Here is a 72089-nt window from a genome sequence, read left to right as displayed (position 1 = left end):
TCTCCATTTCCTTTCTAGTAGACTGAAAACTCTGGTGGTTTCTCTGAGGTCAGCGTTGTATTAGCTAGCTTGTATGTTGGATATTTTGGCATTGGTGTTTTTCAGGGACGCCAGGATATTGGTGCAGGTGGTGATTCAGTTGTTGAAGTTGCTTGTGTCGTTGATGAGGTCGTTGGGGGGTCTGAGTTGTTTAGTTGGAGGGCATTGAGCCATTTCGTTTCTGTAACTTTCATCCAGCAGTGGCTTGGGGTATTGCTAGAATCTGAAGGGGTGGTTGGTGGCCCTTGTCATATAGTTACTGCTTACATATTGTGACGGGTCAGGCAGACAGGAAGTGTCTCTCCCCTTGGACTGGTGGTCTGCCACCCCCCTCTCACCTTGCACGTTTTCCCCACAGCTCCCACCTGGTACGTGGAACGAGGAACCCGAGTCAGGATGGCCCGATGAGTATACTACGTTTGGCTCCTTTAAGGAAACGGACTCGAGGGACGAGACCCCGCCCCTCGCGAGCGTCGTGACGTCAAAAGGCGGAAGTATCGGAGAGAGGGCAAACGGCGAGATCCTGAAGGTGGCGGAGAACAAGGAGGACGGACGGCGGTATCCAGAGGCCCGAGAGACTGAGACCGACAAGCCAGGAGGCCCACGGTTGGACGCTTCGCCCTGCCACGCTCCCATGGGAGGGGCGTGGCTTCAAGAGGTACGGGGCCGGGTCGCGGGTTGGGTTGGGCGGAGAAGGCAGCCCCCGGTGTAAATAGAGTACTGTACAGTCCTGTGAGCAAATGCCTGCCTGAACACGAGCACTCCTAGCACGCCCCTTTAAACCGTGCACTACTCACTGATGGTTTTCCCTCACCCCCGGCCCTTACGAGTGTACCCAGAGTGGTTCTAGTGTATGACTCGAGTTTCCTTTCTTTTTTTGGTACCGGAGAAGATCAAGGAGCGGAGAGACGTCCCCTCCAGGACAAAGATCGCCCGGACCTCGACCCCGCTGGAGAAAGCTATCCTTGCTTTGAATCCTACATCCCTTCGCAGAATCAGAGCCCATATACTGATGAAAAAGACTTACATCCCAATAAAGCCGTCTCTAAAACCCTTATTGAAGGCGCCAGTGTTTCTGTTTACCCAGACTCCCCTAGTCAGTTCCGGCCCCGTGGTCGAGACCCCTCCCATCCCGGAGCCCCGGGACAACTGGTGTCAGAAGTGGGATCTCCTCCACCATCCATCTGCTCAGAAAAGATGGAGGCCCTTATCGACCACATCATTAAAGGCCAAGAAAAGCTCGAATGGGCCGTGGAAAGTCAGCTTACGATGGCCCAGACGGACCGAGAACTGTTTACGAAGACCATAACTGCACAGTTGGAAGGCATCAAAAATGTGCCGCCTACTACCCTGTCCTCTCCCAGCGTGCCCCGCCTGCACAGCCCCCATCCCACTGGCATGGCCCTCCAGAAATACGTGCACGGTGAAGACCCGGACGCTTTTCTTTTAAACTTTGAGAGGGCCGCTCGCGCAATGAGTTGGCCCGAGGAGAAATGGCCGTTCTTTTTAGCTCCTCTCCTCACTGCAGAAGCCCAATCAGCTTACCAAGCAGCCAACCCCTTGGGTACTACCCCCTATGCGACCATTAAAATGGTCATCTTGGATCACCTAGGTCTAGATCAAGAGGCCTATCGAGTACGCTTCAGAAAGGAAAGAGGGATTCAAGCGGAGAACCCAAAGACTCTGTTTTTCAGATTGAAGATGGCGGCTGACAAATGGCTGCGTCCGGACCTGTGCAGTAAAGAAGACATTCTAAATAAGGTATACCTAGAGCAATTCATGGAGGCGTTGCCCTATGCTACCCAACGATGGCTACGCCAACATGTGGGGATCACAGTGGAACAAGCGATAGAAATGGCCTCCCAGTACGCCAGAGCCCAACCGAAGGCCACTCCCTGGGAACAGGAGAAGACCCATAAGACAATGCCTCCGCCGAAGCTGGACAAAAGACCTAAAGCCGTGACCGAGGTTCCCCGATTGTTTAAGCCTACAGGAATGATGTCTGCCATGAATAAAGGACCCCAGTGCTTTGAGTGCGGGGAATGGGGCCACATTGTGAGAATGTGTACCAAAAGAAGGACCCCAGAAGAACCCATGGAAGTCGGTTACCTTCCGCGAACCGTGATGTACTCAGCGGAAATGGGCATCACGTTCTATGTGAGTATGTGGATGAATGGTTGTAGAGTAAGGGCCCTATTAGATTCAGGGTGCAGACAGTCCGTCATCCAGACTCGTTTTGTAAAAAAAGAACATATGAATCCCCAGAGTCCGGTGTATATTCGGTGTGTGCACGGGGATGTGAAGCCCTACCCGGTTGCTTCCATCACCATAAAGCTGCCTAATAGAGAACCATGTACAGTCCGGGTGGGAGTGGTGGATTCCCTGCCCGAGGACATGATCTTAGGGACAGACAACCCCGAATTCCTTTCTCTCTTTAGGGAATCCCTGTCCCGACCGGGGAAAGGAGATGTCCTTCCTTCTTACCTGTCCCCTGAACCCTGGGTTATAGATAGGAGTTTTCGCTTTGCTCAGGGAGAAGACAGGACCCTATTTCACGCCTGGGAAAATGCACACAACTCGGATGGACTCAACCCCCAGTCATACCCACGTTTTCTGATTAAGAATGAGTTGCTATACCGACAGAATAGAGAAGAGGGAGATCTACAACTGTTGGTACCCCAGTCCTTTCGGGAACAGGTGCTCTTCTTCGCTCACGCCCATTTAACGGCCGGCCATGCAGGCAAGGAAAAAACCACAGAAAGCATCATCCAGCACTTCTTTTGGCCAGGGATCTATAGGGACGTACAGGACTTCTGCGCTAAATGCGAAGTATGTCAAAGACGAAACACCCACCGACCACCCGCTGCGCCCCTCCAAAGGATGCCCATCATAGGTGTCCCCTTTGAACGGGTCGGCATGGATTTTATTGGGCCCTTGCCAAAGTCGGGTCGCGGACATTTGTATGCCCTGGTGATTGTCGACTACGCGACCCGGTTTGTGGAAGCCTTTCCTTTACGTACGACCACAACCGCAGCGATAGCCGAGAAATTTGTGGAGCTGTTTTCTCGGGTGGGGTTCCCCAAAGAAGTGCCGACGGATCAGGGGACCCCTTTTACCTCAAAAGTGATGAAGGAGGTTTGTGCCTCTTTGGACATCAAACATCTGAAGACATCGGTGTACCATCCCCAAACTGATGGCCTCGTTGAGCGGTACAACCAGACACTCAAGCAAACCCTGAAGAAAATGCTGACCGCCGAAGGACCCACCTGGGACCGTCTCCTGCCCATCGCCCTGTATGTTCCTCCTTCGAGTTCTTGTATGGAAGACTGCCCCGGTCCCTCCTCGACATCACGAGAGAGATGTGGGAAAACGAGGAATCCCAAGAACAGAAGAGTATGTTAGAATACACCACGCAGCTGAGAACCCGCCTGGGGAAGCTACGAGAACTAGCATACTCCAATCTGGAGCACCATCACGAGAGATACAAAAAGACGTACGACAAAGGAAAGAAATTGAGAACCCTTGACGTCGGGAAGTGGGCTCTTGTGCTGTTACCCTCCCTGAGTAACAAGAACAAACATGAGTTGCAAGGCCCCTTTCGGATTATCAACTCCATCGGAAGAACCACCTACAGATTACGCCTCTCGCCCACTAAAACACAAACGTACCACATCAACCTCTTGAAGGAATGGTTGGGACCAATACCCAGAGCCGGTCATTTCGTAGGGCAGACCAACAACCCCAACGCCTCGAGCTTGGAGCAACTGGTGGTCAACCAGGGGTTGACCTCCCAAGAGAAAAGAGAGTTGCCAGACGCCCTGAAACCCTACGCCGACGTCTTCTCCGACTTACCAGGAAGAACACACCTGGCCGAACACCGTATCGAAACCCTTCCGGGAGCAGTGGTAAAACAAAGACCTTACAGGATACCAGCAGCCCGGAAAGATGCCGTCCGACAGGAAGTCCACGACATGCTCAAGTTGGGAGTCATCCGGCCCTCCCAGAGCCATTGGTCGTCCCCGATCGTGATGATACCTAAACCCGATGGGTCCAAACGCTTCTGTATGGACTTCCGGGCTTTGAACGCAGTGTCTCACTTTGATACATACCCTATTCCTGGGGTGGACGATTCAATCGAGAAAATAGGCGACGCCACATACATCACAACCATAGACCTCACTAAGGGGTATTGGCAGGTGCCTCTTCGTGCGGAGGACAGAAAGAAAACCGCCTTCGTGACGGACGAAGGGGCCTATGAATTCACAGTACTACCGTCTGGCCTCCATGGTGCCCCGGCAACTTTTCAACGCCTTATGAACCAGGTTTTACAACCCTATACAGGGTTAAGCTCGGCCTACTTAGACGACATCGTCATTTACAGCCAGTAGTGGGAGGAGCATCTTCTGCATTTGCAAACCATACTCACAGCCCTAAGGAGAGCGGGACTCCACATCAATGCAAAAAAATCACGTGCCGCTTTCCAGAGTGTGAACTACCTGGGATACGTGCTAGGGGAAGGTACTATAGCTCCCCAAAGTGAGAAAGTGCGGGCGATAGCATCATTCCCGTTTCCCACCTCTAAAAGAGACCTCCGGGTCTTTCTCGGGCTGGTAGGATACTACCGCCGGTTCATTCCAGGTTTCGCCGAAGTGGCAGCCCCATTAACAGACCTTCTCAGAAAGGACACGAAGACCCGGGAATTTGGTCATCCCTCTCCGGAAGCCTTGACTGCTTTCCATAACCTGAAAACCACCATGACTACTGCCCCCGTTCTGGTATCTCCCGATCACACCAAACCCTTCGTGTTAGCCACAGACGCCTCCAATCAGGGGATAGGTGCCGTATTGTCCCAAGTCAGCAAGGAAGGGGTCGAACACCCGGTGTTGTACGTAAGCAGGAAGCTGTTTCCCCGGGAGAGTAAATATTCCACCATTGAGAGAGAGGCACTGGCTATAAAATGGGCAATAGGGAAACTGAAGTACTATTTGGAGGCAAACCATTCATCCTACATACAGACCATGCCCCCCTGAAATGGATACATCAGAACAGCAGCCACAACCCTCGGGTATTGCGGTCGTTTCTGTCATTACAACCGTACTCCTTTACGGTACACCACCGAAAAGGGAAGGCCAATGGCAATGCGGACTTCCTTTCCCGGGTGTTCCCTCTCCCCGAACGGGAGAATGCAGGGGGGGGAGGAATGTGACGGGTCAGGCGGACAGGAAGTGTCTCTCCCCTCGGACTGGTGGTCCGCCACCCCCCTCTCACCTTGCACGTTTTCCCCACAGCTCCCACCTGGTACGTGGAACGAGGAAACCGAGTCAGGATGGCCTGATGAGTATACTACGTTTGGCTCCTTTAAGGAAACGGACTCGAGGGACGAGACCCCGCCCCTCGCGAGCGTCGTGACGTCAAAAGGCAGAAGTATCGGAGTGAGGGCAAACGGCGAGATCCTGAAGGTGGCGGAGAACGAGGAGGACGGACGGCGGTATCCAGAGGCCCGAGAGACTGAGAACGACAAGCCAGGAGGCCCACGGTTGGACGCTTCGCCCTGCCACGCTCCCACGGGAGGGGGGTGGCTTCAAGAGGTACGGGGCCGGGTCGCGGGTTGGGTTGGGCGGAGAAGGCAGCCCCCGGTGTAAATAGAGTACTGTACAGTCCTGTGAGCAAATGCCTGCCTGAACACGGGCACTCCTAGCACGCCCCTTTAAACCGTGCACTATTCACTGATGGTTTTCCCTCACCCCCGGCCCTTACGAGTGTACCCAGAGTGGTTCTAGTGTATGACTCGAGTTTCCTTTCTTTTTTTGGTACCAGAGAGGATCAAGGAGCGGAGAGACGTCCCCTCCAGGACAAAGATCGCCCGGACCTCGACCCCGCTGGAGAAAGCTATCCTTGCTTTGAATCCTACATCCCTTCGCAGAATCAGAGCCCATATACTGATGAAAAAGACTTACATCCCAATAAAGCCGTCTCTAAAACCCTTATTGAAGGCGCCAGTGTTTCTGTTCACCCAGACTCCCCAAGTCAGTTCCGGCCCCGTGGTCGAGACCCCTCCCATCCCGGAGCCCCCGGGACACATATATACTGTGTTAAGTTAGCATGAGCTTATTAAATGTTTAAACGCCATTTTTCCTTTTACTGCTTCTGCACACGACACATAATTGTTATTTTAGCTTTCAACCTAGAAGGGCGTTGTGATTTACATGAGAATAATATGTTATTGCTCTGATATCAGCTTTGCTTGGTGAAATATGTCTGCACAGTGAGTGCTGAAGCCTTCAAGGATAACTCGACATAGTGTTGTTTTGAGGTCTGATCTTCGCACCTTCCTAGACATAACATGAATGCAGCTGCTGCCAAAATCTGGCTCTGGCTTTACGCGCGTTTTATATTGCTTTGATTAGAGCACATGTTACACACTTGATGGTGCTTCTCATGCAGAGAGCTGGTGGAAGATGATGTGATCCTCTGACACTGAGATTTTGAGGTATGGGCCCGCCCTGCTAAAACCCAAAGAGACCTTCATAGATATAATATCCTATGCTAGATAGGGAGGGTGAGAATTAGGTGTTGTTAACTCCTATTCATTTCAGCATTTTAGCATGCTGTCACCTTTTGCTTTCTATGGACTAGTAACTATGCTGATAACTTTGTTTCTTATAATATGTTTGCTTGTATTATATAAGATACTACGTTTGAGAACCCTGCATTAGTAAATAAATATTTCAAATATGCACGTGTCCTTTTTTACTTCACGTTCTGATTTGAAATGATTGTATAACGGAAGAGTCTTCATGTGTTCCACGATACCTGAGGTATTCTAAGTTCATGTTCTGGTCTGTCTAAACATTGGGAGTTTGTTATGACCAATGAGACACTGTAGCTAGCTCGGTAAGGGAATTTTGGGTACTAAGGTGAGTTTTGGGCCACCCTAATTCACTGAGGTTCCAAATCTCTATGCACAGTTCTATAGGAGAACGGAATTCCCGCTACATGGCGTCCATACGTTGGTGGCCTTATATCATGACACTCGAGTAGTATATCATTCAATCCTTAACCCCTTCACTGTCGTTTCCGGAAAACGGTGATGTCGGAAAAAACCTGCCTATTTATGGAATAGGTCTTTTCAAGCTTGAATCTTTCTTAACGGTTTCCTTGAATTACTACCCAGTTGTGCTACAAAGTTTACTTTGTTTCTTTACGTTTCTGTGTTGTCATGGCCGCTGTCGTGGACATTCCGCAGCATAGTCGCATTGCGGTGCGCAATCATTTGCTGACTTACAATGTACCAGTGGAAGGCTTGGCTGTGATATTGGTGGTGAGTGCGGAAGCAGCTTACCCGTACGAACTCTTTTATTCGTGGGTGACATTTCCGGCTATGGACGCTAATTCTGGTGTGTTCCACACTTACACTCCCTCACCTGTACCAAATGAATATACTCCGTTTAGGGCACATGAAGTACCTATTGATACTTGTCAGCATCGAGTTTGGTTTGGTGGCGTCCTACCCCATTCTTTAACCGCTCCGAGGTTAGGTCCTTTGTCCATTCCAGGTGCAAATTGGCCTGTTTTGGCTGGATTTACTCCTCATCCTCAACACAGCAATTGTAACCTTGCTGAAGTTCGACGACTACATGTAGTCGCTATTGCCGTGATTCGAGCTTTAGTGCAATACATCGTCCGTAATCTTCCGGGTGGGTCCCTGGGGGGTGCGGCGCTTCCAGCCGGACAGGGCGGTTTGAAGCTCAGTCCCGTGATGGTCAATGCTGTAATGGGCAGGCGTCCCCAGGAAAAGGAGGATTTTCCTTTCTGGCTTGCCGAAAGATTTGACCAGCTGGAAGCTGTATTTCCTAATACGACTCGTGGTGAAAAACACAGGATTCTGACACTTAGTTTGCCAAAAGATTTGGCCCCTGAACTCGGTGACTGTGAGACCTGGGGTAAAACATTTGCGGCGGTCTATGCGAGGTGTTACGGCACTCCGTCTATGGCTGTCCTGCCTACGGTCCTTAAACGTGTTCAGGATGATCACGGACCGGAGGCTGCGGTTGAATTGGGTATGCGCCTGTGTGGCACCTTTGATGTGGTTTGCGATCTCATTCTTGCTAATGTCAAGGGGGATGCAGTGAACTTTCAGGTGGCTAATGCTTTGGCGGCGATTCCCGATGCCGAGATACCCCGACAGTTAGCGAGGATTATTGTGGCGGCTTATAAAACCGTGGGTCGCAATAGTAGGGGTCTCAAACCTTTTTCTGTTAAAGAGAAAAAGCAACCCCAAGGGCAAAGTTCGGAAACGGACGTTCAGCCCAAGTCCCCCCCAAAAAATTGGCCTAAAAAACAGAAACGGTAAGCAACAGCAACAACAACAGAAACAGGAATCTCGTCCTGCGTCTCCGTTACCTGCGCAAACAGAAAGTGTTTATGACTTGCGCGATCGGGCGAAGATTAAATCACCTGATCGATTTCAGGTTTCTGATCACGCTCTCCTCGTTCCTTTCAGGACTCATCGGCCTCGACGACCGGTGGTGGAGGAGGCGGAAGGGGTCGGGGTGATCAGCAAGGACATGACCAGCCCGGCTCGAAAGACGGTGCAGGAAAGCTGGACGGCTCAACGCCGAAGAGACCACAGTTTGCCAAGAAGAAAGTCGTGGCTTTAACAGCGCATCGGTATGCCACAGATAGTGAGAACGCGGCTTCGGAATCTGACATGGGCTCTGACCTTGCTGGACAGCGCGGTGGAGATTACCATTGTGAGAGAGGCCCTGTGTCCACTACTGAAGGTGACAGCGACTGATATTTATGTTGTGATAGAAACAGCTGATACAAGAGTTGCTCCCCCTGATAGACTTTATGAAATTTTCCTGTTAATCGAAGGTGACATACAGCGTACCATAAGAGGGGTATTTTGGGAAAATCTTTTGTCTACGTATTACATTTTGCTTTCGGAGGCTGACTGGCCCCCACCTTTTGTGCTCGCAGCACCGCGAGGGGATGAGGTAATCCTCCCCAGTTTCGAGCACACAGTCTCAAAGAGCATGCGCTGCACTTTGCAGAAGAGTGGGCTAAAGCTCTGGCGCCGGCTCTGTACCGTAACCAATGTGGTTGGGATAAATTGTCCCCAAACCACGAGATTCCTTTACGGTCTCAGCCGCAGCCTCAACCTCAATATCCCATACGGCGTGAAGCCAAGGCTTCCGTCGCGGCAATCCTTGAACAATTGGAATTTCAGGGAGTAATTGAAACATGTGTGTCACCGATGACTAACACTGTTTTTACTGTAACCAAGCCTGACGGTTCATATCGTTTGGTGTTGGATTACCGGCATTTAAACTCGCATTGCCGTAACTGTGCAGTACAGAATACTCACGGCTCTGCCCTAGTGGATAGTCTTGTGCGTAAGCGTTTTAAGACCACGCTTGACATGTCCAACGGTTTTTATGCCCATCGATTGGATGGTCTAAGTTCCCAATGGACCTCCTTTACTTGCGGCGGTATGCAAAAACAATTTCGGCGTTTGCCTATGGGCTATAAGACTAGTCCTGGGATTTTTACTGCCCGCATTGTCTCTCTTTTGGAGAGAATCGACACAGATGCATGCTCGTATGTGGATGACATATATCTCATGGACGACGAACTTTGGGAGCATCTGTGTCGAGTCAACAGCATCATTTGTAACTTTGCGGACATGGGTTACAAATCCAACTTTGCAGAATCGCACATTGCAGAGTATACAGTGTTGTTCCTGGGCTACGAGCTCAACAAAGAAGGTAGAGGTTTGGCTCTTCACTTCCTGGAGAAATGCGCACAACTGCGCGCTCCTACAACTCTGAAAAAATTACAGTCTTTACTGGGTTTTTTAAATTTCGGGAAAACATACATTCCGGAATATGCCCAGCGTATCAAGCCTTTGTACGCTTTGATATAACCAACTTTTTCCAAATCATGCTGGCTGCCTGAGCACTCAGCCATTCTGCAATCCTCGCAGGCTGATCTGCTCGCTTCTAAATTTTTGCTGACTCGTGACACCCACACCAACCTGGTGATAAGAATCATTCCTGGAACGGTGGGTTTCACGTACCTGACTTTTAATGAAGGAGACACAGTACCTATTGCTTACAAGTCACACTTGTACACTTCGGCTGAAATGCGGCTTTACACTGTGGAGAAAGTTTTGACGGCTGTACAGATGGCGATTCTTAAGGAACGTGCTCTGTCACAGGGAAAACGCATGTTGGTTGTTACCCCTGTCCTCACTTAGACGCTGTTACAAAAGCCAGTGTACCAAATTCTAAAGCGTTGCACCCTCGGTGGATTCAATGGGCTGCTTCCTTGACATCCACGGATGTCACGTTTATTTTTGACGCCTCATTGCGGTCGCAAGAGTACCTGCAGTATGAATTTGTTCATCCCGCTCCTCTAGCTATGCGACCTTTGGAGGATTTCCATTGCATCATTTACACTGATGGTTCGGCGCAGGTTGGGCATGGCTCTAAACATGCCTACGTTTCCGCATGTGCCATTGTGGTCGGTGCCATGGTGAACAATGAGTTCAAGTCCAGAGTCATGCACACGCAGACTCTAGGGGGCTGCACCGCACAATTGGCTGAGCTTCGTGCTCTAATACTTGCATTGGAGTACGCAGATCCTAGTGTGACGACACTTATTGTGAGTGATTCCTATTACTGTGTCCAGTCTTACAATGAAAACTTGTTCTTTTGGATTCAAAATGACTTTCGTGATTCAAAGGGTAGCACAATAAAACATAAAATGATCTGGGTTCGAGTGGCTGAGCTCAAAGAGCAGTTGCCACTCGTGTTTGTGATTCATACTCTCGCCCATCAGCGTGTTGGAGTCCACGCTGTGGGTAACTCGCTTGCTGATGAGGCAGCAAAATCAGCGGTATCTACATATTTGGTTGCAGCAGTTACACGGTCCAAAAGTAAGATTGATGATGACATCTTGGCGGCGGTTGCTGCCACTGAGAAGGGAGCTAAACATCCTACGGAGTTCCCTTCGAAGTACACATACCACTTAAGTCCCGATAAGGTTCCTTTTGTGAAAATTCCTGAAGTTGGAGAACGTTTGATTCCCAACTCAGATCGCAGGGCTAGCTTGATTACAGCGGCGCATGAAGGTGTGGCGTCTGCGCATGCGGGTGTCTCGGCCACTGTAGCTCAATTACAACAACGTTTCTGGTGGCGGGGACTGTACAAACAGACGCGCAACTATGTCCTTCAATGTGACATTTGCCAGCAGATTAAACCTTCGACTGCTGCGCGTCCGCCACAGACACAGTTGTACATATCTAATAAACCGCTAGGTTGTGTTTATTTAGATCACTGCGGTCCTTTTTCTTCTGATACTGCGTATAAGTACATCTTAGTAGCAGTTGATTCATGCCCACGCTTTGTGTGGGTATGGCCTCATCGCAGCGCCGATTCACGGACTGTCATAAGAGATTTGCGTGTCTTTGTAGGGATTTTTGCCTGTGGCACCTTCCATTCGAATCAGGGTCCGGCTTTCGCCTCTAAGGCGTATAAGGATGCCATGATTTCAATGGGGGTCCAAGTCAAGTTTTCGTCTCCCTACAGACCTGAGGGTAACAGTGTAGTGGAACGAATGAACCGTGACTTAAAGCAATCTTTGACAGCACGAGTTATAGGCACTGGCAGAAACTGGTTGGCCCACCTCAATGGGGTGCAGCGTGCTCTTAATAATCTCCCTAGAAGGTCTCTGGGTGGGCGGACCCCATACGAAATGCTCTTTGGTATCAAGATGTTTGTCCCGGACCTTGACGGTCTAGACGGCGTGGCCCAAGCCACAACCTTTGACGTAGATGAACATTTCAATGTTTTACAGGATCTACAAAAGACCAGAGACAGTCTTGCAATGGAACATTTGCCCTCCACATCGGATTTTGGTTGCAGATCCCGGTAGTAGGCTGGCTACCCCAAGTTGGAGAACTGGTTCGAGAGAAGATCGATAACAAGAAAGAATTTGGTCCTTCATATCGTGCTCCGGTTCCTGTGCTTGGAGTGAAGGGCACGAGAACAGTCATTTTACCCCCACTTCAAGGTCGTAAGGAAAACAGGTTTATCTCAATTGACAATGTCAAGATACACAGAGTGGCCGATTCTTCTTAGTATGACTCTGGCGGTCTCCTGTCCTTCGATTGTGAGAAATTCTGTTTTGGCCACTGCTTCTAATCCTATGCCTGAGGTGGCCCTCGAGATGCCTGCTGTTTCCAGTCCTTTATTAAGTCCTTTACCTGTTGATCACGTTGATGAACTTGATTACACTTACCCAACTGACTTATCGATGCCTGATTTGCAAACACGTTTGGCCACAGAATCCAGATTCTCTTTTGACACTGTTTCACAAAATTCAAAAAAGCCCTCACGTTTTGCAATTTATGCCACATTATTTAAAAAACATTTTTTTATCCCCCCTTGGACATATATTTGGCTGTTACTTTTTTCAATTTACCTTTTTATGTCAATTGGTTTTGTGTTTTATTTTTTTCGGCTTGTCGATGGACATTATGTCGAGGAGAGAACATGCATTTGGCATCTTAATGGAACTTTGGCCCCTCTTTCCTCGTCACATTCAGAGCACAGACTGAAGAGAGACTTGAATTTTGTTAACATCACTGCTTGGCCTGTTCTTGATGGGATTGTGTGGGATGCCGTTAAATTTCAAATCCATGGCCCAACTGAGGTTGTTAATGTCCCTAATGTGCTCAGGGTAAACATGGGAGATGTGAAACAAAACATACGTTCTGATGATTGGGATGTTCAGGCCGTAGAAGCATTATTCTCTGATTTGAAATATTATGCTGCCTTTGATGCTGAGGATTTATACTTAGATTCTGCTAATTATGGTGAATTATTTTGCTTCCAACATTTTGGCAACCATTATCTGCATAAAACAAGTTCCAGAAGGGGTACTGTAAATTACACACAGTGGGAACATTGCCCAGCTCCTGTACAAGGCAGTTCGAGTACTTTTTTTAAAAAGTACACTTATTTTACCGACTTTAATCAGTCCAATCCTGAGTCTTTTTATTTTAAAATGACACAGAAGTCCATGTCCAAGGTTAGACTTACCGATACTAAATTGTTGTATTCGAAGTCCTTTCTAGACAAGTTGGCTGTAGAGGGCTACGAGTTATGGAAGGAAACCATTGACCTTAAATCTGTTTGGGGTTCTAAAAGTTGGCAGGTACAAGGCACTGAGGCTTTGCACCGAGCATGTCTCATCCCGAATCATATGTTGTTTTTGAATTCTAGCACTTCGCAAACAACATGCTTTGGATTGGCTACTTCTAAAAAATTAAATTCACCTACCGTCCCTGATTTAGAAGAATATTCTGGTTGGAATAATATTACACGGTTTTCCATTAGGGAATTGCAAGCTCTATTGCAAAATGCGTCCTTCAACATTTCCAGTTTGGATCCAAAAGGTTGGCTGATGTGGCACAGAAGTTCTGATTTATGCCAACGTTGTTTTCTGGGTTTAGCTGACGGGTTTACACAAGTCAGGTCTGATCCCCGCTTTGATACTGACCATTCTGTCACCACTTATTCTGTAGGCAAATTATGTCGGAATTGGCTGAAACATTCTACCGTGGCTGCGGTTAAACTGCATCTATCCAAGCTCACTGATGATGTAGATTTAAACGATTTCATAAAAGGCCCGGCTATTGGTAGATCTAAACGATGGATATATGCGATTTACAATGAAATCTGGAAGACGTCACAAATTGAGGCTGCTACACGCCTTAGAGCTATTGATCAAGCTAATTTAGAAAAAGTGCTTGCAGTTGTAGATAATAGTATTAACATGCTTTCTTCCCGCATTTACACGTTAAATAACATTGTGTCTTCTGTTGTTGATATTGTGCAAGATGAAGTGTCTGTGTTATACCATGGCCAGAATCAATTGCGTTCCATTATGCAATTTGCGTGGACCCTGCAGACGCTTAAGTCTGGTAAGGTGCCTTGGACATACATGAACGTGTCCTCCCTCTTTGCCCCTTTTAATTTGACTGACAAGCAATGCATGCTTTCGATGCGGGACGCATCTTTTTCCATGTTACACATTGAAAGATTAGAGTCTTTACCGTTCTCTGTGGCAGAAGCTACTGCTGCGACGTGGCTTATCCAAGGGTTGATTACATTACCATTTGCTTTGTACAAATTTACAAATTGTATGCGATATATCGCGATAGGCAGATATGAACCACTAGGTAGTTCATTTCTCCATGAGGCCTGGTCGCTTCCATTCACTTATCGATGCCTGAAAGACGAGAAGGAAGTTTATCTTAAAGGGGAGGAGTGCACAGAAACACCAGATCACTCATTAATATATAGACACATTCAATTGCACGGTTCTTGTAACCAGGACCGGACAAATTTAGCCTGTGTTTTGAAAGGTACTCCAGTTCCCACAATCGTTCCTACTTTTACATTACTGGCAAACAGCAGTTATTTACTTTTGAATAACGAGGACTGTTGTGAGTTAATTAGAGGTATCGCTTATGTGGTAACAGTATCAGAACGTGTGGTGTGTTGCAAAAAAGTTCTGTATACTCCTACACATGGGAATTCAGATGTTTCCATCTGGCCGCGAATCCCAACCTTGATGGCAGAGTTCAATGGTATGAGTAGAATAAGAGCCCTTTTGTCTCAAAAAGAGGTGGCCCTGAGTTCGGCTCGAGAAACATTTGTCCTTCACATAGCTAACACGCGCACAGAAGTGCAGGCGCTATTGAATACTGATTTGCCATTGCATTTCAGCGAGCTGATTCATCAAATCTTTAATGCCTCCTCCTCTTCTGGCCTCGCACACTTTTTTGAAATAGTTAGCAGTGGTCTTGTGACTTCCTTCGAGAAAATATTTGGAGTCATCCCTGCTTTCTTTCATTCTATATTTTCAAGCCTGTTTGGTGGCTTTCCGGTTTTGCTGGCGCTGGCTGCAGGCGTTCTGGTGATATTTTGTTTTATTAAAAATGGATGCCCGTCCTGTGTTAGAAGCCGCACAGCCCCACCTGGCTCTGTTTCGCAACCGGATGCTTGAATACTATGGCGCTCTGCCGCTTGCGACCTTAAGCACGGCATATGGATTATCGTTTCGATTTTCCTATTTCACATGTGTCCAGCCTGTGTTTCATTGCCTGAGCTGCGATTTCGACTGGGCCCTTGATTTGTGTCTCTGCAAGACGGTGTCTCCTGACGTTGATTTTAATCACCTGATGAGTCCCGTAGTTACTCACGAGTTGGTTTGTTCTGGCGAAAGGATTATGGCCTTGGCAGCGATGCATGGACTAATGGGTCATTGGAACATACTCACAGCAGCGCAAGATTTCTTGGCACAGAGCTATATTGAGAACCCGCCGAGTTGTCCTCTGATGATGCTAGAGGCTCCGGTGCTGGAGGAGCACGTATGTTCTTTCCCACTAATGAATTGGATGGCTGAACTGTTTTCGGATGATGACAGTGATTTCATGCTGGAGGCTGTTGCTGCATATTTTGCATATTCAGTCCTGTCCTGAAAGCCTCCAGAACGTTTGATAATAACCCGTTCTTAATTACAAAAAAAAATAATTTGAAACTTATGCGTACATATTGTTTACAAACCCAAACCTATTGACTTGAGTAAAAGTGAGCCATGGATTGGCTAGGTGAGAACTTTTTTAATTGACTTCTATAAGGGCTTTTCACCAGATTTTGAATTTTAACCTAGCTCAATATTATTGAACTCTGCTTTCAGGATGTGCCCCTAATCTGATCATATCTTACCTTATCTTGTCCGTGCTCGGATCATTGGGGGGGGGGTGTCATATAGTTACTGCTTACCTATATACCGTGTTAAGTTAGCATGAGCTTATTAAATGTTTAAACGCCATTTTTCCTTTTACTGCTTCTGCACACGACACATAATTGTTATTTTAGCTTTCAACCTAGAAGAGCGTTGTGATTTACATGAGAATAATATGTTATTGCTCTGATATCAGCTTTGCTTGGTAAAATATGTCTGCACAGTGAGTGCTGAAGCCTTCAAGGATAATTCGACACAGTGTTGTTGTGAGGTCTGATCTTCGCACCTTCCTAGATATAACATGAATGCAGCAGCTGCCAAAATCTGGCTTTACGCGCGTTTTATATTGCTTTGCTTAGAGCACACGTTACACACTTGATGGTGCTTCGCATGCAGAGAGCTGGTGGAAGATGATGTGATCCTCTGACACTGAGATCTTGAGGTAGGGGCCCGCCCTGCTAAAACCCAAAGAGACCTTCATAGATATAATATCCTATGCTAGATAGGGAGGGTGAGAATTAGGTGTTGTTAACTCCTATTCATTTCAGCATTTTAGCATGCTGTCACCTTTTGCTGCCTATGGACTAGGAACTATGCTGATAACTTTGTTTCTTATAATATGTTTGCTTGTATTATATAAGATACTGCGTTTGAGAACCCTGCATTAGTAAATAAATATTTCAAATATGCACGTGTCCTCTTTTACTCCACGTTCTGGTTTGAAATGATTGTATAACGAAAGAGTGTTCATGTGTTCCACGATACCTGAGGTATTCTAAGTTCATGTTCTGGTCTGTCTAAACATTGGGAGTTTGTTATGACCAATGAGACTCTGTAGCTAGCTCGGTAAGGGGACTTTGGGTACTAAGGTGAGTTTTGGGCCACCCTAATTCACTGAGGTTCCAAATCTCTATGCACAGTTCTGTAGGAGAACGGAATTCCCGCTACACCCTCTCATGTGGAAGTAGACAATGGAGTAGTCTGACCATGTGACTGGAGTGATGTGGCTGACTTTAACCTTGTCATTGGAGGAGATGATGGGGTCTAGGGTGCATCCGGTGATGTGGGTGGGGCTTGTATGAGCTGGAGGAGTCCAGTGTTCTGGAGACTTTCAAGCAAGTCTGTGGAGTTGGAGTCCATTGGGTCGTCAAGATGAAAGTTGAAATCGCCTAGGAGTATGAAGTCTTTGGTGCCCATGGCAAGGGGTGCAGTGAGGTTGGTGAAGAGATTGCTGAAGTTGGTGTGAGGTCCTGGGGGCTGGTAGGTGAGGGTGCCTTCGATAGTGGCTTTTCTATCTGTCTGAAGCTTGAAGTGCATGTATTCCATAAAAGTAGCTTCTGGGACAGTGTAAAAGGTACCCTTGATGGTGTCTCTGTGGATGATGACGAGTCCTTTTCCTGGTTTATAGTATGGGTCCTGGTGCAGGATTTTGTATCTAGTAGGGATGGCTGTGGCTATGTCCAGTGTCGATGTGGGGTTGAGCCAGGAGCGGTGAAGAAGAGGAGTTCCGGTGCTCTAGAGTCATTAAGGTCTCAAATCTCGGTGGAGCACTTGACCAATAAGCATGTGTTGAGGAGCATGCATGCGAGTGAGAGTTGTTGTGAATGGTGGGTGTGTGATACTGTGCAGGTCTTGAGTTCTGACTTGGTGAGGTGTGTGGTGTGTGTGTGGGGGTGGGAGTGGGTGAATGGAGGCATGTGAAGTGGCAATGCGAGCAAGCAAAGGGGCCCACTCTCGACTGAAGTGCAGCTGTGCAGCAGTGTTTGTGCAGCTCCCAGGGTTGAACAGGTGGAGTTTGTTGGCAGTGTAGCTGCAGGAGGCATTTGGACAAGGGTTCCTGGTGCTGGGTGTGGTCCAGGATCAGACAGGTTTGCCTTTGGCATGCCGGCGGCACATCAGTACTGTGGCCTCCATTAATTAGGGCCTTTGAAAGTGGGAGGAGCGCTTGGATGGTGAGCGGGCTCAGCAAACCCGGGAAATTTCGCTGGGGAGAGCAAAAATGTATGCCAGGAGCAGCAAGGTGGGAAAACGCGATCATAGCGCAAGTCGGAGGTAAAAACTGACTAACAACTGATTTTCACAAGAATGGACTAACATTACCTATGTCCCTGGCACTGCTATGTCCTACTGCAGGATGGAAAGCTGAGAAGTTGCTCTTGTAATTGTAACTGCATTTATATATCTTACTACCCATGATGAAGCATTGAAGTGCATCACGCAGGGCAGCACTGTGCGCCAGGACCCAAGGTTAGTGGTTAGTGGTTGGTATTGTTGGTTACTGGGATTAGTCTTGTGAGCTCAGGTTCTTGGAGGCAAACTCCTGAAAGTTTCACTCAGATTCCATCAGCAGATTAATTAATGCTGTCATCAACCAGCAATTGTGGAAGTTAAAGTGAAGAAGGGACTAGGTGGAGTATTGGATTGACATTATTTGCCTTACCAACAAAACTTAAATAGGCGACAGCGGCACTGACAAAAACACTTTACAAGTCAAGTAGATTTATCATTTTGGGAAAGAAAATATCAAACATTTCAGTTGTTTGCTTTTAGTTTAAATAACAAGTGAAGCGTGAAGATTTAAAATAGCTTCAGGAAGCAGCTTTTTTTTGGATCTCGCCTAAGGCATCGCATGAGCTTTCGCATGCAAGATCATTTGTTATCAATAGCATGGGCTTACAGCCGAGACATTACTTACCATTGGTTGTCTTCATTGTCACTCTTATTTTGTTGCTTCTTATTAGTCAGTTGCTATAGATTTCCTTTCCCTTTGTGTGTTTTTCCCTCCCCTGGGGCAAGGATGTATTACATGTGTTCTTCCACTGCTCACTTTTTTAGGCATTACTTTTCTCTTTGTGTTTAATCACACTACAATTTTAGCTAGCTCCCTCCTGTACTTCTCCCCCTTCGTGTTCCTCTCCCTTCTGTGTTGGCTTTCCCCACCCAGCCTCTTTCATCCCACTATCTGCATTGGCTTTGCTCCGATTCCCCCTCCAGCTGAACGTGTTGTCATTTGCCCTTCCCTCCTGCTGTCCGCATTGTCTTTCACCCATCTTTTCTTCTGTCAGTGTTAGCTGTACACCCCACCAAGCAGACATTTAAACTGTGCACACTACAGAAGGAGTCATTACTGTGCATATAACCCAAGAATGCCCTGTTGCAAATACCACCAGGTAAAACAGACACTGTCAAACAGATGTCTTTGTGTAGCACACACCACACAGAAACTCCCTGTCGAACACACCATGCAGAACTGCATTGCTGCACACAGCTCTCATATAGAATAGAAACCAGCTGCTGCTCACATCACACAGATAGAACACCGTTGGTGTTTGCTCACTCTGTGCACCACATAAGGATTCCCTGCTGCACATATAGCAAAGGAATGCCCTGCTACACTCATCACCCGTATAGATATCCAATGCTGCAAAGCCAATGCGGCCTGAGATTTTCACGCACTGCAAAGGGACCCTAGCAGCATGCACTGCATGGGAGCTACAGTTGCACACAGCATGAGGGTCTCACTGCTGTGCACATAATCACCCAGAGAATCCTCACTGTCCACAACATACAAGACCCCTTACATACTACACTGGGACATGCTTCTGCACACATGTAGCTACTCCAGCTGCAAAACCCATGTTTAATCTAGCTGATGCTTCCACAAATACAGGAACCCTTGCTGCACCTACAAACCTAGATGCTCGCTGCTGAACACATACTGTAGAGACCTCTGTGAGAACCATACACCATTGAAAGATCTGTTGCTACACTCACCACAGAGAGATCTCATCCTTCACCCACTACCCAAGACCCGCTTCAATGCACTAACCACCCTCAGAATCCATTCTGCACTCCCCACCCAGAGCTCACTGCTGTAAACACAGCCCACCAATCCCTACTTCACACGTCATGCAGGAGCTTGTTGAAGGACATGTTCTTCAGACTTTCAAGCTGTGACCTTTCTCGCATGGACTCACTGCTGCATGAATCAAAGGCATCCGGTATTGCAGCCATCGGCTACTGACCCCTCACTGTACACTACACACTCCTACTGTTAAAGTCACACTAGTGAAATCTGCTGTACACGTCACCCAGCCCCCATCCCTTTGTTACTGATGCCACATTGGCACCTCTCTTCTCTACAACACAAAGAGACCACTGTTGACTTGACACATCAAACAAACACTCCCTGCTCCACGCATCAAGAAGTGCCCCCCTTCTCCTCACACCCAAATGGTCCCATGGTCTATCCCTTTCCCACAAACAAATTGCTGCACACAGCTCCGTAAAAGACCCTGGCACTCAAAACACCCTACAACATGCTGAGCACAGTATGGAAATATTGCTGAGCGTTCCACATATGGACACCCTGCTAAGCACACCACTCAGGGACTCCATGGTGAGCACACCACCCACAGTCGCCTGGATGAACAGGCCACCCAGATAAACCCAGTTGTACACACCACACAGGGACACCTTGCTGGACACACCACACATAAAAACTGATGCTGGGCCACTGGAGTCAAGCTATCCTGGCTGAAGACGGCTAATAGCCAGAAACCGGTCCTAGGATGCTTGATTCGGGTCCAGGGAAGACATGGCTTGGCAGTTCAGTCTGGACTGTTCCCATGAGGCACAGGGTCTGATTTGCATATGGCCTTGTCTGGTGAGTAAAATAACGATGGATTAAACCCAGATCTGTGACTGGGGGTGAATGTTTTGCCATTGTGCAACATTCCGTCCATCATCTTGTGTGTTTTGCTGTACACCACCAAGGGACACCAGGCTGAACATGCCACAGAGGTGCATCCTGCTGAACACACCACAGGATATTGTGTCACACGCCACTTATGCAATGCCATGGTGAAAAGGAAACAACACAGGAACTCCCTGCTAAGCACACCACCCAGGTACATCCTGCTGCACGTACCATAGTGGGATACTCTGCTGCACATTCTAGTGCTGGGCCCTCTGCCAAGCACACTGGCCCGTACACCCTGCTGAGTGGAAACATATGGACTGCCAGTTAAACACTCCACCCATAGACACTGAATGGCTTATGTAGCATTGCAGGAGCATTCCTCAATCTCATTTCCCTTGCTATCATATAGGATACACTTCACCCTATAGACCAAGCTCTTTCTTTGTTAGTTTATTATTTTTTATTACACTCGAAAAGAAAAATTAAGATTACAGTCATCAAAAAAGAAGGAAGACAATGTATCAAAATACATAGAACAGAGGTTAAATGGATAAAACAATAATAGTAAGATAAAAAAAGCTATGTAACTTAATCAAATATTGAAATGTACAAAGATGAGCAGAGTACATGTCTAACTAAAATCAATTTTCATATTGTATACACGAAAAAAGAAAGAGGAAAGAGAGAGGAAGGAGTAGAAGAAAAGAAATTAGAAAGAAAGAAAAGGAAGGAAAGGTAAAACAGAGATGTATAGAAATGATGATAAAGATGAGTGCGAAGATAAAAAAGTAGTGAAAGGTAACCAGAGTAGGTCAGATTTAATTTTCTGAGGTAACGATGAAGAAGAAATAGTTGATATTCTATGATCATCACAAATAATATTCCACCATGTTAACAAACTTATTTTAGAATGATCTTTCCTACAAGTAAGTATAACCTTAAAAGCAAGTGCAATAAAAAGATCAAATAACATTGGTACCATGGAATGGTCATAAAAATAATCAGTATGAGAACATGGGGGTCAAATATCTAGGGCGGTACAGTATGGGAGAGTCTCCTTTGGGCTTACAATTTTTTGAAGGCTGTAGAAACGCTGTTAGAGTGATAACGCCATCCTGAAGTTGGCTGTAAAACATGGTAGCAATTTGTGCATAATGTCTAAAGTGTAATAAGAATGTCGACATACATTGAACTTAACAGAAATCTAATGACAACATTGCTTTAACATTATAGTGAACCCCTAAAGAAGGGCTTGGAAAGCCCGAAAGGCATTGAGTTAATATTTTGAAGATGACTAAGGAGCGTTATGGTTTCCGTTGTGTTTGAGACAAAGGCCCGGATAGGCATATCTCATACATGTGAAGAAAAGGGAAACCATCACCTTTCACGTGAATAAAGCAAAAATTGAATACTGTTGTAGATGAATTGTAATGATAATCACAGGTAGCCAGGAGGTATATCCATGTAAGAGGTTTATTGGTACTTTGTTACAGGTTCCATAGAAGTCTTTAGTAGGTCTTAAGAAGATCATATGGAAGGTCCCACTAGGAGCTGCATGGTTGCTGCTCAGCCCACTCTCTTCAACTGTCATTCTCCACACACAACCAGGCACACTCACATTCTACTCTCTCTGTCATCAAGCATTCCAACATTCCATGCAGACATCACATTCATTCTGGCAGAGCAGCTAAAGGGAAAGATGAATCAAAGTATGTTATGTTATGTTAAAATTTTATTTATATAGCGCACGGCTACTCAACAAGAGTGTCCCGGCGCTTTCAAAGAGCAACTCAGCAGATAAAAAACATAACAGTCAACAAGCAGAAAAGAGGAAGTAAAACAGAAAGGAAGGAGCCTACAAATTAAAAAGCCAAGTTTTCAGGTTTTTCCTGAACAGGAGCAAGCTGGGAATGCTGCGTAAAGCAAAGGGGAGGGAATTCCACAGCTGGGGGGCCTTAAAGCTGAAGGAACGACCCCCGATACGCGCCTTCCTCACACGAGGCACCACGGCCATGCACAAAAATTCCGACCGCAAGGAGCGAGCCGGACGATAAAAGGCCAGTCTGCGCTGCAGATATTTGGCTCCGGAGCCAGAAAGTGCCTTATGCACCAGCGTGAGCGTTTTAAACATTATCCGCTTTCGGATAGGGAGCCAGTGAAGTGACTGAAGCACCCCAGATGTTCTTGCCCGCCTATGAAGGCCGTATATGGCGCGAGCCGCAGAGTTCTGCGCCACCTGCAGCCTTTGGATCAGATACTCCGGAAGTCCTAAGTACAGAGCATTCGCATAGTCCAGTCTAGATCCTATTAGAGCTTGGACAATGATCTTCCTATGCTCCTCTGAAAGCAGGGGTAGGAACTTCCGGAGCATCTTGAGGATTCCAAAACAGGTGCCCGTCAGACCAAGAATGTGCGGTCTGAACGAGAGGTCAGTATCGACCTTTACACCCAGATTTTTGACAACCACAGATGGCTGGGCGGGGGGGGGGGGCACATATCGGCCGGCCACCAGTCACGCCATTCCGGTTCCGAAGCACACCCAAATAGCAGGACCTCAGATTTGCTAGAATTGGCCTTTAGCCCATTCTGTTGAAGCCAGTCAAAGACCTTCTTCAGACAGCGCTGGATGCTCTCCCCATCAAATGGGTGGTCTTTCCCGCAGGTGAAGAGAAGCTGCGTGTCGTCCGCATAGGACACGATCCGGGCCCCCGAAGTCTCCGCGAGTGCCGCCAGAGGGGTCATAAAGATGTTAAAAAGGGTCGGGCTCAACACCGAGCCCTGTGGGACCCCGACTCCCAGTGGCGGCATCTCAGCGGAGCTCGAGGAGGCCCAGACCGTTTGTCGACGGCCCTCCAGAAACGATGTAAACCATTTGAGCACCGTCCCCCTCAGACCGATGTCGTAAAGCCTGTTGAGAAGAGCCTCGTGGGGGACGGTGTCGAAGGCCGCCGACAAGTCCAACATGACCAACACAGCCTTCCCCCCTGCATCCAGGGTCTCGCGGATGATCTCTGACACCTCAAGGAGTGCCGTCTCTGTACTCAGGTTGGGCCGAAAGCCGGATTGCGAGGGATGCAGCAGGTCGTTAGACTCGAGGAAACCCGAGAGCACGCCATGAACGTGCTTCTCCGTAAGCTTCACGAGAGCCGGCAGAAGAGAGATAGGGCGGTAATTGGCCAGAACCCCGGGATCCAATCCTGGCTTTTTGAGGAGGGGGATCACCATCGCCCTTTTCCAGGACAGAGGGAGCCGACCCTCTCCCAAAGATAAATTCAAAAGAGGATTCACCAAGGGGTTCATTAGCGGCGCCATCCTGGCCAGAAATTTGGCCGGGCAGGGATCGAGTGGCGACCCGGACTTAAGCGTGGCCAGAAGTGCAAGAGAGGCATCTGGGGAGACTGACGGAAACTCAGCCAGAAGTGCCTCTGGCGTAGCAAAGTACAACAAATACATCATGGTTAATATGGAATACATTGGATATTAATGAATTAACTTAAGTAATGAAAACGGAGTTAGGGTGGATACATTTTTTTAAACAAACTGTGCGTCTGGGACAAGGGCAGAACTGTGTTCTTTCTTATTTGGAGTTTCATAGGTGTGTCATTGGGGCAAGGCACTTACCCAGGCTGCACGCACCAGAAAAAGATTGGACTATCATTTAACAATGGCGGAGTACGACAATGGTGTGCATTCAATTACTCACTTGTACTTTCATAAGAATAATCCAACATAGTTCGGAGAAAAACATTTTGGATTGATAGTGGAATGTTACAGTGAAAATCGTTAAACATTTAGACCAAATTGCTTTCCAAAAATTAAAAACATTAGGACATTAGTATATTAAATGAAGTAGCGTACCATTGGAGGGACAACAGTACCAACATAAAAGGAGAAGTGGTAGAGTTAATTTTATTTTAAAAAGTAGGTGTAAAAACGGCTCTATCATACCCAAAAATAAAGATTGAGTAATATTGGCAGCTTTGGAGGTCATGAACATTTTATCCCATAATTTATCCCATTGTTGAACACATAGGAACACCGGAAGGTCTTGCTCCCATGCCAGTTCAATAGAGGATTTGAGTCTGCCAGAAATAGGTGCAGATACAAGCTTATCTATGAGGGATGCTTTAGGAATAAAATCATAAGCAATATTATATAGAGGTGTCAAGGGAATAAACGGAGTAGATTCAGGAGGAAAGCTATGAGTTAGTAAAAAACAATTGCAGTACTTGTGATAGTTGGGAATATTGGGGTAAGGAAGAGCTGGGTAAATTATAGAGTTCTTGTAATGTAGTAAAAGGGAGAACATAATTTTGGGAGATTAATTGATGAACATATAGGATACACTTTGCTTTCCAATGTTTAAAATAGAATGACTTATGACGAAACGTAATACATTTATAATACCAAATAGTGGAGGCAAGAAAAGCTTGATAAAAATCAGAGCCATGGGTAAACAGCGAATGCATTAAATGTTGGTAATTTTTTAAAATAGGGTTTTTAGAAATAAAAGTAGTTAGTCATAACAATAACATCCTGAAAATAAAACTCATGCAATAAAGAACGTTCAAAGTTGATCCAGCTAAGTATAGGGAAGTTGTGATATTCTCTGGTCCAAGCATAAATTTGTCGAATTAAAAAAGCAGTATGGCTTAAAATTTGGGAAACTTCACCTTCATTTTTAGGTTTAGTTAATTTAGCTAAGTCAATATCATCATTTTTATTATTCCAGAGAAATTTGTTTCAAAGGGAATTAATTTAGATAAAGTAATAATTGGGAATTTTTAAGGGTAAAATAGAAAGTAGAAAAAGGGCATGAGGTACAATCTTCATTTTAATAGTATCCAATCTAGCCAACCAGGATCGTGAAGAGGGGACCAAGTTGAAAATAGTTTCTGGAATTTTTGTTTTAAAGCATTACAATTGTGAGTAAAAGTATGGGAAATAGTGAATGAGAACCAGACACCCAAGTATTTATTCTTGGAAGGACACCACATAAAATTGGTATCATAAAACATAAACTGATAGCATAAGGAATTTAATGGTAAGATCTCAGTTTTAGAGAACTTTATATGATATATATCTATATATAACCAGATATTTAAGAATATAAATCAATCACCTGCAAAAAGGGAGGTAAGGATGTCAGGGGATTAGCTAGATAAACCAACACATCGTCCGCATAAGCTGAGAGTTTGGTTTTGAGGGAGTTGTGTTGAAAACCTTCTATGGAAGGATTACAACGAATACATTCAAGAAAAGGTTCTAAACAGAGAAGACATAATAGAGGAGAAAGGGGACAACACTGTCTAGTGCCTCTATGTATGTTGAACTAAGGGGAAAGGCATCAATTGACAGAAATACAAGGATGTGGTTCAGAATCTAACAGATTGATAAAAGAAATACATTTAGGGCCAAAATAAAACCAATTAAGAGTTTTAAACATAAATTGCCAATTTATACGATCAAATGCTTTTTCAGCATCAAGAGATAAAGCGGTGAGAGGAGAGGGATATTTTCTCCCCAATGTAAGAATATTAGAGAACATCCTACCATTATCAGAGGCAAGTCTACCTTTAATTAAACCAGACTGATCAAGTTTAATAAGAAGGAGAATAACATCTTCTAGTCTAGAAGCAAGAACTTTGCAAATATTTTACAGTCATAGTTAATTAATGAAATTGGGCGATCATTTTTACAGAGAGTATGATCTTTCTCAGGTTTAGGGGTGATAACAAAAAGAGCATCTAAAAAAGAGCATTGAGGTTTAGATTTCAATAAAAAAAGGTAAAAAGTTCCAGTAAATTAAGAGCAAAAAAAGATGAAAAATGTAAATTGTAAAACCATCCGCGCCAGTAGTTTTGGCTTTCTTTAAAAATGTAATAGCATCCAAAATCTCCTGGAGAGTTATGTCTTTTTCAAGAGTAGCCAGGATGTCCGGTATAGAGGGAGGATTAGGAAGACCGCAAAAAAATGTTTGGATATTATATTCAGAAGGATGAGTATCTTCCATGTATAATGATTCATAATAGGATTGAAATATTTTAACAATAGCAGAGTCAAAGTGTAAAATAGTTTTTGTATGGTCATATAAAAAAGGTCCAATATTTTTCTTTTCCGATTTAACTTTTAGATAATTGCCCAACATTTTACCAGCTTTATTTTGACCATCATGATATTTAGATTTAATTTTGAGGAGGATGTCAATTGCATTAACAGTAGCCAGTTCATTCAGGGTTGATTTAGCTTTGATAAAATCCAGTAGATGAGAAGGGGATTTAGAAGCAACTTAAGTATGTTCAAGAGTCTTAATGTGTATTAGAGTAGAGTAGTATTGGGAATTTTTTTTTCTTTTGGCAGTATAAGCAATAGTGAATAGTGAAGTCCTAATGATTATGAATGAAAGTGTCTATAGATTGATTAAATAAAAAAAAATCTTTAACAAAAGAGGTAGCTTCCCAGATACAATTTTGATCGGATAATGAGTTATTAAATCTCCAATGAGCATGTTTGGTAATATTAAGAGATAAATCAAGAGAAGATAAAAAAGGGGCGTGGTCAGAAATGAAAATACAGACAATTGCTGATGATTGGATAGAAATTAGTAAAGATTTAGAGACTAAAATATAATCAATTCTAGACATAGTATGGTGAACATTAGAATTTTTTTTAATTCATATGTATCAGCATTACAAGTTTTCCATAGATCATTGAATGGATGAGAGGGGATAGCCAATCGGAATTCTTTTTGTGATTTGTCAGGTTTCTATTTACATTTAGATTTCCTATCAGAAAATGGGTCTAACCAATCATTGAAGTCATCAGCAAAAATGATATTGGGATTAATGATAGAAGATAGTTTTAATTCAAAATTTTGCCAAAAGCCAGGAACAGATTTAACAAGGCCATAAATATATAAAAAAGTGATTTGTTTTTTAGACATAGTGGCATTAAGCAATACCCATCATCCATTCGAGTCACATTTAATACTTACAACTTGGATATTTAACAATTTATTACACCAAATACCTACACCACCCTTACGTTTGACAGCAGGAGAAATGACAACTTGACTCACTCAGTGACGCTTAAGCTTGAGCGATTCAGCATCATTACAATGAATTTCTTGTAAAAAAGCAATGTGACAATTAAGTTTCAATAAATGTGAAAGTACTTTTTGAAGTTTGACAGGATGACCCAGACCATGAACGTTCCACGAGACAACATTAAACATGTTGTTGGGTAGAGACAAGGGTACAGGAACGGTGATGACAAACAGCAAAAACAATGAAGAAAACAAAAGGACACCACACATCAACAATGGAATAACATGAAGATACTGCCAAGAAAACAAAGAGAAACAAATTAACATGCATACAATTGCAGAGAAAGTAGGAAGGAGGAGAAGCAAGAAAGGTAGAATATGATAAAGAATAGAAGAAGAAAGGAAAAAGAAGAATTAGAATAGGAAAAGAATCGATGAAGGACATAAAGCCAGATCTGAAGTAAAAAGGAAGGAAAATGAGTACCAGGCATGTTAGCACCCAAAAGCAAGAATAACAAGCATTTGCAATGCAATAGGTCTTGCATTAGGAAAGTTTGAGCTATTGGTCTTGTAAATGACAATATTTGTATTTATGTGTTGGTTTTGAAAATAGCTAAATTAATAGCTCTGTCATTTACAATGCCAATAGTTATAACTTTTGCAAATGTGACACCTATAGCATTTGTAATGCAACATGTTTTGTAGGGGGCGAGATGGCGGCCGCCTAGCTGTGGCCGAAAGCAGCAGAACAGTGGAGCTCACGAAATATCCCCTGCGAAGCTCTACTTTTACCCCGAAGGTTACCCTAATCATGCCACGATGGACAAACGGCTGAATTAAAATAAAGACTGCGGGAAGACGGAGAAAACTAAACGGATGCTGTATCCGCTCACCTGCCGCGGTTCGGCGCTGCGACTGCTCCGGGAGCTGACTCGGTCTGTCCTCGCTGTGTGTGCTCACGCTCGGCATCGGAGGGGGAAGAGGCGGGGAGCAGGCGAAACTCTGCGGAACAGAGCGGTGATTGAAGCGGAGTTGGTGGAGCCGGCAGGACGCGAAGGAGAGTGCATCAGAAGGAGGTTCCGTGCAGAGAGAAAACTAAGGGCTATGGCTCCTAAAGTGAATACGGGAGTCAAATCCACCGCGGAGAAGAAAAAGAAGACTGGATTGGAGACAGCGCTGCCGGACACGGATGGAAAAATGCAGACCCCTCTGGTAAGGAAGCAGATTGCGGCGAGAACGAGGTAGGCCACTGCTACAGCCCTGATTGCAGACATTTTTACCAAGGCTGGCAGAGAGAAGGGGCCACAAAACATCTCATCAGTGGGAGAGGGAGGTGAAGCGGACTCAGAGGTAATGGATGATGTAATCACTGCAACTCTGTTTGAATTGGCCGATCCACCCGCGTCCCAGAGCGAGGTAGAACATGGGAAAGTAGAAAGTGGTGATGCAGTGAAGCCTAACGACCCAGGTAGATCGGAAATTGGGACTGATAAGAACAACAGACAGCACGAATGCGAACTAGGGGATACCAATGCCGGATTTAAGGGCTGCACTAGTCAAGTAGCAGATCAAGATGGGCAGGAATACGGCGATCTGATAAAGGGCTGCATCAGTCAAGGGAGTTTAGCTGGCAAGGATGAAGTCGAACGCAAAACAGAAGATCAAGGTGGGCAGCAATCTGGCGAACTGTTAAAAGCATGTCAGGGGTAGGGGCAGGACCAGGTTGACCTGGCAGCTCGCCCTGAGGCCGATAAGGGTAAAGAGAACGAAAAAGACCCGAGCAAAAGCTTTTTCTCAGTATCGGAGGGAGGCGAGTGGTCAGAGGATGATGATGATAAGGATCATAGCTCTAATTTGGTATCAGACCTGGACTCGGAAAGCGACCACGAGCCGGATTCTCCAGTAACGGCAGTGAAATCACAAATGGGGCCAAAAGGCCGTGAACATCCTCAGTGCGAGCTAAGTTGGGACCACTCTTCGGCAATACCCCTGCAGGGGAGCCCGGGGGGGGGGGGCGGCGGCCCAGATGTCACTCCTGGAAACTCCTGGAAACTATTCACAAAGAAATTTGGCTCATAGGGAGGAAGCCCGGCAGGACAGCCGTAAGTCTCGAGCTGCTGTTAGGAAAATGCAGGGGGTTGTTAGGAAGTTGTCTAAGGCCTGCATTAACCTGGGAGATCAGGTTACTAACCTTGAAGATAGAGTGGTTTCTACGGAGGCGGAAGCAGCTGCCGCAACCAGCAAAGTTGAAGTCCAAAGCTCACAAGTAGCAGACATCCAGTGGAAACTGGAGGACATTGAGAACCAGCTCAGACAAAATAATTCTTCGGGTACCGGAGGGAGTGGAAGGGACTGATGTCAGAGCCTATGTTATCAAACTATTTGAGCAGTCATTCCCTGAGCTCTCAAGATGGGATTTGGCCGCAGAAATTCAGCGAGCGCATCGCTTCCCGTTTAATATCAAAAAAGGTACAAAGGATGGTGACAAACCCAGGGCAATCTTAATCTTCCTGGGTAATTTCGTGCTGATGCAGGCAATCGCGGAGAAGGCAAGGCCGGATGCCAAGAGGAATATGGATGGGGTCTCTTTCTTTGTCCGCCCGGACTTCTGCCGCGCAACAGCGGAGAAACGCAGGAGACTCAGGCAACTGATTAATCCGTTCCAGGAGAAGAAAATGCAGGCCTACTTGATTAACCCGGCCCAACTAAAAATTATCAATGAAGGGAGAACTATTTATTTTTCCTACGAAATTAAAGCCAACGAGTATCTGGACTCTTATGGGAAGTAGAGTATATAACTCTGAGTTTATATGTCCGGCCGGCCGGCCGCTGAAGCATTATTGAAACATAATTGAAGTACAATTTAAGGGTCATGGGATCACGGGGTATGGCAATTTAGAAGGTCGTAAGGGGTGATAGGATTGGTATAAGGATTGTTGTATAAGGGCTTCACTGTTCTCACTGTAACCGTCACACGCACAGACCTGGTCTGAGCGCCCCACGAGTAAGGGTGCAGGGGTGTCGGGGGAGGGGGGTGGGCTAGGGGATTGTGGGGGGTGTGGGGGGTCACAGGGGTAGGGGAGAAGGGTGGGGGGCAAAGGGGGAGGGAGGTTGGGTGGGTGGGAAAAAAAGCAAAAAAAGAGGAGATAAGGAGTTTCAAAGTTAAAACTATCAGCCTCAGGGGCTCGTTGCAGAATGTAACTATAATAACTATAATTCAGGTTTGTCAGGAAGACATAGTACAAAAGTATGGCAAGCATTAAAATCTGTACAGCAAATATGGGTGGCCTACAGGAGACTCACCTCCCCTGGGCGAAAAGAAATATGATGAAATTGATGGGGTTTGAAATCCTGGCTTGTTCATCCCAAAGATCAACTGTCAGGGGGGTGGCCATTTTAGCTAAACCCTATGTAGGGGGGGCTAAACGACACAAAGCTGATAGAGCAGGTAGATGGGCGATAGTGGAACTTGTTATAGGATATACTCTCTGTGTTATCTACGGGTCTAATCAGGATGACGCAGAAGTCTTCGACTTTTTGGAGGGAGAACTGGCCAACTGGCCAATGCCCATAATAGTTTGTGGGGATCTAAATATATTGGTAGATTGGAATAACCTAGCTGGCTACTCGGGCGGAAATTGAGAGTGTTTCGCGCTCTAGACTCCCTCATGAATTCCCATGGGCTTAAAGATGTTTGGGGGGACAAGGAACCTTTTGACCCAGGCTACACCTACTTCTCCTGCCCTAATGCGAAGTACTCTAGGCTCGACTATTTTTTGATATCCTCCTCAGAGATGAATAAGGTTCGCATGAAGAAACTCCCTAAGTCAATCTCAGATCATAATCCTCTGATGTTGCTATGTGAAATACCTAATATTGAGAGGAAACAAACCACCTGGTATTTTGAGAGGAAACTATTATTAGATACCAGATTTGTAGAACATCTTAGAATATGGGCGGGTGAGTTTTATGATGCCAATCGTTACAGCACGTCCAGGAATGGTGTGTGGGAGGCTTTCAAAGCCTCTCTGAGGGGAGAAACAATCAGCTGTTCAGCTAGGCTTAGGGGAGAGGACAAGAGAGAGATTGAGAAGTTTATGGATGGGCTAGTGGTGGCTGAAGAACAGCATATTAAGGAAATTGGTCAAGGACGGGATGGACAGGAGAGCCTAAAAAGAATAACCAACATTAAAGCTAACCTTCAAAAAACAGTTACACAGAAGGAAGCTAGCGGGTATCAGGCATCTAAGGCAAGACGCTATGAAATAGGGCAACAGGCAGGTAGGGCACTGGCTTTGCAGATAAGGCAAGAGAGGACTAAAAATCTAATTTCCTGTATAGAGGAAGAGGATAAGGAGTATACGGAACCTAAAGAGACATTAAGGGTATTTCATAACTTTTATCAAAAATTATACGATGAGGAGGGTCTGACGTGTGAGCTGAGCCCGGGTTATATGGATGGCGGTCCTGGAATAGATGCACAGGGTAGAGAAGAATTGGAAAAAGATTTAGAAATGCTGGAGATAACAAAGGCCCTACAGGAGTTAGCTGCGGGCAAGGCTGCAGATCCCGATGGGATCCCCCTCGAGGTATATAAATGTCTAGAGAAACAGATTGCCCCAATCTTACTCGATCTATTTAACGGAATCTTGTACTCTGGGATAATACCAAAGTTGTGGAAAGAGACCAATATCGTTATTTTTCATAAGAAGGGGAAACCCAAAGAACTGCCAGGGTCCCATCGCCCCATATCGTTAATTAATGCGGACACAAAGCTATATTCCAAGGTCTGGGCGAGTTGGTTGGGGGGGATCATTGGCCATCTCGTTTCCCCGTGGCAGCATGGGTTCGTGCCCGGGAGAGGTACCACAGATCATACTAGACGGGCAATAGCGCTTTTCGATGCCCATGGTGCCACGGGGGGGGGGGGAGATGGCCATGATCCTCCTCAATGCGGAGAAAACCTTTGACCGTGTGGTCTAGGACTTTCTCTGGGGTATTTTGGCAGGTAGAGGCTTTGGCAGCAACTTCTTGAGGGCAATTAAAGCTATGTACCTTAATCCGGTGGCTCGGGTTTTGGTTGTGGGGCAACGATCTGATAAAATAGTAATCAAGAGGGGGACGCGTCAGGGCTGCCCCTGCTCCCCGATCCTGTTTTCTTTGTATATAGATCCTTTCATATGGAGAATTTTGGCCTCCCGTCAAATTAGCCCAGTTGTGTTTAATGGTTTTACGACAAAACTGCTAGCCTACTCAGATGATCTGGCGATAACAACTCCGGACCCTCATAAAGCAATGCCTGTACTGATACAACTGGCTAATGAATTTGGCCTTCGATCCGGGTATCGGCTGAATGAGGGGAAAACCCAGATTATCTGTACAAAAAATGTCATGAAGAGCGATCATAGGTATGTAGACTCAGCTGTATATCTCGGGGTCAAAATTAACTCATCTGTTGAGAAGATGGTCGTAGAGAACTATCTCCCCCTGATGGATTCAATCGAAACTGAGCTAAGAAGAATTGACGTGTTACATCCATCCTTGATAGGCAGGGTGAACGTTTTAAAAATGACCATGTTCCCCAAATTATTATATTTGTTTAGGGCTATTCCTCTGCTCTTAGGGGAAACGGTGATTAGGAAAATCAAATCCATATTCGCCAGGTTTGTGTGGCAGTATGGCAAAATTAGACGCTCTATTAATTATCTATCATTATCATGGGATAGGGGAGGCCTGGCTCTACCGAACCTTAGATTTTACCATCTGGCTTGCCTCCTCACTCAAATGAACATACTGATTCAATCCGATCCCCTACCACTGGAAGGCCAAAATGAGAGCCAGGAACCCCCTTCCATTTATGAGCTACTGATTGGTAGAAAGGCTCATGGATTATTGCAGTGTGAGGTGGATCGGAGGTATTATAGGAAGGCAAGGTATAAGATCATTGAAGGGGGTTGGGGAACCTGGAAGGCTATTAGCAAAATCTTGAAGATCCCTAAAATAAATGCTAATACTAATTTGTGGAAATCGAGTTTATTCCCTCACCTAGGTCAGAACGTGAACGGCGCTGTATGGAGGGAGCATGGGGTAAGGTGCCTGGGCGACATCATGACGGGTGACGACATCCTCAGTTTGGGCGAAATACAGCAGAGATATGGGATTCCCGACAGTCACTGGCTCCTATATTGGCAAGTTGTTCAAACTATATCAGCATATAGACCAAAGATAGTGTTGCCACCAGATAGTCAAATGGTTGATCATTTAAAAAGAGGGGGAAAGAAGATAGGCATAATTTTTTGCTGTCGGGTCTCCCAGATGATCTGGAGAAAACTGAGGCTGCATGGGTACAGAAGTTGGGGGATCCTGACGTTGACATAGACCTCTCCCTACTCCTAAGCAAGAAAGTATTTCGAGCGTCAAATTTGAGGGCCCAACATTATAAGTCCGTGTTCAACCTCTACTATACACCGGCGAAATTGAATGGGTGGGGGCTAAGAGAAGATGATAAGTGCCCTAAATGTAACACAGGTCCAGCAGATTTATTGCACATGTTCTATTATTGTCCTAATCTGGCCCTAATCCGCAGTGAGATAATGCTGTTTCTGGGGGGGGGCTGCTAGGTCATAACATCGATCTATCCCCCACCTTGGTCCTTACAGGGACGGATGCCAAATTTAAGGGTGGAAGGGACACCCAAGCGCTGCTATTCATCGCTGTAGCAGTACTACGAATCTTAATATCTGCTGGGTGGAAGGATACCAATGCTCACACGTTTCAGATGTGGCTTTCTAGGTTGCTGGGTATTCATAATCTAGAAGCATGCTTATATGAATTTAAGGGAAGAAAGACACAGGAATTCGGTAGGAATATTTGGGCACCATTGAAGAGATGGAGGAACGCAAAATCTGAGTCTTATGATCATAGAATTTAGTAGGACCAATGGTGATCTATGTTTTTTAAAATGATCGTTTGAAGTATTTATGAACCATGATTGTATGTTATTATCCTTGCATAATGCCGACTAATTTATTGCATATTAAGAATTTTATATTTTATATTCTTCTATATATGTATTGGATTTTAATGGAAACTTCCTTATTTCGCAAATAAATAAAAAAAAAACATGTGTGGCGTTCAGTGATGCTGTGGTAGCGCATAGTGATGCTGTGGTGGCCCTGAGTGAAGTGGTGGCCCTGAGTGATGCTGTGGTGGCCCTGAGTGATGCAGTGGAGGCCGTGAGTGATGCAGTGGAGGCCGTGAGTGATGCTGTGGAGGCCGTGAGTGATGATGTGGAGGTCGTGAGTGATGCTGTGGAGGCCCTGAGTGATGCTGTGGTGGCGCATAATGATGCTGTGGTAGCGCATAGTGATGCTGTGGTGTTCCAGAGTGATGCTGTAGTGTTCCAGAGTGATGCTGTAGTGTTCCAGAGTGTGGCAGTGGTGGTGCTGAGTGATGCTGTGGTGGTGCTAGCTGTGGTGGTGCTGAGTGGTGGCGCTGTGTGATGCTGTTGTGGCGCTGAGTGATGCTGTGGTGGTGCTCCCCTTTCGCCCGGGGCCTCAGAAGACCTAGGACCGGCCCTGAGTGCACCTGCACTGGCGCTGCAGAGTCCGGGGCAGGTACAACCCTGCACATGAGCAGCAGAGTCCCTTCACTGCGCCTGCGCCAGGGCAGCAGAGATTCCCTCTCCGACGTCTGCCGAGGTTACCGCCGCCTGCAGCCGTGCTAACCCTACATCCCTACACCCGTGGCAGCTCGGCCTCGGCCACCCCAGGGGATACTCACCCCAGCCTGTAGCCCCCATCCATGGCACATGCACCCCGACCACCCCGGGGCCACTGACCCCACCCAGCCTGTAGCCCCATGCATGGCACATGGGCCCTGACCACCCCGGGGCCACTGACCCCAGCCTGTACGTTCCCCCCGTCCCCATCCATGGTACATTGGTCTCGGCCACCCCTCTGGCAACATTTCCGCCAATGTGTTTCCTGAGGGCTATCTGGCAGACACAGGCTTGCTTCCTCCTGCCGTTGTACACTAATACCAGGAACTCGGTGCCCCGGCACCCCTGCAGTGCCCGTCAGCCACTCTGCACACCCTGCAGCTCCGCCAAGCGCGGGAGGGAGGCTCTCAGAGTTGAACGCTCACCGCTGACTAGTAATGCGATCCTAAAGTTCGACCCCCGGCATGGCAGACTGAACGAACTCCCCATCATTCCGAGGTCGGCAATGTCGGTCTATTTGTAACAGTCATTAGATAAAGACCTTAGCGAGTGCGGTAGGGAGTATTTTGTTGTGGGGGGGTTATTATTGAATGAGTGAGGGCGCTTCTGAACTTGAGCCCACACTCACAGGTAATAATGTGGACGTAAAGGCGGGTGATTCCCGTGAAGAGTGGTTGACGGTGTGGCACTGTGGCTGGATCTGCCGCCCGGTGGTACTGTCTGCGTTATTGTTGCACTTTAAATATAAATCCTGGGCTGTCGGATACAGTGCCACAACGGTTGGCTTCTGCCTGGTTTAATGCTGTTAAGTATGCTGCACCGAGGTGCTCGTCTAGCAGCTAACATTGTTTTTGCAACATAATTAAATGGGTTACAGACTGACAAGCTGCGCCCATTAACGCCCAATCATAATATTAATAATCGCCTCTGCTCAAGCACCGCAGGGCCTTTGAGTCACCGTGTTTTCTTGAGTTTTCTGTCTGAACAGCTTGAAAGACTGCATTGTTTTTCAGGATTTCGTTTGCGTCAGTGCCCAGCCGGGCTGCTGCAAAAACACACAGCCCCACAAAAAATAGGAAACGGCTGGTTATTTTAGCTGCAATAAATTCCCATCCAACACAGAGGAAATGAACAATATCTGAACAAGCGCTGTGGTGCAACCTAAAGTGAGGTGCCAGTGTTGTGAAAATAAAAGCGAATCACTTAGGTTTCCCATGCGTGAAAAGGGGAAAAAAATCACTTTTTAAAAAAAATGTAAACTGGTGTGCATATAGAGCACTCTAAATGCCGGTAGCAAATGTTGAAACACTACGGAAAGGAAAAGCAACGAGAGAAAGAGAAGGCAAGAACATGCATTCTCATGGAATGCTCACACAAAGAACCAGCCTGTTTATCAGCGCCGCGCGCCCCTCTGCAGACTCCCCCTGCATTCCAAAGGAACTGTTCACGAGGCGCGCAACTCGATCCGATTCTTTCTGCCATGCTGAAAACAGCAGAAGTTCACGCATGCAACGTTATCCTATGACAAAGAGCTGCGCGTGGCCAGGTCTTGTCTCCACTTTCCACTCGTTGTCGGCTGAGCCGACAGCTATAGTTCTCTCTGCGAGAGCGCGCTTTCGCGCGCTTTTTGCAGCGAGCCCTAAAAACGGAGATAGAAATAAAAGAAGATAAAAATAATAAAGCCATATAAATCAGATTATAGAACATAGAACAGGTAAAAGAAAAAGAGAGAGAGGCCATGCATAACTAGCAGTTTAAGGGCATTGCACATTTGTATCCATAGGTTGCTTTGTAATACTTTATAGGAACATTTTTAATTTGATCGGATTTTTTAAAGACCGGGAGACTCACTCGTTGGTAATTTTACATAGACAAGGATGTAAGATGCCATAACGAATGTTCAGATGTCTCAGTTGAGGATGAAGGGCTCAGAATTCTTTATGTCTGGCATCGGTTGCAGTGGAAATATCTTGAGAAATTAAGATGTTGTGACCATATCATACAAGATGACTTTTTTCCCTGGCGGTTTTCAAAACACGGTGAATTCCAAAAAGAGCATTATGATGCCACAGGTTCTAGTAGAGTGAGGCTAAGGACGGCCCAGATGCTGTACCCGCTGAATATTTAGAGGGGAAGAAGACTGAAGGTATAGAAGATCAGGTAGAAATTTCTTCAAGAAGGTCAGGACCCTCGATGTTTACAGGTAAACCATAAGGCGAAGATTATTCCTTCTATTGCAGTTGTCAAGATCTTCAGTATATAATTTAAGTTTTTGAATTTCTTGTTCTAACATGGGTATTTTGGTAGCCATGTCCTGCAGGTGACCTTCAGGTAGCTCCATATCAAACATTTTGCCTTCCATAATAATCTAACGATCCTCAATTTGTTGCAATTTTTCATTGGTAGTATTCATGAAAGGTTTAAGGGGATGTACCTCATCCAAAGAAGTATCTAAAACAAGATTATGAGATGACTGGATCGGCATGGAGGATCATTTTTGGCTCTCTTAGGTTTAGTGCCAGAAGAAGATGCTTCCTGCGAACTATCGTCCTATTTCCTTACTGCCGGCATTGGCCAAAGTATGCGAAAAGGTGGTATTCCGCCAATTGGAGACCTTTGTGGAAACTTCTGGGGCGCTTCACCCTTCCCAGTCGGGCTTTAGAACATCATATAGCACAGAGACAGACCTGCCATCTTGGTTGAGATGGCAGAGGCTATCAAGGAGTGCTTGGATGGGGCGGCAGGGCGGTTCTGATTTTATTGGACCTCTCTGCCGCCTTTGGCACGGTACCTCACCAGCCTCTTCTTGCCCGCCTCTCTTCCATTGGCATCTCCGGTGCAGTTCTGGCCTGGCTTGACTCCTTTTTGGCTGCCCGTTCCCCACAGGTGTGGATGCCCCCTTTTTCGTCCTCGGTCAGGGAAGTTTCAACGGGAGTTCCTCAGGGCTCGACCCTGAGCCCTTTGCTTTTCAACATCTATTTGACTCCGTTGATTTTCCTGGCCGAAGAGCTGGGTGCCAAAATCATGGCTTATGCTGACGACACCCAGCTTTTATTTACTTGGAATGGCTCTGATTTAAATACGGGGGCTGTGCAGAAATGCCTTGCAGCCGTGTTCACATGGGTGGCGCAGGATAAACTCAAGTGTAATGAGGGGGAAGTCAGAGATACTGCTGTTCGGGCACTTTCCCCTGCTCTTTTCAGAATCTTTGTGGCCTCTGGACTTCCCCCGTCCACTGTCTGAGGGTGGCCCTGTCAAGAACTTGGGAGTTTGGTTCGGGGAAGATCTCCGGTTATCTGATCACATTAAGAGACTGACGGGTGTCTGTTTTGGTACACTCAAGTCACTGAGCAGGTTTTTTCCCATGTTACCGCAACCGGCTCGGGAGATGGTGGCTCGGTCTCTTATCTTGTCCTGCCTGGATTATTCTACCGAATTATTCATCGGTATCCCTGGCTACCTGATGAATAAATTTCAATTAATCCAGAACGCGGCGGCCAGACTCCTTTTTAATATCTCCAAGCGATCTAGTGCAAGGTTTCATCTGCGCAAGCTCCACTGGCTTCCTGTGGCCCAGCGGGTGCAATTTAAGGCCCTCTCTCCGGCCCACAGAGCCTTGCATGGCTCAGGCCCCTCCTATATCAAGAAGCTTGTGGCCTCTTACATCCCCCACCGCTCCTTATGCTCTGCTTCTCATCGTCTGATGATTACTCCCCGATTCCGCCGCTCCAGGATGGGGGGTCAGTCACTTTCAGTTAAGGTTGCCATCCTCTGGAATAATCTTCCGGTACTGCTGCGCCACACTCAGGACTTCCGCATCTTTAGGAAATTACTCAAAACGCATCTTTTTAATCAGACCACTTAACTGTTTTCTGCTCCCTGCCTGTAGCCCTCTCAGAGCCAGGACATTTGTAAGTAATTGTGCACGTTATAAATCACGTATAACATAACATATAAAATAACAAGATGGTTTAGCGGCAATATGGGAGTAGAACTGGTGAGTAAAATCCGTTAAGGTTATGAAGAATAAACTTCAGATATGCAAATGATGCGCTAAGGAAATGTGTGGACTTCTACATGTGACTAGAATACACCTTAATATCAACAGGTTGGAAAGCAAGTGTTTTTGGTAGTTCCCACCGGCTTGCGAACGTGCAAGGAAGCAGAGGAACAGAAGGCTCCCGGAGGATCCACTGAACAACTCATAGTTTCACTTTTAAATCACTGCGTCTGAATAGGAAATTTGAATCCATTTATTTTTTTAATATGTTTTGATTGAAATTATCATAATTTCAATTGCTAAACAAGCATATGTAGTAAAATACATCACATCTCAAGGAATAATTGTTACCAACACATAATGCAGGATATTGAGTTTCAATCTCAACATCTCCACCATTACACGTGGCAGATAGGAACGCGGGTCTACAACAGGTGAGGAGCGACCCATAACTTGTCGCTGATCGCCGAAGTGAGGTTTGCCTTTTGATGAGTTGTACATACGTTGCTTTTCAGAGGCAAGGATAGTGGGGGTGTGGGGCAAAGATCGGGGTAACTGAGATTACCTGGGAGCTGGACACCTCCAAGCAACAAATGTAATAGTCGCTGAGTTGTAATGTTTACTGGAGCTGGCGCGTGTTCTTTGTGTGGCATGCCGGCTCTACTTGTTGCACATTTCGTGGTTTCCTTCATGGGTGCAACGTATAAGTGTCATGTATGTGTAAGGCCATTTCTAAGTGTGCATGGGGCCCCATGTTACTTTCTGTTTGATGTTGGTTCTGCTTCAAGCTCTGGGGTATCGTTCTTTTCCAGGAGTCCCTGTAGGATTGCATCCCAACATTCTGCAATCAGGATTTTACGTAGGCCCAATGTGTCTTCCCTGCATAGCGCTACGTTTTCTGCCTTGGCCCACACCTGCAGGGAGCGCTCCCATGCAAGCGCAGCCATGGGCTCAGATGAGCGCCATCTTTTTATGATCAGTCTCTTTGTGACAACCAGCCCTAGAGCCATGAGCCGAGAGGTGACTCTCAGGTTGGTGATTGTGTGGAGATGTAGAATGCAGGTCTCCCAGTTCAGGGGTAATATTCGATCTGTGCAGCAACTCAGCATGGACACTTCCCACTCCCAATACTCTCCTAATCTCAGGCAGCCCCATAACATGTGCAATAGGTCTGCATCGGCTGCCTGGACAGGCAGCATCTGTACCATCACAGAGTATGTTAATTTTCGCTGGGGTGAGATATGCCCTCTGGGTGAAAAAATATTGTATGAGGCAGAATCGCATGTTTCGCGGAACTTTAGTTGGTCCTTCCAGTACCCTGCTCCATTTGTTGTCTGTAAAAGGGCGCTGCAGGTCCCCCTTTCATCGTGCCTATAGAGAGAGCAACGGTGTCGCTATGTGAAACCTGAGAGAGGCGGTAAACAGCTTGATAAGACGCCTACCCTGGCACATTATATGCAAGTATTGGACTGTTTTTTTTTTATATTTCTTTTTATTGAAATAAGAACAGCAAGGTATCAATAAGTTACACAAAGCAGTTAGACTGTACAAGGGCGGACCATCATAACAATAATCAACACAATGAAGAACGTATGGATGGGGGGAAAAGGAAGAAAGGGAAGCATCAAAGACAATATTAAGTCAGGGTTAGGGGGAAAGCGGGAGATCAAGAACAACTGTCTCAGGTGGTACAGATATGTCTCCTCTATATCGGTTCCATGGGCCCCAGATGTTATGCCATTTTCGGGGACGACCCCGAGCCAAATATACAGTTTTTTCCCTGAATATACACCAATCCATGTCGTCCATCCAACACTCAATAGTAGGAGGCCGCTGGGATCCCCACAACTGTGCAATATTACGTTTAGGAATCATGGCCCCCAAGGTCAAGTATTGGACTGTTAAGTGTGTTGGGGGTTCCTTTGTCATGTTCCCCCAGTATTTATGTAGTGCCGCTATGATTGTTCAGTGTATGAGGAATTGCCCTGGTGCTACCCTGGAGTTATCTGGAAGTGAGGCAAAGGACATTAGCTTTCCTTCATGGTACAGGTCTCCCACATCCTGTATTCCACTTTCCATTAGGTATCGTATCTCTCGGGTTGTTAACGGGTGTGTGGGGGCATATGGCTTAACACTACGCATCAGGAGTAAGCTTCTGCAGTAGCATCTACATGCTACATTTAGTAATAGTTGTGGCGGTGGTTTCTGTTTGCTGCACGGGTGAAATAGGGAACTAAGGGCTTGGTGGGTCAGGGCCGGGAGACCCGTTGCCGTGTCTGCCAAATACTGCTCCAAGAGCCATCACTGCAGGTGGGCGGCTAAGTAGTATTGCTCTAGGTTAGGCAATGCAAGCCCCCATTAGTCTGTTGGTAGGTAAAGCTTCCGGAGAGCTACTCTGTTGCGGGAGGTCCCTCAAATGTGTTCTCTTGCCATCCCTTCCAAGGTTTTGAAAAGGGCTGGTGGAGGATCTCTGGGAAGATTAGCAAAATAATATAATAGTCATGAAAGGACTATTATTTTCATTAAAGTCATGCAGCCCATAGTTGTTAGGGGAAGAGTTCTCCAGAATGCAACTTGCGAGCGAATAGAGGCTATTGCCCTTCCTAGATTGCCCTCAAGTAAGTCCTCTGGGCGCTGATATACCCAGATCCCCAAGTACCAGAAGGTTTGCGTTTGCCACTCAATGTTTGTGCCGTTGAGTACATAATGTGGATTGGGAGATGCATCATCAAATTGATAAAGGCAGAACTTTATCGACTAGCCCAGACATGGCAACAAATTCCTCTAGAATGTGTTCTACCTCCCCTGGGATTGAAGTCCTATCTTTCAGATATAGGAGGAGGTCATCTGCATATAGTGAGACGATGTGCGTATTATCTCCCAAAGGGATTTCCCAGTCCACGCCCTTCACCCGAAACATCATCACCTACAGCTCCACAGTGAGTGAGAACAGCAACGGGGATAACGGACATAACTGGCTGGTGCCCCTTCGTACTTTGACTAAAGCAGATATATACGGACCTATCTGTACCCTCATTATTGGATTTTCATAAAGGCACCAGACCATCCTAATGAAAGTCTCCCCGAACCCGTATAGTGGCAGCACCACAAAGAGGAAGTCCCACTCAAGGGTGGTGAATGCCTTCTCTAGGTCTAAAATCAGGCCTCCCTCACGGGTCATTGATCCGGTGCGTATTTAGTGACCCTGAAGAACCGTTGAAGGTTCAAAGAGCTGCTTCATATTGGGACGAACCCGTTCTGGTCCTCATGTATGAGCGATTTAACTAATGGCGCCAGCCGATCTGCTAACAGTTTCACCAACATTTTATAAGAGGGGTTTAATAGAGCTGAAAGGTCTATACAAGCCCAGCTCCATAGGGTCTCTATCCGGCTTGGGTAGAGAGACCAGTCTCGCTTGGTTCAGTGTTTGTGAGAGGGTGGATTTGTCTATTGCTGTAGCATAGACCACCTGAAAGCGCGGTGCCATCGTTGTAGTGTTCGCCTTATAGAACTCAGACAGGAGCCCATCTGGGCCAGGGGGTTTTCTTGTTGCTAGTTCTGCTATGACCTCTCTGATCTCTTCCTGTTCAATCAGGGCACACAGCATCTCACTTTGTTCTGGCGTGATAGTGGGTAATTGTATTGCGGATAAAAATGCTTTTGCTCTGTCTCGGTTTAATGGGGTGGTGGCCTTGTAGAGGGCTGTGTAATGTTTCGTCACCTCTGCTCGAATTTCGTGTTGGGCGTACACTGTGGGGCCACCTGCAGAGTGTATAGTGTGTATGGGGTGTCTAGGCTAATCCTGGCGCAACAGCCAAACCAACAGCCTACCAGGCCTTTCTGATAGTGCATGTGTGTGTGCCGAATGTGCTTTGTAATTAAGGCATCGCAGATGTTCTAACAGGCTAATATGTCCGATGCCATTTGAGTTTCACAGGATAAAAGATCCTGTTCTATTACACCTATTTCCCAGGTGAGTTGCTTGAACATATTCCAGTCCAACCCCATGCTGTGCCCCCTGATGACCACCTTGAAGGCTTCCCACTCTGAAGATGTGCTGTGTGTGGAGCCAACGTTGCCTTCAAAGTATTGTATTGCAGCTGTTTCTAGTGAGGAGCGAAATGCGGGGTCCTCCAGCGTCTCCGTATGGGGACGCCAAGTAGGAACCACAGGTAGGCCAGCCTCTCAGCTTAGCTGCAATAGTTGCGATTGTGGTCAGAATGTGTACAACGCTAGTAGTCGATAGTCTTAACAAGTGGCAGTAGCAAGGGAGAACCTACAATCCGGTCAAGCTGCACATGTAGGCCGTGTACATGGGAGTACAAAGAATATACGCAGGCGTCAGGGTTTCAGTCGTGCCAAATATTTGCCAGAGAGCAATGTGCAAGTCAGTCAAGCAGGGCCAGCACGTTGGAGGAGGCTGAAGTGTGTGTCAATGGGGAAAAGGAGTGGTCTAAAACAGAGTCAAGCACTGAGTTGAAGTTCCCTCCCAGCAGCCATGAGATATCAGCCCAGGGCGCAAGCGTACATGTAAGGTGGCATAGGAAGGCCGGCTGTTCTATATTTGGTGCATATATGGATCCTATAAGGATAGACTGTCCATCTAGTTGACCTTTCACAGGGACATATCTGCCATCCGGGTCTGTCTTTAACTCCTCTTCTACAAAAGGGGTTCCGGCCCTGACCCATATCAACGATCCTCTTGCTTGAGTGGAGAAATTGGTGCTGAACACCTGCCCTCGCCAGCATCTACGGAGTCTAGAGGCTTCAAGTTGTGTAATGTTTGTCTCTTGTAGTAGCGCTTTGTTAGCAGGAAATTTGAATCCAATAATTGAAATGAAAAACAAGACCCTCAAAGCCAAGAAACCAATGGTGTCAGCGCATAAAAGCATGCAAAGTATGAAACCTTGCCTTCAGTCTCATGGAATTTTGTGTCACATCTGAATCACAATGCCCATAAATGAAGTTGTCGACTATATAGCATAATCTGCAACAGGGGCCAAAGTCTTAGGGCAGCTTGAAACCAGCACAGTCCGCCCCAACTGTTGAAATTATTTGGAAAAAGAGTACATCATGTAGCAGGCATATCATAAAGTATTCAGGGCTGCTAAGAAAAATAAAGCTTCAATCATCTAGGAACAAAGAAAGAATTCCATGCAGAAAATTGTCAGCTCACCCAATCTGTTGAAAGAAATCTTGAGCATGAAGAGCAATAACACAAGCAGCGCGCCGAGAAAATGTCGGCTGCTCACTTATGGCAGAACATTTTGCTGCGGCAGCAGGACAGAAAGAAGGGTCTCCAAAGGTTCCCACTTGCTTGCAAGCATACAAGGGAGTAGGGGAACAGGTGACCAATTCAGGAAACGTTGGGCATGAGAAGGGCTAAAGAAGAAAGCGTTAGCTCCATGAAGTGACGGAGCTCATCAGTCCGCGGCCATCTTGCTTCGGTGTGATAGCCTAGCCCCCAGCCAGAGCTCTTTTAAGACACATATCACCCTCGCTGCTTCTGTGTTGCCTTCACCCTACCCTCTGTTCCCACAGAAATAAAACATAAGTGTTCCAACAACGACAGAGCTGGCTGCATCATAGTGCTTTTTTTTTTAACATTCTGCAGGCCGCCCGACACGGAGCCGCAGGTGACCCTCATAAGAGGGCGGGCACCTTAGTGCCACAGGAGAACCGGCGCACCAGCCCTCTGGGGTCCAGTGGCCGGAGGCCGCTGCCCGGGCCATGACGTCATCGGTATTTATTGGGGGGCGTGGGGGGACAAGGTATTTAGGTCTCCTACACGCCCCTGAGCAGTCTCTTTTGTCTTCACTGCCCTCGATGTTGGATGCCGCCCAGGACGTCACGGACTTAAGGTGAGAGCCGTTTTGGGGCTGGCATCCTGCTGGGGGGGCGCCGTTGGGGGGCTTGGGTCCGTCTATGTGGGGGGTTTTGTTTGCCACGGGGTTTTCACACTTAGCGGGGAATATGTTCGTGGTGCTCTGTTGGTAACTGTTTACTGTGCAGCAGTTTTATGTTTCTATTTTGGGTGCTCCGCTACCTGGTCTGTGTTTATTTAATTGTTCCTATTGCGGGGCGGGCTTGTGGGGAGCACTCATCTGCTGAATCCTTGTGCGCGTCTGTTTATTTAATTGTTCCTATTGCGGGGCGGGTTTGTGGGGAGCATTCATCTGCTGAATCCTGGTGCGCGTCTGTTTATTTAATTGTTCCTATTGCGGGGCGGGTTTGTGGGGAGCATTCATCTGCTGAATCCTTGTGCGCGTCTGTTTATTTAATTGTTCCTATTGCGGGGCGGGTTTGTGGGGAGCATTCATCTGCTGATTACTGGTGCGCTTCTGTTTATTTAATAGTTCCTATGGCGGGCCGGGTTTGTGCGGAGCATGCAACTGTGGAAGCCTTGTGCGCTTCTGTTTATTTAATTGTCCCTATTGCGGGGCGGGTTTGTGCGGAGCATGCAACTGCGGAACCCTGGTGCGCGTCTGCCTCGGGGTCCGGAGGGCCAGGGTACTTCAGAGAGCCTGGTCCTTCCCGGGCTTGGTATTTCCCCCGGAATTGTGAGCTGGGGGTGGGAGGGCTGCGGGCAGCAGGCCTGACCTGACTCGCGGGGTCAGGGAACTTTTCACTTTGAGGTACCTTCTCTGCGGGTCGTTGGCTGTCGCGTGCTGGGTCCTGGCATGCTCCCGCGAGCGAGATGGGCATTCCACTCGGTGATTCGGCCCCACAGTATGAGCGGAGAGTGGTTGCTCGTAGATCCCTCAGGGCAGGTATTTTCTTCGGTGCTGGGACAGAGGGCGTAAAGACTCTTGATTCACTGTGAGAATGCAGTACATAGGATCTGGCTTCACCCTGCTTGATGAGCGCTGTTGCTCCAGTGTGCGAATTATTTCACGGTGACATGGGCTTTGGGTGCCTGTGGTCCTTCGTCGGGATAGGTGGCCAATTAGAGCCTTCTGAGCGCAGTGGGCAGCGCGTCAGTCTCGTAAGGTGAAGGTAGTGAGTTCGTGCCTCACAGTGGGCATGTAATTGGTAAGTGTACTCGGGTCGAGGCCGCCATTGCCTGACAGGAGGGTCAAGCACCCAGGCGGCCATTTTGTTGTGTAACGGTCATTGCCGGACATATGGGTCAAGCACCCAGCGGCCATTTTGTGGTGGAACGGTCAGTTCCGACATGGGGGGGGCGGGGTTGGGTGGCCATTTTGTTCACCTTTACCTCAGGCCTTCCCTGTGGTGCAGGGGCCTATACTTTGCGGAACTTGGTGGTTGACCTGGTGCTCGCGTCTTACTTGGACAGGGATGCTTGGCGGGGCGGGGCACCGTGGGGTCAGCTGGCCCCATGTGTAGGCACGGGCCGGCGACTTTGATAAGGGTTTCGTCGGTGTTAAAGCCTCTTCTGCTCCGGCCGGCAGCTGGCATGCACAGCATCTCAATTTTTATTACTGCCCTCTTGGTAGCGCTCGCAGAGATTTTGACGGCTTGTCTGTCTAACTCTCTGTACACGCTGTTTAAGAATTCTGGTATGCATTGTCCTGCTAAAAGCATAGCCACGGGGTTTCTTAAGTGCCTTTTAATTACGTGAGACAACGCTTAAAACCAGCCGGAGACGGGTGAGAGGATTCTCACACAAGGAGCGCGCCGGGACGTTTTAAAAGGTGACAGGCTGTCCTAAATAGGGGAAACATGATACGGTAAATTACTGTGCTGCTCCCCGAAGCCACGATTTAAAACACTGTCCTCGTTTCACATGAGTGGGGAGAGGGGGCGAGTCCTTGCACGCATGGTCTGGAGCTCTTGGGCGTGGAAATGGTGATTTCTCTGCAAGTTTTAGGTAAGGCCTATAATAAATTCAGTGAATGATGTCACGAATTTTTCAAAATGCCAGAAGACGTCATCCGGGAAAGCAGCGGTCCAGAACCCTTATTACTTGTGATTGTAAGTGGTGTGTTCACTTCCGAGGCAGGGGGACCTAGCATTGCGTTGTACAGGGACTTCAGACATGCCGCCTTTCTCTCCAGGCGCCGTTTCTGGTAATTTGATGTGACACTAATATTCATATTTTACAGGAAGAATGTAGTCGGCTTGAAGCAGGGAGGCAGAGGAACAGGAATACAGCTGCAAGACGCCTACAGGCGGACGGATCACAACGGACAAAGGAGTACATTAAAAGGAATGTTAAGGAACGTTGTAACTGTGTTCTTTGTTTTACAGATTGCTAAATAAATAATCAGCAGCAGAAGACCGGTGAAGCGAGCCAGGTTGCCTTTAGGTGTACAGAGACAGGTATACTGGGAGAAGAAACAGCTTGGGGTTAAATGGGAGGGAGACCTCAGGCAGGCGGTAGGGGAAAGTGATCAAAGGGGTGTTGATCTAAAGAAATGCCTTGCACAAGCACTGCATCTAACGTCCGCCTTTCCCTCCATAGCCACGTCGCACTCGCACGCTCTGAATACTTTGTATCGCTCGGGACTTGGGGTCTTGTGATCGCATCACTGGGATGTAAGTATGGAGGGTGAGGGTTACGCACCTGTGATGTTCACGAGGGACAGGCTCTTTCACCTATGGTGTATCCGTGGCTGATCCAATTAATTTTTATCCCCAGATTCAGAGCAAGTGTTGCGAAGGCAGAATGGACCGCCAGAGTTCCCCTCCCCTCTTCCAAGAAGTGACCCAGGTGGAGGACTCGTTGCCAGGGACCTCCCACGACGCAGTGTGGGCTGACTTTTTGGAAATGGCAAAATTGAAGGGCCTGGCTTGGGCTCAGAACTTGATGAGCACGCCAGAGCCAGAGGATTCGGGGTGCCCGGCAGAATCCCCTTCAGCCGACAACTCGAACAATCCTGATGCGGCTCCTTCCAGGCCCAAGCGGATCAGAAAACCAACGGTTAGGGATTTCCCCATGGACGCTTTGCCGCTGACTCGCAGCAAGTCTGTGGCGACCTCCAAGGAGGTCCCGTCGCCGGGGGCAAGTGCTACTCCACCGCCTCCCGCCCCCCCCAAGGACACTCTGGGGTCGCAAGGTAATTTCGCTACCAAAGACTCATTGAACATGTTCATGGAGCGTTTTCAAAGGGGTGCACCTGGCCTTAGCGCCACGACAGCGGGGGGTAGTGGCATGGGTAGCGGGAGTGCTGTTCTGGCAGCCTCCACTGTTTGGTCTTCAGTACAAGCTGCTAAGCAGGGGGATTCAGTCAATGTTGTTTCACCATCGGTGGCTCCTACGATATCTCTTGGGGCCCCTAGTGGCCCGCCGCCGGCAAGCTCCCCCGCTCCACTTGCTGCGCCTACTGCGTTGGTTTCTAGCTCCCCCTCCGCTTCTGCTAGCGCCGCTCCGGGGGGTCCTTCAGCCGGCAGCGCGTTGCCATTGCCTGTGCCTACTCCTGTCCCTGCGGTCTCCAATGCTCCACCAGCGGCCAGCTCCTCGCCCGTTCCCGTGCCTACTCCTGTCCCCGCGCTCTCCAATGCTCCACTCCTCTCGGGGCGATGCTCTCTGGCTTGGCAGGTACCCCAGGCCGCTAAAGAGGCCATCTGGAGACGGGAGTTCATCGACATTTTCACCCTTCTTATGTTAGGGCAGGAAGGCTTGGACGCTAGAAAGCTTGGGTTTAAGGAAGAGGAGAAGAAGGTCAAGTACCAGCCATGGCCTGAGAAGAACATCGGTAATTGGCTTGAAGCGTTTTCTATCCTAGCGTCCGTCACTATGGAACGTTTCCCTGAGCAGGGCCCAGGCCTTGTTCAATACTCCAGGATCATCCATAACGAGGCCTTGAAATGGGGGGGTAATGGGTGGATCAATTATGATAGGGAGTTTCGTAGGAAAATGTCACAGTGCCCGGAGTTAAACTGGGACCAGAAGGAGGTACAACTCTGGATGGAGCACATGGGAGCACGTGGCCAGCTTCCTGCGGGTCCAGCTAGCAGCAGCACCAGTGGTCAGGCTTATTCGGGGGGAGCTTCCTTTTTTCGGGGCAAGGGTAAGCATTCCTTTCGAGGGGGCCGCAGAGGAGGCGGTGCCAGAGGTGGCTTCAAGCGTTCTCCCCCCGGCACCTGCCGTCTGTTCAATAATGGGTCTTGTTCCTGGGGTAAGACATGTAAGTTTGTCCACGCCTGTAACAACTGCGGGGGGCCCCACCCCGCAACCTCAGCCTCTTGCCAATCTAAGCAGACCTAGTAGTATCAAACAAAGGGAATAAAAGTGGACGGTTGTTTAGTGGGGTCCAATGTACTCGTCCAAAGCAGCAGCAAACAAGGAGTGTTGTACAGAGTTCCCCAGTGGGAGCTAGTGATATAGCTCGGTCAATTTTCTCTCTCAATTGTAGTGGCGGGACCAGTGCATGGTGTAGACCCTTTTCAGAATATAAGGATACCTCACACAGGTTACCGACAGGACAACACCTGTTGTCCCAATCGGTGGCCGTCCAGCGTCATCATCGGTATCCTGCTCCTACGGCAGGCTGGCGGTGCAATGCCCGTCGGGCAGCCCAAGGGGCTGCACTTTGATGGAGATCTTTTATTCCGAGCCAGCGGGTGTATGTGTGTGAGGGGCCTAAGGAGTGCAATAGTGAGCATGGGGGTGTGTGTGTAGGATTTAAAAAAAGTCAGTCGAGTCCATTGGGAATAAATTTAATGATCAGGCTCGCTGCTTTATTAAAAATAAGGGGTATTAAGGAGTGATAAACAATGGGACCAATCCTTATTCAACCCTTCATGTGAATATGGTCGACATGTTTCTTGCCGTAAGGGCAATTCGTCAGGACCTTAGTGCTCATATGATTGCTGGGTATCCTCTGAATTGAGAAGACCCCCATATACGACCTGAGTAGTATCGTACTGAAATGGTTCCAGGCGAGGGACCTGCTGGAAACTGAAAAAAATATTAAATAAACAGACATACATGATGTTAAAATACGGTATTAGCAATTTACATCAGAAGGTGCCTGTGTTCAAGGTGACTTGATGGTGCGTGTCCCGTGAATACAACCACTGTGCCATAACAGATTCAATGGTACTGTGAGAGAGAAGTGATTGATCAAAACAGTGCGCGCAGTTGAACACGCTCTGTATGTGGGCAGTCATGCTGTAAGTCTTTAAGCATGCATCTTGGTGCAATGGGCGTGACTCAAGACTATTGTCTTGAGTCACGCCAGTCATTAAATTTATTCCCAATGGACTCGACTGACTTTTTTTAAATCCTACACACACACCCCCATGCTCACTATTGCACTCCTTAGGCCCCTCACACACATACACCCGCTGGCTCGGAATAAAAGATCTCCATCAAAGTGCAGCCCCTTGGGCTGCCCGACGGGCATTGCACCGCCAGCCTGCCGTAGGAGCAGGATACCGATGATGACGCTGGACGGCCACCGATTGGGACAACAGGTGTTGTCCTGTCGGTAACCTGTGTGAGGTATCCTTATATTCTGAAAAGGGTCTACACCATGCACTGGTCCCGCCACTACAATTGAGAGAGAAAATTGACCGAGCTATATCACTAGCTCCCACTGGGGAACTCTGTACAACACTCCTTGTTTGCTGAATCTAAGCAGACCTCCCAGCCAGCGAGCAAGGGTAGTCAGTAAGTTTGAGTCAGGTCCCATGCCCCTGGTGTTGATTTCTCCACTCACGCTCTCTTCTCCCCCCTCGTTGCCTTTCAGTGAGCCTTCCGGGCGCCCTCTTACCACAGCCTCTGCCTCTCCCCCTACAAGTACGCACCTGATGGTGCCTCTGGGAGGGTCCCCGGTGAGCATTGACAACATTACCCCTTTACTGAGGCGGTACCCCTTAGAGGCAGACAGGCGCTTGTTGTTAGACGGTTTCCACGAGGGCTTTAGGATCCCTTACTCCGGTCCCCTGGGGAACAGGGATGCTGAGAACTTAAAATCTGCAAGGGACCAGCCAGAAGTGGTTAGGGCAAAGGTTGAGAAAGAGAGAGCACTGGGCAGGGTAGGAGGTCCGTTTTTGCACCCACCTTTAGAGAACTTTGTTGTATCTCCCTTGGGGGTCGTGCCTAAAAAAGAACCAGGGGCCTTTAGACTGATTCACCACCTCTCCTACCCCAAAGGGGCTTCGGTCAACGATGGGTTAGATGAGGATACATGCTCAGTGTCTTATGCCACGCTAGATGTAGCATTGGACCTGGTCAGGAGAGCGGGCAGAGGGGCCTGGTTGGCTAAGGCTGACATCGAATCAGCTTTCAGGTTACTACCAGTCCACCCGAGCAGCTATCACCTGCTAGGTTTCAAGCTGGACGGATTGTTCTACTTTGACAAATGTATGCCCATGGGTTGTGCTGTGTCCTGTGCGTACTTCGAAGCATTCAGTTGTTTCTTGCAATGGGCACTCCAAGACACATACGGTGTAGAAGGGGTGACTCATTACTTGGATGACTTTTTGTTCATCGGGAGCGAGGGGACACGGCGTTGCTCACAGGGCCTGGCAGATTTCGTCCGTCTTGCAGATCACCTGGGGGTCCCCCTGGCCCCTGGTAAGACAGTGGGGCCGGCTCAAATTCTTACCTTTCTGGGTATAGAGATTGACACCGTGGCAGGCGAATGCAGATTACCTGAGGAGAAGGTGCGTGACCTGTCTAGTAAGATTCAGGCGTTGGTAGGAATTGACAAAGCTTCCCTGGGCTGCATCCAGGGCATCCTAGGCCTGCTCAACTTTGCTGCTAGAATCATTCCAGCGGGCAGGGTCTTTGCCAGAAGACTTGCCAGGGCCACTGCAAACATGGCCAGCAAACACCACATGGTGAAGCTTAGCAAGGGAATACAGCATGATTTGGCCATGTGGGCGGAGTTCCTGCGCAATTTCAATGGGGCAGTGATTTGGAGGGCTCCCTGGGCCGGCAGCCCTGATCTGTCTCTGTTCACGGACGCTTCGGGCAGGTGCGGTTTTGGGGCCATTTTAGACAGGGAGTGGTGCGCGGAGAAGTGGCCCAACGCATGGGTCAAGAAGAAGGTGACGGCTAAGATCACAGTACTGGAGCTCTTCCACATTGTGGTGGCTTTCCACCTCTGGCCCACCATCTTGTCCGCCAAAAGGGTCCTGCTGTGGTCGGATAATCTAGCAGTGGTACAGGCCATCAACTCCCACTCGGCCTCTTGCCCCCTGGTTCTCTGTTTGCTGCGCGAACTGGTGCGTACTTGCTTGTATAACAATGTTGAATGCAGGGCGCGCCACATTCAGGGCACCAAGAACATCGCCGCTGACGCTCTCTCTCGTTTTCAGTGGCAACGGTTCCGAGAAGCCTGGCCGAGAGCGAGAGAGGAAGGCACCCCTTTCCCCGCGCACCTCTGGTACCTGCTGAAGTGGTGAAAAGGATGAGGGCTCTGGGGGAGATGTCTCTGGCACAGAACACTGTCAAGCGATACAAGGCCTGTGTAAAAAAGTTTTGTGATATTGTTGGACAGTGGGAGGCTGATGGTGATGCGGCAGAATTGAAAGTCCAGGCATTCATTTTGTGGGCCAAAGACAGTAATAAGAGCCACTCTTGGATTTCTGGGCACATAGCGGCCATTAGTCATAAAGCCAAGCTATTAGGGTAGGAGGACCCTACCAGGGCGTTTGTGACCAGGGCAGCATTGAAAGGGTGGGCCAGGGGGGAACACAAGGTGCCAGATAGCAGATCGCCTATTGATTTTGCCACTCTGCAAAAGATGATCCTGTGCTTGCCTCAGATCACTTCATCCACTTACGAGGCTGCGTTGTTCGCATCTGCTTTTAGCCTTGCCTTCTTCGGCGCGTTCAGGGTCTCTGAACTGGTCGCCAAATCTAAACATGACGTTTCAGGGGTAGCATTGGCTATGTCGGATGTGCGGGTTTTGGGGGACACACTCATTGTTACTCTGCGCCAATCCAAGACTGATCAGAGGGGCAGGGGGATAGAACTGTGGCTTCAAAGCCTTGGCGCGCCAAAATTTTGCCCCGTAAGCCTCCTGTCGGATTACCTGCCCATGCGGCCTCATGGGGTGGGGTACCTCCTCTTACACGCAGATAGTACCCCCCTGACCAAATTTCAGGTAGAACAGGTAATGCACGCATGCTTAGCTGCAGCAGGTGTCTCGAAGGTGGGCAAAAAGTACAGTTCCCATTCATTCCGCATAGGCGCAGCCACGACTGCAGCCGCAGAAGGGGTACAGGTGGAAGGCATCAAGCAATTGGGGAGATGGTCCTCTGATTGTTACAAGAGATACATAAGACCAGAAAGTAACAGATGATGGGCTGGAGCACATGTTAGGGTGGATATGTGGTCGTTGGGTCTTGAAACAAAGTTGTATAAGGAGGCACCCGGGGTCATGCACCTGTATTTTTGTTTTACTGTTGGTTTAAAGTGTGGTAATATGAACAGTGTGATTTAGTGTGTTTAATAAATAGTTACATTCAAAACTTCTCTTCATTTACCAGGAACAACGGTCTGGGTGATGGGACACGAGGGGGTTTCCAGGTTGGCCCAGTGGGCGGAGAAGAGAAAGTGGAAGCATGGGTTTAGCAGAACTCGTTTTGTTTGGCATGGAGTCACTGGCTTACGATGGAGCGGGGTGCTTGGTTTGCTGACACGTGAATTAAAAGGGAACGCTCAGCCCCCAGACGTGCTCATCCTGCACGTGGGAGGGAACGACCTACCTTGCCTAGGGAAGAGATTTCTCTTAAGGGACATGAAAGTAAACATCATCAAAATCAGCAACTTATTGGGTCCTTGTGATCTTTGGTGGTCAGAAATCACACCACGCCGGTGTTGGGCAGGTGCTCGCTCTGGGCAAGCAGTGGAAGGGGCGCGAAGAAAAGTAAACTGCGCTATGCGTAAATTCGCTGAGCTGATGGGCTTTGGTTTTATCCGACACGGGGAACTCCATGCCAAAGCCCCCGGTTGCCTGGACGAGGAAGGCGTCCACTTGTCCAACGTAGGCATGGATTTATTTCTGCTGGACATTCAGGAGGCACTAAGCTCTTCGGGCTGCATATAGGAGGTAGATATGGTGGGGGCCCTGCCTGTGACGGTCGCCACATACAGGGCTGTGGAGGAATTACATGATGATCCAGAGGCGAAAGGTACTTAGGAGTACCCTATGCAGAAGCACAAAGGGTGCTGAGGCCTATTATCCCTGGGAGATCCGTGCGGTGGACCCTGGGGGTGCGACGGCGCCCCGTTATCCTCCGGGCGGTTGGTTACCTGGACAACCGGGGGTTGCTTGAACGCTCCGCCCCTCGTAGGGGGGGGCGTGGGCTAGAGGGTGGACCAATGGTTCACCGGACAGGTGAGGGGCTACCCTCTCACCATCAACCGCTAAGCACCGCAAGGCCAAGGCCGCGGGCTACTTGGCCTATCAGGTGGCAAGCTGCGAGGGGCGGCTTGCCTTGGATCATCTGTAAGTTAACCCACCATGTTTTAGCAATGATATGCTAATAAACCTGCGACTACTTTTCCCAACAACAAGTTGTCTTGTCCAATTATTTTGATGGGGGTTCGTGTATTTGGAGGGATGGTGGGCGCGCCGATATTGGCACTATGCAGGCCGCCCGACACGGAGCCGCAGGTGACCCTCATAAGAGGGCGGGCACCTTAGTGCCACAGGAGAACCGGCGCACCAGCCCTCTGGGGTCCAGTGGCCGGAGGCCGCTGCCCGGGCCATGACGTCATCGGTATTTATTGGGGGGCGTGGGGGGACAAGGTATTTAGGTCTCCTACACGCCCCTGAGCAGTCTCTTTTGTCTTCACTGCCCTCGATGTTGCCCTCCCTGCCGCTTACCCTACATCTCGGGTGGCAAGGGGGGTTTAGGATTTAATGAATTGTTATTTGTGTTGCAGGAGGAGTTACATGATGATCCAGAGGCGAAAGGTACTTAGGAGTACCCTATGCAGAAGCACAAAGGGTGCTGAGGCCTATTATCCCTGGGAGATCCGTGCGGTGGACCCTGGGGGTGCGACGGCGCCCCGTTATCCTCCGGGCGGTTGGTTACCTGGACAACCGGGGGTTGCTTGAACGCTCCGCCCCTCGTAGGGGGGGGCGTGGGCTAGAGGGTGGACCAATGGTTCACCGGACAGGTGAGGGGCTACCCTCTCACCATCAACCGCTAAGCACCGCAAGGCCAAGGCCGCGGGCTACTTGGCCTATCAGGTGGCAAGCTGCGAGGGGCGGCTTGCCTTGGATCATCTGTAAGTTAACCCACCATGTTTTAGCAATGATATGCTAATAAACCTGCGACTACTTTTCCCAACAACAAGTTGTCTTGTCCAATTATTTTGATGGGGGTTCGTGTATTTGGAGGGATGGTGGGCGCGCCGATATTGGCACTAAGCCATGATGCGCATGTTCAACATGGATAATAAAAAAACATTGACAAAGCCAATACCTTGCATATGAGGGACTTATTGGATTTGCTAATGCTGTTTTCTTATTGTAAGAACCAAATTTGCTGAGAGATTTACAGCACACTTCCTTGACCTTTGCAATTGTGTAAACATGTGGCACAGTTTATTTGCTTTTACTGTGGCCTGTGTCTGTGTTATGTTTATTTTGCAAAACGTAAAATCGCAAAAAGCTGGAGGGTCTGTCTAATGAACTTTCCCTATGTCTTTCCTTGTGGTGAAACCCTTAGAGCCTGATGCACAAAAGAGGCTAACCGCAGCACACTTTTTGCATAGTGCTGCTACCAGCATCACCCTTTGTGGCATAGGCACTTCTAAAAAAATAAATCTACATCCAGTACTTGCATAGCGAACGAATCAACCCCGAAGGGGTATCTCGGCGCTGGGTGCCGTTAAGAAGATTAAGCATGCTATTGCCCAGAGTCACATGGTGCTGGGCAGACCCCTGCCGGAGCCAGGGATCGAACCCTGATCCCCACCGTCCAGCGTCAGTCGCCCAGACCGCGGCACCACAACTCTTCTTAGAGCATTCTCTTTGCAAAAGTTGCAATCCAACATCTCCATGAATATAAAGCAACAGGAATCGGACAGCAATTCCTTGTGAAAAGATTAAAATGCTATGATGTAGGCTGACATGAGACAGCAGTCCTCCATCCCTGCATTCACAAAGCGCCTGCATTAAATCTGCTGTCTCTTTAAGGGACAAGGGTCGTAATGCCAGCAACAGTATCAGATTGTGAATGCAATATGGCTTGGTAGTTTGGGTTTGACCGTTCCCATTGGAGCATGGTCAAGACTGATCTGCATATAGCTGGGTCCAAAGTGAGGTGTCATGGTGTGCAAAATAATGATGGATTGGAATCCAGCCCCAAGTAATTACCAGTGGCTGAGATTAATTCAAGCATGACATCCATCACTTTTTTGTATACTTTAGGGCAACATGAGCGTGTACAATCAAGTTTAAGCTGTTATATTTTGATAGCAAATACTTTGTCAATGGTTACTCCTTTCCCTCATCAGGCGCTAACCTTTCCTTGCGTTGCAACTGCAACAATGGTCAAAAATCATTGTTGTTTTCCACTGCCAATCGTAAGGGGGTAGGAATGCCTCTTTCCCTTTCAAATTCTAATAATGTGCAATACTTGCATTTTGATTCGTAATGTCTCACTACGACTATCAATGCACTTTGGTGCAGTGGAAATTGTGAGTTTGTATTACATACAGTGGCACTGGCACCAGGCAAAGAAGAGCCAATACTTGCTTTTAATAAAAAAAAGTAGTGCGTCCATCCAATGAAATGTTCTTTTGATCCTCGCAAACATGAGTATTAAGTGCACCACCCTTTGCAGCACATGAGGTGCCACAGACACTTCTTTTCTTCTATGGTGGTAGTGGGGGTGCAGAGTTGTTTTGGCAGTCAGTCCAACTTTGAAAAAATCGGCGCACTGACACAACGTCCTGCTATTCACATTATTATAGTGCTTTCCATCTTCCAGGTTTAGAATGATACAAATATTAGCATCCACTCAACCCACACTTCATATTGCTTTCATACTTTCAATACAATTTCAGGATTTATTTAGCAATTAGATTTTTGTCAGTCTTCTTTTCTACAACCCCCAATAGCCTGCAAGTACAATCTTTAATTGTAGCACAGAGAGGCAATGAAAAGCAATATGAAGATGTTAGGCGAGAATCTTCAAGCAAGGGAGCAATGCAGTGGTGTGATGGATAGCTCGTGACATACAACTCAGGAAGTTATATTCTGCTTAATGTGTAAATAGCCAAAGAAACATCAATTAATTAACACAGCTGGAAGGTGCTGTACAAGAATATTGATTGACAGGATAATTGAGCCCTAAATATCTATTGCCTGGTTCAAGCTAATAATAGAAAATGTCCACCCAACAGTACAATTTTTTGGTAAAAAATATTTAGGACATTATATTTATCTCAGACAATATTTCTGTATATGATATTCTATAATTATTTCTGAACTGTTTTTGAACTTCTAATTGAAAAAGAACACTATGTTTGATATGTAACTACATTTTATGTACATCTTAATTAACGCTGAGTTACTCTTTCCCTGAATTCAGAAAGACATTTAGAGTTTGCACTCTAGAAACGTATACTGTTAACTTATAAAAGCTTATGAGTAAAGATATGACTAAAATAAGTGTCACATGTGAGAATTTGAACTATTTGTATTCAAGATTGTACGGTTATTTCACTCACAGTTTAGAATGATCTGTAAGTATTCAACCTCATTTCTAAACTTTGGGAATTTTGAGAATTACAACATTGTGTGCTCTTTTGAAGGTCTTTATTTTTTAATCTTAATGATTGGTTAGTTTTGTTTCTTTTGTCACATTTGCACGGGAATTGGAGGTTTGATTGTGAGGGTGAGTGACGCGCTCTTGTTATAAATAGCTATGACGATTTCTTGCTGTGATAGAAACATTTAGTGGGCTTGACAAAGCTCAGTCCTCTCTTCGGAGGGCTTTTCGCCTGTTTTTTTGCGGGCCGGACTATATAGAGGACAATCGTTCGGCCGTGGGTTTAACCAGAATACCCAGCGTGGATATCAGTCCCAGCATGGAGGAGGTCAGGATTCCGGCTATGCCACTAATAAGTCTTCCTTCTATCCTTCCCGCAAAGGAAGAGGTCAATTCAAGAAAGGACGCAATGGTGGTTACCAAGGAGGACATCACGATTCCTCAAATTCAGGTGAGCTTGATCTCGGCCTCGGAGGTCGTGTTGGGAGGCAGAATTCAATTTTTTCTTCCAAATTGGCAGCTGATCTTGAGTGATGCGTGGGTGTTGGAGACTGTCAAGGATTACAAGGTAGAGTTCTACAGTTGTCCAAATCAACCCCATCCTCCTTCGCCCATGGTTTTTTCTCTTCTCGATCAGGAGGTCATTTCTGCAAAAATCGCTTCTCTTCTACAAAAAGGGGCCATAGTCCGAACTTCTCGTCACCCTCAGGGTTTCTCCAGCAACGTTTTTCTGGTCCAGAAAAAAGGGGGCGTTTCCAGACTAGTTCTCAATCTCAAAGACTTCAACAGATGGGTAGTGTACTGCCACTTCAAGATGGAGGGCATCCATCCTCTAAGGGATCTTCTTCAGGAAGGGGACTGGATGGTCCGTCTCGATCTGAAGGATGCGTACTTGTCGATTTCCATTTATGGTCCTCATTGTCGGTTTCTGCAATTCCAATCGCAGGGAGTCTGGTTCGAGTACAAAGTTCTCCCTTTCGGCCTCTCGTCCGCACCTAGGTGCTTCACGAAACTTCTGAGGCCTGTAGTGGAATCTCTGTGAGCCCGGGGTGTTCGTCTGATAATATATCTGGACGACATTCCCATCATGGCTCATTGCCCTCGACTGTTGATGACTCATTTGGAATGGTCAATAGAGCTTTTACAGTCACTCGGATTTCTGATGAATCCTCAGAAGTCTGTTTTTGTTCCCTCTCAGTCGATGGAATTCCTGGGTTTCCTCGTCAATTCTCTCGCTTGCCAACTCTTCTTGCGCAATCAGAAGATCAGATCCATCAAAAGGGAGTTGAGATTGATTTTATCCAAACAGATTGTGTCATTGAGGTCTGTAGCTCGGATTGTCGGTCTGTTAGCTTCCTTGATCCAAGCAAACTGTAGTGTTCTATTAGGTTGTCATTCTAGTCTTTGTAAGATCCATCCTTACTCTGTGTTCTATCTCCCCTGCTCATTGTATTCTGATTTAGAATGTTGTTTAAATGGGAACTGTCACTGATGATTAACTGGCTGTGCGAGCTGCTGCGCAGCACTTGTTCCAATAAATCTTCTCAACTAACAAGCTGCCTACGTGTCAACTTACTACAAAATACTTGGCGACGATACATGATGAACAAGTGACTGCTCTCCACGTGTGCGTCTATGGACAAAAATCAGCTGAGTCTAAGAAGAAAGAGACGTCAAGCTGCCAGGAGAACGAAATCACCACTCGAGAATACGTCGAGTAGCTGTGTAAACACCGTTCTCCTACTCTCGCTAAACCAAAGTAATTGGAAATAAGGTACTGTACTTACTATTTTAATCTTTTCACGAAACCGGCAGCAGCCTCACTCGTCCGCCAGTTTGTTTACGTCAGTTGCGCTCCAAGCGTATGTTGCCTACGCTGTTTGCGTATTGTACTACGACCAGCCACTGGAGCAAATGTTTTCTTCAACGCAACTGGCGTAAATCTATTCAAGTACGTCACTGAAACGCAACGCTCTGACGCTGAAACGCAGCGTAAGAAGCCATTTTAAAGAGCATCTTCGTTTTTTTTTTCTCGCGTTTTCAATATTTATTGTTAAACCACTAAAATACGGCAATAGTAGAAAATTTCAGTGAAAAAACGGAAGCGCGACTGACTAGTTATTTAATGGGGAACTACTCCATGAAATTAACCTACACGAGGTGAGTGACGACGAATTTCAAATTTTATTACCACGGAGACAGTTCGAACTGGTAACCAACTTTAGCACATAACGTGGTAACAGTGCTTACAACTACTTTGAGCACGTAACGAAGAGATAACCTTTTTAGACACAACAGGAGAATAGTATTGGAGTGTTGGTCTATCACAATTGCAGTGGCCATTTAAGTCATAATTTTTGTTAACTCTTACATTTAACTTGCTAAAATTACCTTGACTGAGTCTCTCCCCAGCACTCAACAATATCCATACAAACATGAGTTTGCAAGCAGTTTCTCCCCCTCCACCATTTCTTGATCTTCCTGGAGAGCCCCCAATCACCTGGAAAAAGTGGTTTGACGCTTTCACCACTTACTTAGGAGCTATTGGTGCATCTAGATACAGAGCAGAAAGGAAGAAATATCTATTACTGAACAGTTTGGGGTTTGAAGGACGCTCTATCTTTAAACATTTACCCCCTTTAGTACCTGCTCCTGAAGAAGAAGATTTGGACGACTACAATCAAACAGTAAAAATGCTTGAACTGCGTTTTGATATTAAACCTAGTATTGTTGTTGTAAGGCACAAATTCTTTAAATCTGAACAAAAACAAGGGGAAAAAGTAGAAGATTTTATTTCTACGCTTAGAGTATTGAGTGCGGAATGCGAATTCGAAAATTTTAGAGACCAAATGATAAGAGACCAGTATATTTGCAAATGTTTAGATAAAAATATTCAACAAAAGTTACTCTCACTTGATAATCCCTCTCTCGAGGAGACTGTACGAGTAGCAAAAAGCATTGAATTTTCTAAGCTTTCTGTCAAGGAATTAGATATTAGATCTTCTTCATCCAGTACTAAAGATGAAACTGTGATCAGTTCAGTTAAGGTTATCGACAATAAGATAACAGGTCGCGCCGACAACAAATTCTTCAAACAAACTAATATATGTTTTAAGTGTGGAAATTTTCCTCATTCGAAGTCTGGTCGTCCTTGTCCGGCCAGGAGTGTCACTTGTAGACTTTGTGGCAGAGTTGGTCATTTTGCAAAAGTATGCCAAAATGTAAAAAGAAACACTTCCTTCACTCTTTCAGGTAAACAGTGGAACAGTAATTCTACCCCCACTTCTGTTGCAATTGTTTCTGACATCCCTCAGGATGATACTAGCTTTCAAGATGACCTGAGGGACATGGTAGCTGTGGTTAGCATTGTAGACTCTGAATCAGAATGTGTGGATCCATATTCTGATTTTGGTATCGGAGACAAGGTAGTTTGTCTGCTGGTTGATTCTGGGGCACGAATAACTATGCTCACTCAGGAACTTTTTGAAGAGGTTTGGGGTGATCGCAAACTCTTTCCTCCAGACAGACTACCTTTAAATTACGAGGGCAGGAAGATTGAATTATTAGGATATTTTGAAGACTCCATTGAATTTAGGGGAAGAAAATTTTTTGGCAAAGTGTATGTGTCAGTTAAAGGGTTGAACATCCTTGGTTGGTTCCACCAAGGTTTATTTAAAATGGTTCTCCGTCCGGGAACCAAAGATCCTATTTCCATCGCTGTTGTTCAATCCGATGATAATTCTCCCACGAACAATATTAATTCCACTGTAAATGATGATTTTGTCTGCACTTTAGCCAAAGATTTTCCTGAAGTTTTTAGTAGTAAGTTGGGGGAAGTGAAAGGATTCATGCATACAATCCGTGTCAAAGACAATGCTATTCCAATTAAACATAAACTGAGAAACGTCCCATTCAGTGTGCGAGAACAACTCGAGTCAGAACTTTATGACCTTTGTAGCAAAGGAATAATTGAACCCATAGAATCCTCTCTATGGCTTTCTCCTCTTGTGGTTGCTAAAAAGAAGACTGGGGAGCTTCGGGTCTGTGTCGACTTACGCAGCTTAAATAGGAATATATGGGTTGATTCCTTTCCCCTACCCAAGATCCCTGACATGTTGTCACTTATCGATGGTTCCAGGTGGTTCAGTAAGCTGGATCTAGCATCCGCATATCACCAGGTGGTCCTTGACCCTGCTTCCAGACACTTTACTGCTTTTGTATCCCCTATAGGTTCCTTTCAATATTGCCGTATGCCCTTTGGGTTAGCCTCTGCGGCAGCTGTCTTTCAAAGAATCATGACCAATATTTTGAAGAACATCAGTGGTGTTGTCGTTTTTCAAGACGATGTACTTATCCATGGTAAGAATTGTGATGAACATGATAAAACTCTGAAGGAAGTTTTAAAAGCTTTGAGCAGTGCGGGGGTTGTTTTAAAGAAGGAAAAGTGCATCTTTAGAGCGCCCAAGGTTGAGTATCTTGGACACGTATTGTCTGAGAAGGGCGTAGAACCCAGGCCTGGTCTAGTCAAAGCCATCGTTGACAGTCCTGCACCCAGAGACAAGTGTGGGTTGAAGTCATTCATTGGACTGTGTGAGTTCTATGCTAGATTCTTACCTGACTATGCCTCTAAAGTTCAACCATTGTCCAATATGCTTAAGAAGGAAGTACCTTTCCTGTGGGATGCAACTTGTGAAAAAACTTTTTCTTGGATCAAACAAGAACTTACCAGTTCTAAGGTTTTGAAGCCCTTTAATCCCAATTTGTTGTGCACTATCACTGTAGATGCCAGTGGTTTTGGTTTAGGGGCTGTCCTCACTCAAGAAGTCGATGGGGTAGAGCACACTCTTGGATATGCTTCGAGAGTTCTTCGTGGAGCGGAGTCCAATTTTGCAGTTATTGAAAAAGAACTCTTAGCTTGTTGTTGGGCCATTAGGAAATTTAGTCCGTATATTTGGGGTAAGCATTTTCGTCTGAGGACGGACCATAGTCCCCTAGTTTCTATCCTTACGGGTGTTCGGATTAAAGACCACTCTCCTAGGATTGCTAGACTTTCAACGAAACTACTCCAGTACGATTTTGAAGTCAGTTACATACCTGGCAATAAGAACATAAGGGCTGATTATCTTTCCAGGAATCTTGTTGATGCTGGTACTGATAAGGATTGTGAGGATGATTATGATGAGGAGGACTGTTTCGTGGCTTTTGTTGGGGTTGATGATATGCGTTCTATTAGCGAGAAAGAGTGGAGGGAGCATTTGTCCAGTGACACCTTACTTTGTGAAGTAATCAAATTTGTCAGAGAAGGGTGGCCCAGGGAAAAGAATGTTCATGTTTCCCTTCAGACCTTTGTTAAAGTCTCTGAGGAACTCTCTATTGAGGGTGGTATCCTCATGCGTGGCGATAGACTTGTCCCTCCCAGTGACCTTAGAACCAGGATAGTCAAAGGTGCGCATGAAGGTCATCTTGGCAGAACACTAACCAAAAGGAGGGTTAGAGAGCATTACTGGTGGCCCAAGATGGATCAGGACATAGACATGGTTGTTGCTGAATGTGTGATCTGTTCTAGTGCTGAGAAGTGTTTGAAAACACGTTCTCCTCCCCTTCAACCTATCCAATTTCCTGAGAGGCCCTGGGAAAAGATTGGTATCGATCTGGTTGGTCCGTTCTATTTACTTCCTCCTGCCTCCAGATTTGCGATAGTTGCAGTCGACTACTATTCTAAATGGCCAGAGGTCCGTTTTGTAAGTGAGGCCACATCCAAGAACATTATTGACTTTTTGAAAGATTTGTTTTTGCGGGAAGGTTTTCCTTCATCTATTGTAAGCGATAATGGTCCCCAATTTGTTTGTCAGGAATTTGGTTCTTTTGTGAATTTGAGTGGCATTGATCATTTGAGGAGTGCGCTTTATCATCCTCAGACGAATGGTCTCGTTGAGCGCATGAACAGGGTTCTTAACAATTGCATTCAGTGGGCCATTGCTCAACGGTGTCACGTCCCGAACGCTGTCAGGTCCATGCTGTGGTTCTATCGTACCACTCCCCACTCCTCCACCAAGGTTTCCCCATTTGAATTATTGCGTGGGAGAAAACCATGTTCAAAGGTTTGTCCTGGGTGGATGTCACGTTGGGTGAAGCTGAACACCATTGACAATGTCGATGAAGTTGCAAGGTCTAATGTTGTACATGCCCAGTCCAAACAAAAGGATGTTTTTGATTCCAGGAAGAAAGTAATCTCCCAGTCATTTGGGGTGGGGGATATTATTCGAATCAAGTTACCCACTCACTCTACCAAGGGTAATCCTAAGTTTTCAGAACCTTTTGTTATTGACAAAGTTTGTGGAAATTCTGTGAGGGTAAATATGAAGAACTGGTGGAATGTTGCCAGAGTAGTTAAGGTGGGCAAGTCTGTCGCTCATCTTCAGCCTTCTTATGATGCGCATGTGTTGCCTCTTGATGTTGCTCCTCCTTCTCCTGGTTCTTCTTTTTCTTCCCTTTCTTCTGCTTCTTCTTATTCTTCCTCTTCTTCTGCTCTGCCTTGTAGGAGTTCTCCTGTTCTTTCCCCCCACGATGTGCCTGCTTTTCCTTCTACTTCCCATACCACTGTTCTACCTCGCAGGAGCTCTCGCACCCGAGTTACCCCTGCCAGGTTCCGCTAATTTATTTGGTTGCTCAGTTCAGGGTCTTTTACTGTGCTTCCCTTCTTCTGCTTTTGTTTGTAGGAGAGAGGATGATGTAGTGTTCTATTAGGTTGTCATTCTAGTCTTTGTAAGATCCATCCTTACTCTGTGTTCTATCTCCCCTGCTCATTGTATTCTGATTTAGAATGTTGTTTAAATGGGAACTGTCACTGATGATTAACTGGCTGTGCGAGCTGCTGCGCAGCACTTGTTCCAATAAATCTTCTCAACTAACAAGCTGCCTACGTGTCAACTTACTACACAAACTTTACGGGTACTCTCCATTACCGAGCGCTTCAGCGACTCAAAATCCGCCATCTTCAGAAAGGCCTCCGGTATTCAGATCAGATTCCTCTTTCAGAGGAAGCGAGGTGGGAGATGTTGTGGTGGTTGGAACACATGGAGTCTTGGAATGGGCGAGCCCTTTTCGGAGCGTCCCCGGAAGGGGTGATAGAATCCGATGCCAGTTGGTGAGGCTGGGGAGCCCGTTGCTGTCAATTGCCCACGGGAGGCCGGTGGTCACAGGAGGAATTGTCTCTCCATATAAATTGTCTGGAGCTTCTGGCAGGGTCTTTTGCGATTCGTTGTCTGTCTCCGCGCATGACGAACTGTTGCATACTCCTCCGCATGGACAATGTGTCAGCGGTTCGGTATGTCAACAAGTTAGGGGGGACGAGGTCCAAGATTCTGGCAAAAATCGCCAAAGATTTTTGTCATTTTTGTCTTCAGAGGAACATTACAATTATTGCAGAGTATCTTCCAAGTCGCCATAATCTGATTGCAGACTGGAATTCTCGTCACCTCCGAGATTGCAGCGTTTGGAGGCTTCATCCTCGAGTCTTCAGGTCCCTGTCCCGATTCTGGGGTCAGTGCCGGATCAATCTGTTTGCCTCTCGCCTCAACACTCAGCTTCCCCTGTTTTTCAGTTGGCATCCAGATCCGGAAGCCCTGGCCACGGATGCATTTTTGCAGATCTGGCCATCTCACCTGTGTTATGCCTTTCCCCCATTTGTAATTATCCCCAGGGTCTTGGCTCGCACAAAGCATTATCAGTCAGAACTGATTCTGATCACTTCTCTGTGGAGGGCTCAAGCTTGGTTCTCAGTTCTTCTGGAGATGAGTTGGCAAGTGCCGCTCCTTCTTCCTCAGCGGTGGAATCTGTTGCTGGACCCTCTCAACAACCCGCATCCACTGATAGAGTCAGGTCAACCCCTTCTGATCGCATGGCGGGTTTTGGGGATTGCTGGCAAATACCAGGCCTTTCCGAGACGCTACCAGATTTATCAGCGAGGCTTGGTCTCCCAACACACACAAACGTTATGCCGCAGCATAGAAACGATGGTTAGTTGTTGCGATCAATGGGAGGTGGATCCCGCTTCAGCAGATGTCTCTTTGATTGTGAATTTTCAGGCATCTATTGCTTGTTCCGGCCTCGCTTATAGGACAGTTAATAATTTTCTTTCTGCTATTTCTGCAGGTCATATAACCATCAATGGCAAACCTGCTGGTGAACATCCTTTGGTTTCTAAGTTACTCAGGGGTATCAGGTTGGTAAAAGCACCTTGTCCGAAGTATGTTGCTTTATGGGATGTTTCCATTGTTTTGCGATTCTTGGAGGCTTGGCCCTCCAATGTTTCTTTATCCTGCAAACAACTTTCGGCAAAACTGACTATGTTATTATGCCTGGTTTCTTGCAAACGCATTCCCGATGTTCGTGTGCTGGATCTTGCAGGTCGTAGTTTTTCTCCTGAGGGAGTTACTTTTCTTCTGTCCAGGCGCACTAAGTGCAATACGGCCTCTGTTACTTACCCATCTTTTCCCAATAATCCGAAACTTTGTGTGGTACAATGTATTAAGGATTATGAGGTGAGTACTACTCCATTTCGACAAGATATGCATGGTCAATTGTTAATTGCTTTGCAAAAACCTTTTCGTCCTGTGACCCCAGCTACGTTGGCAAGATGGGTAAGATGGCTTATGAATGAAGCTAGTATTGATGTTATCAAATTTGGTGCACATTCAGCTCGTGGAGCTATGGCTTCCAAAGCTTTTTCAATGAGAGTGAGTTTAATTGACATTATGAAGGCAGCGGATTGGTCGTCTGATTCTATGTTTATGGTTCAAATATCTTTATTGAATTTAAACATGTACGCACATTCATGTACAATTAGCTGTCTTCAATCAAGATCAAAACAGTACAACCGGACAATGCCAGCCGAAAGCCTGAAGCCAGCGTTCGAGACAGTATTAGCCAAATGCTCGTGCATAGAAGAAATTTGGGGAAACAAATCAAGGGATAGGAAAACAAAGGAAACCCCCTCCCAGGTACCATCCTCTCTCCCCCGTCCAGTGCTCCCCATCCCCCACTAGCCCCCCAGTTCTCCTCCCTCCCACACCAGTCTGTATTCCGTGGTTCTGTGAGACGCAGCAACCTAAGGGATCGGGGACATGTGACTTAACGGAACTCAGCAGGCAAGAGTGATAGAAATGGTTGCCACAGGTCATCATAAGTGGATCCCTCGCCCGCCAAAGTGAGTGACAGTTTCTCCATCCCGAGCATGTGCCATAATCGGTGAAGCCATCCTACAAAAGAGGGTACAGTGGAGTACGCCAATGTGAGAGTATGTTTTGAACCGCCCAACCCAGTGCAATAGCCATCTGTCTGCCCCTTCAGGATTTTAGAGGGTAGGTCAGGGGATTAGGGAGACCCAGTACCACATACGCTGGGAAACGTGGAATTTCGGTCTCGAAGTGCTTATCAATTTCATCCAATATTTGAGCCCAGTAGGACTGGATGTGTGTGCATTCCCACATCAGGTGCACCAGATTGCCAATCTGGCCACAGCCTCGCCAGCAAGTCGCCTCTCAGCTGCGGTCCATCGTGTGTAATCTGTCTGGGGTATAGTACCAATATGTCACCACTTTCGTGAATGTCTCCGTGAGCCCCATGTGGTATGCCGGGTGCCTGGCCCTATAGTAAATCTCCCCACATTCTTTGTGACTGAGAGTCTTGCCCAATTCTCTCTCCCATCGCTCCCTGCCCGGGTTATGTATGTACACCTGTGTAGTCTGTAGCATCTTGTAGAGGTCGGAGATGAGTTTGGTGTCTGTCGTGCAGGTGATGAGCCATCTTTCGTATGGAGATAAGCGTCTATCTGCATTAGCGCGGACCTGCGGGTGTAGCGCCTAGTGTCGCACCTGTAAATATCTTAGTCGTTCAGTCTCCTGGAAGCCGTACTCCTGCCTAAATTGGGAAAACGGAATGACCCCCCAGCTCCATACATGTGGGACAAAACCCGACAGCCTCCAGTGTGCAAAAGCTGCTCCGCCTGTGCCCGGGGTGAAGTCGGGGTTATCGACCAACAGGGTGAGAGGAGACGGGAAGGTTGTGAGGTCATGTGTGATATTAGTGGCGTCCCACATCTCCAGAGGAACACGGGTTATTTGCAAGGCATACAAATTAGGGGGCTTGCGCAGGAAAGGAATTTCCTGTAATGGTCTTGCCGCCACTGCTTGGCCTGAATCAACCAGTGTTTGTCTGATTCCCATCTACTCCATTCGACTAGATATCGCAATTGTGCCGCTTGAAAATATAATTGGAGGTCGGGCATTCCCAGACCTCCCATCTCAGGGGCAAGCGTCACCAGTGTTCTCCGCATTCGTGGCTTTCAGCCATACCAGATAAACTGGGCCAACTCGGATTGCATCTGTCGGATCCAGCCAACAGGAGGTCTGAGAGGGAGGGTCCGGAAGAGATAGAGGATCTGGGGTAAAATAGCCATTTTAACCGCCACTATCCTGCCTAACCAAGAGAGAGGGTAGTACTTCCACCGGCCAAGCTTGCGTCGGATTTTCCCACAAAGGGTGGAGTAATTGGTGGCAACCATAGCTGGGAGTGAGGGGGCCAGCTGTATCCCCAGATATGGGACAGTATCCGTCGCCCATTGAATGGGGAATAGTCCCTGCAGGTGCTTCCGGGTGGTAGGGGACAACGAGAGATCCAAGGCTATCGATTTATCCATGTTCATTTTGAAGTCAGCCACCCTAGCAAAGGCGTCAAGATCTGCCATGCATGCTGGCAAAGCTGTCTTCGGGTTAGTCAGTGAGATCAGTACATCGTCAGCATATAAACTGATTTTGTGGATGTAACCTCCAAACTTGATCACTTCAATTGCCGGGTTCTCCTGCATTTTCTGGGCCAGGGGCTCCATGTAAAGGGCGAAGAGAAGGGGCGACAGTGGGCACCCCTGCCTCGTGCCTCTCTCAATGGTGAAGCTAGCGGAAGTATATCCATTCACTCTGACCGTAGCAGCAGGGAATCTGTAGCAATTAAAAATAAAGGTGCAGAATTTCTCACGTATCCCCACCCTCTCCGATACTTGCTCCAGATAGGGCCAATGAACACGGTCAAACCCCTTTTCGGCATCTATGGTCAGCAGCAAGTATTCCCCGGGCATTTGAGTGGCTTTCTCTATGAGGTGGAGAACCCGCTTGGTGTTATCGGATGTCTGGCGTTCAGGTATAAAACCCGTCTGGTCCGGGTCAATGAGGCTAGGCATGTGCGGGGCTAGTCTAGCGGCCCAAATCCCTTTGTACAACTTGAGGTCAACATTGAGAAGGGAGATCGGGCGATATGCCCCGAATTTAGTTCTATCTTTCCCGGGTTTAGGTATAATGTCTATGGAGGCCCCTAAAAGGTCCCTCGGTATCGCTCCTTGTTCGGCAAATTAATTAAATAGTCGGGTGAGGAGTGGGGCCAGCACCTTGCAAAATGTCTTATAGAAGATGGCGGGAAAGCCATCCGGTCCCGGGGCTTTCGCCAGCTTTAAGCGAGAAATAGCGGCGATGACTTCCTCTGTTTGGATGTTTCTATCTAGGTGCTCAGCCTGGGCTGCCGTCAGAGAGGGCAGGGGGACCGAGTCTAAAAAGGAAACTCCCGCCAAATTGTCTGTCGGGCTCCCAGCATAAAGAGTAGCATAAAAATCGCGGAATGTTTCCGCTATCTCAGCGTCCTCAGACACGCAAGTCCCATCAGTCCTGACAATCTCCTTGAACCCTTGTTGCTGTCGAACCTCCCGCAGTCTATTGGCCAACAGATGCCCACAACTGTCTCCCCCAGTGTAGTAAGCGTGTCGCAGTCTCAGGGCCACATACTCAGCTTTATCTTGGATGAGCGCCGTTAACTGGTGGCGCATAGTCTTAAGCTGCCGCCACACTCTTGGGGCTCCTGTCCTTTGGTGTATTTGCTCTAGTTCTCGGACGCGCTGTGTAAGTTCATCGCGCTTGCGCTGTCGTTCCCTATTCTCAGCAGCCGAGAGGGCAATGAATTCCCCCCTGATTACCGCCTTTAGCGCTGCCCACTGGGTCATTTCTGTGTTTGCATTGTGAGAGAGGTAGTCAGTGATAGTGCCTTGTATATGTTTCACAACATCGGACCTATGTAAGAGAGTGTCTCTAAGACGCCATACCCTGGATGGGCGCAATGTGGTTGGGAGGGTGAGAGTGGCAACAACCGGGGCATGATCCGAAAGTGAAGCTACCCCCATCTCGACTGTGGTTGTATACCCGCGTACTGGGGCTGAGGCCAACAAATGATCCAGTCTCGCGAAGGTCTTGTGTGCATTAGAGTAGTAAGAGTATTCCCTATCCAGGGGGTGCTAACAGCGCCAAAGGTCATGCAGGCCTAAGTCATAAAGTCGTCTGTGTGTTTCTGCTGACAGTGCACTACTTGGTGTGTGCGTTGATTAGAGCTGTCCAGAAGGTTGTCAAACACGAGGTTTAAGTCGCCCCCCAGGAGGATGTTACAGTCCGGAGTGGCTGTGGCTTCTGTAAGAGCAGTCTGTAAAAACTTCTCCTGGCCTTCATTCAGGGCACACAGGGAGCCAACTTTGAACATCAGGCCGCCTAAGGCAAAGCGGTAGGTCAAGAGCCTCCCTTTAATCTCAGCACCTTTATGCAATACCTCCCCCTTGAACCGTTGGGCCACCAAAATTGCCACCCCAGCTGTAGAACAGGAGGAGAAGAACTGAGTAGGGAACCTGCGGGACCGAAGCTTGTGACAATCGCGCGCTAGCAAGTGGGTCTCCTGAAGTAAACATAGGTCGGCCTGTGCATTCTCTAAGCATGACAGTATCGCCCTGCGCTTTACTGGATTGTTGAGCCCCCTCACATTGAGGGTAAGAATCTTAAGGGTGGAAGCTGGCATAATCAATAATCAACAGAGTCAGGTTTGTACCGGATGAGTTACGCTTTGTGCCACTAATGGAGGCAATCGCTAGGTATGGGAAGGCAGCCCCTACACATGGGGCAATGCTAGCGCCAGCTAAAAGGCGAATATGGAGCACTGGACACCCTCCCCCAACCCCCGTCCCCAAACTGCAAAACATGTGAAATAAACAAAGGAAAACAACACCACATAGTCCATCAACCTTGGTTGATCGGCAAAAGGATATCGGGGTGGATCACCAGCAGGAATACCCTTTCCTCCCGCCAACAGCCTGAGCCTTAGGAAGTCAAACAATCGGCCAAATATAAAGTCTAGAGTCAGCCGGGCTGAGTGCCGGAGAGACCAGCAGAAACTACCTCCAGGGCCGACCTCCTGCCTTCCATGACTTCTGCAGTGTGGGGCTTCCTAGGACGGTGCCTGTGGCCCTGTAGACGCCAGCGGGGCCTGGAGTCATCAGTCTCCTCCTTGGGGTCCTCATCTCCTGCTTCCGACTCCAGTAGCTCCACTCCCAGCAGTTTGCTAGCTTCCGACAGAGAGCACAGTTGATATAGTTTATTATCCATGCGGAACGGATGGCCCCAGCTATAGGTGATGTTGCGCTGCGGAGGTGCATAGTGATGGGCTTGAAGGTTCTCCTCCTCTGGTGATAGATCATGGTAGAGAACAGGGGAGTGTCCCCGACACTGCAGAGGGTGCATCTGTCGGGCTTTTTGGAGGATGGCTTCTTTGGTACGAAAGTCCTGAACACAGACTAGTATAGCTGGTGGCGGGGCCGACAGTGCTCTCGGTGGCCCCACTCTGTGAGCACAATCTACTCTCAGCTCCGTCCCCAGTGGCCTACCCAGGATGTGATTGAAGAGTTCTCTGGAGTAGGAAAAGAGATCTTTCGAGTCCTCCCTCTGATGCGTATATTGTGGCGCCGGGACCTGTTTTCCAGGTCCTCGACATGTGCTTGGAGGTCCACCTGTTGGTCATGGATCCGGAGGATCCCCTGCTGCAGAGCCGCTATCTCCACATCTTTCCCGTCACTTTTACCTTCCAGATCAGCGACCCTCTCTCCTATGCCATCCACCTCGCGTCTAACCTCGCGGATTTCTGATGCAAATTCTTGCTTGAGGGTATGAATTTCTTCCCGCAGAGCAACAAAGTCTTTCGAGGAACGCCTTGGTGATGAGTTCCGTCCCATCTTCCTTCCCTGGCATCGGGC

The sequence above is a fragment of the Lissotriton helveticus genome, chromosome 5_1, assembly GCF_964261635.1.
Source record: "Lissotriton helveticus chromosome 5_1, aLisHel1.1, whole genome shotgun sequence".
Lineage (NCBI taxonomy): Eukaryota > Metazoa > Chordata > Amphibia > Caudata > Salamandridae > Lissotriton > Lissotriton helveticus.
This window is presented reverse-complemented; position numbering follows the sequence as displayed.